The sequence below is a fragment of the Juglans regia genome, unplaced genomic scaffold (assembly GCF_001411555.2).
Source record: "Juglans regia cultivar Chandler unplaced genomic scaffold, Walnut 2.0 Scaffold_772, whole genome shotgun sequence".
Lineage (NCBI taxonomy): Eukaryota > Viridiplantae > Streptophyta > Magnoliopsida > Fagales > Juglandaceae > Juglans > Juglans regia.
The window spans coordinates 750-72,838 of record NW_023362634.1 but is presented as its reverse complement, the minus strand read 5'-3'; the positions used below and the strand labels follow the sequence as shown (position 1 = coordinate 72,838).

The following is a 72,089-nucleotide window of genomic DNA, read 5'->3' as shown; positions in this document are numbered from 1 at the left end:
TAAATGATTTATTTTATTAGTTTAGAATAAGGGAGCTTGAAGATGCTTGGCTCACCTCTCTTATTTCTTATGAACTATGTTTTTGCGAAGGCCTTGTATTTTGGTCAAGGGCTTATTTGGAAAGTTACTTTTTAGGAACTAGGATTTCATCAATTTATTGTAGGGTTACTGTAGCCGCGTGTACTGTAGCCGATATTGTTCATCAAGGGTAATTTTGGGTAAAAGGGGCTTTATTTTGGCTAGGGTTTTGATTAGGTTTGGGTTTAAAAACTCTTTGTAGCCTCATTTGAGGGGTTAGACAATATTGAATTTTATTTGTGAGTTGTGTTTTCTCCTCTTGTTCTTGATTGAACTCTTGAACTTATCAAAGGTAAATCACAACCTTTGTGGCGTTCCTCCTTTGTAATCTGGGTTCTTGAGACGGTTCTTCAACGGGTCTAGATATTTATATAATCTAGATTCTTGAAACGAGTTCTCATCGGGTCTAGATTTTCCATCCTTGACTTGATTTTGGCTTTCTTGGGGAGTTTTCAAATTGATTGTGGATTCAAGGGAATTCATTCTCACAGGTTCATATCAGTGCGGGATGGGTTCGATCTCGAAGAAGGAAGGTTGACGATAAAATACAGAGCACGGGATGGGTTCGATCTCGAAGAAGGAAATGGTACCCGATACCCAGTTCTCTCAGCAGGTTGAAGATGAAATGCGGGATGGGTCTCAGAGGGAACGGGAAGGAAGGTTGAAGATGAATGTTCATGGGTCTCAGAGCTTCGTAGGTGTTCGAGAAGACGAAGAAGACTAAAGACGAAGCGTGTTTAGTTTGTTTAGTTTTTAATTTTAAAACACATACAACGTGGCATTCCACGTCAAGCGGGAAGAGGAAACGGGAAGGGGGAGCAGGGTGCATAGCATTTTCCATATATATATATATGTGCAATCTCATCATTTATTTTTTTTGAAGAGCTGGTAGCCACATGTCAAGTGGCCCCGTCCCAAGTTTATGAAAAATGTCCTCATTTGTGGCGGAGGAATACCGTAGTTACAAATCATACATCTGAGAGTTTACAAATAAAGAACTAAAATCCTCCCAAATACAAACCAACCAAACCAAGCAAGAAAACCAAATAAACGCCGATCTAAACAGGCCAGTAAGAATAAAACCAATGAAACTAAGCAAGCCTATAAAAAGGAATGCAATAAAATCTAAACAAGCCTAGATAAAAACCAAAACCAACAAACCAATAAAAAACCATAAACAGATATAAACAATTAAAAACAAAACGAAGGAAGTCTCAAATAGTCATTCTTATCATGTTAAGGAAATTTTATTAATCTTGACCCAATTCTATTTAAATAAAACATACACGAGGAGTTAAGATATCATTGTCTAGTACTGAATAATCTACTACGAAACTAATTATATTAATTAGTGTAACAGCCCGCTAGAAATTCATTGGTGGAATTTCTATTGACTTTAGGAATCTCGTGAAAACCCCATAAGTTTTTACGAATCGACTAATCGCATAGGTTTTAGTCTGTCAACATAGTGAGTGTTTATCACTCACTATGGTGCTAGAAATATGAGTTTAATTATTTGAGGTAGTTAGAAGTGTCAGAATGCATTATGGTCTATGCCGTTAGACTCAGTGGATTATTTACGATTTTATGGCGCAATAGCCTATTTTCATAATTCCGGATGAAACGTCTGTTAAAAATTGTGAAATTATTTTTAGGGGCACTTCGGGGTTGAATTTCGGTGAACAATTTTCACTATAGGTTAATATGAATATTTAGAATTTTTTAGTACTAAGTTTATTATGAATTGTTTTGAGTGAATAATAACCTCGATAAGCACACCCAGTGCAGTATTTTAAAAAACACAGTCTGAAATGTCCAAATTAGGTTGGAAGAGTTTATTTGGACACTTGGCAAGATCTTAGCCACATATAGTGAATAGTATTAGACACTTGGCACCATGAGGAACCATTAGATGGATTTGTGAAGGAAGTCAAGGTGTGAGATCATGCCACCTAAGCAAAGCTCTATTTCATCTGATGAACTAAATTGTGCCAGACCAAAGAGGGTTCCAACCCTAGCAAAACCTAAATGGTTGGAATCCAATTGAAACCCCAAAAGCTTGGTTGAAACCAAAACCCTAAACGGTTTTCTCAAACCCTAAAGTTGGCTTCCAAACCCTTTTTAATCCGATTTATAGTATTGTGTTTAATCACTTGATTAAATTACTTCCACATGCTATTAATTAATCAAATCCTTGTTATGACATCATTATCCAACCTTTTAAACCTTGGAAATTTGATTGGGCCAAGAAAAAATTGATTTTGGACTTGATAGCATCTCAAACCCTAACCAAACCCCATTTAAACCCCAAATTGAAGCCCACTTGGTGGGGCTCACCAAGGCCCACGAAATTGGCTACCTTGGCAAAGCTTTTTGGAGAAGTTTCCTCCCCCACATGGCAGACCATCCACTGCCATTGGCTGCACCCAATAGTGCCTTGATGTGAAGGAGAAATCCACTCCATCAACCTCCATCTTTCACAGTTGCTGCAGGCAGTCTCTGCCCCTCAATATTCTCCACTTTATGTCACATAGCCACCTCCAATCAAGGGTCATTCCAGACCAAAACTTCCCCCTCCAGGAGTCTATAGTCGTGCAAGGCACTTTTCTTTCAATTTTATCACTTTTTTTCCCCCGTTCTTAGAGAGAAACCCAAAAGAGCTCTCTCGGGCAGATTTCTGGGATATATTGCGTGGCCATTTACGACCCTTTGTAAGTAATTTTTGCACGATGATTTCTTCACATAAGTTGTTCATATTTGAGTCTAGTTTCCGTGGATATCTTATTAGTCTCATTCCATACTCATTTGATTGGTCAAAAGTATTTTTAACCATGGAAAGGTCATTCTGGGCCTAAAACTGGAGAGTATGATATGTTTTGAAATTTTTGACCAAGCTAATGGACTTATCTTGGTCCGAAAATTTTATGGAGTGTTGTTAACATGTGTTTATGAATGTTCATTGAGGTTTTGTTGCTTGAATAAAGCTTTCGATGATAGATTTTCTTAGATTTAGAAACTTGAAAACTGGAAGTGGAAAAACAGTTTCTGTGTTGTGAAAGTCTGAATATTTCGTGGTTTAATCTTATTCCAAAGGCTTTGATATTTTTATATGATGATCCTAAGCCTCTTATATACATGTTAGGATGTTATGTCGAAGATATTTAGTATTAGTTTTAAAGATATGATTTTCTATGCAAGAGGATTTCGGTTAGGCCTAAACTTTGATGTTTTTGAGTTAGATCCATGTTTTATTAAATTTTAGCCATGTGATTTTAAGTTTGATGGTTGGATCTTCTTTAGGACACATTTTTAAACCATGTGAGGTGTTAGTTTGAAGATCACATGTCTTTAAGCCATAAATCAAGAGATTGATCAAAGTTAGTTGGGAAAAACAGTTTCTGTTTTGGACTAAGTTTAAAACCAAAAACTCCAAGTGTTGTTTTGTGATTTTTGGTGAGTTTGGTTTGATGAATTAAAGCATGTTTGATCTTAGGATGATGTTATGAATATGTTAGAAGTAAGATTTGATTTTTTGGAATTCTTGGAGAAGTTTTTATTAAGGTCAAAACTTGTGATTTAAGGTTTACTTTTTGTTAAAAAGTTTGGGTGTTTTTACAAAAAGTTTGGTGTTGATGATTAGCTTTTCTTAATGCATATTTTAAGTGTATTTTTAAACTTAGGATAGGAAGATCCTTGTTACAAAATTTTGGTTTAATCTTGGGTTTTGAATATGGAAGAAATTGCAACCAAAATCAAGAGAAATAGTCTATGAATGTTTCGGTCATTGTGAGTTTCCATAGTTGTGATTGGTTTTAAATTTTTCTGAGCTGGTATTTGAGTCTAGGACAAGATTTACATGAGGAATGTAAATTTTGGTAATTTTTGGAGTTAGGATGTGAAATCCTTAGGTTAGGGGTAAAATGGTCATTTGCCCACATGTAGAGGGTAAAATGGTAATTTTACTCTAAGTTGTCTCTTTTCACATTTTTAATTGTTAGTAATTAATTTTCAACATTTAGAATACCCTCTTACAGTTCCTCGTGTTTCACGCTTTATTCTAGTAGAACGCAACGATCGAGGTAAGTAGTTTTTAACTTACTATCAGTTTAATGTGTATGAGTGATAAGTAAGGGAACTAAATTGTATGTATGCATGTTATCATATGTGCCATGCCATGTCATTACATATTTATCTGTTACACATAATTTATTTTGTCATGAATTATTCATCTGTTACACAAGATATTCTGTCACGTATTCCTATACATTGCAAGTATGTCATGTTAAGTATGTCTTCTGTTACATGTATTTCATGTCACGTAATATTCACTATCACATGTTACACCATGTTAAGAAATGTTGTCTGTTATATGGTATACCATGTTACATGTATGCCATGTTATGAAATGTACTCTGTTACAATTATGTCTTGAAGTATGTCATGTCTGTCATCTTACGTTCATGTCACGTTATGCTACGTCAGGACTTTTGTCTTTTATGTCACATTCATGTTACGTCACGTTATGAAATGTCATGTATGCCAGTTAAGTCATTCATGTCAATCACAACCCTAAGCGCTAGGATAGGGTAATATCCTAGTGGAACTCCTTTGTTCACGCTGGAGTGTCTAAATAGGTGTGAAATTCTCTGGGTTGACGAAATACAATCAACAGGTTGCGAATGGGGCCAAATTAGCTGGTCACCGGAGCGCGCCAGGCACTAACGCCGATGGTGCTATATATTATGTTACGTGTGTCCACAGCAAGTGTGGCACAAACAAATAAGTCATGGGGCCACGACAACTGTGGAGCATACACTACGTGAGACACAGCAATTGTGACACGTAGAATACGTGGGGCCACAACAACTGTGGAGTACGTATTAACGCACTCACAGCTGGTATAGACACCTGTGATGTGATGCGGTAATCGGCAGGGACACACGGCTCAAGGGGACCTGTGTAGCACCCATATGGTCACTTTAATGATTAAATCTATTGAATAAGATTTTAAGTTTATGTATTTCACGTTCAAGTCATGTTTCAAGTTCACGTTATGTTATGTTCAAGTTTACGTTCACGCAATCATGGTAATCCCATGAGACAAGAATATGTTTCAAGTTCATGTTATGTTATGCTCACTTTTACATTATGTTCCAAGTTCACATTTATGTTATGTCATGCTCAAGTTCATGTTCAAATTATGCATATTAACGTTCATGTTATGTTTCAAGTCCATGTTATATTTCCAGTTCACGTTCATGCTATGTTTCAAGTCCATGTTATGTTTCAAGTCACGTTCATGCTAAACTTCAGTCTCAGTTTAAGTTATGCCAGTTATGTTATGTTGTATGTCAAGTTATGCTATGATTACTTATGATTTGATTATGCATTCATGCTTTTACTGCCATGCATGCATCATTAACCTGTGTGTAAATTTTCTGTTAACTTGCTGAGATTTGTAATCAAATCTCACTGTGGTAGTCCCAACTACCATTCTCCCCGAATGGTAGATTTTGTTATAGGATCTGAAGGAGAACCGGGAATCGACCAACTGGAAACAATCGACTAAGCGACGGTGCGACGTAGATGTATTACAATAGTTACCTCAGAATACTACTTGTATTTGTGGAGTTCAATCTCCAGCACTCTTTTGATCACAGCCTTATGGACTATTATTGTGATCTTAGTTGTTTAGTATGTCGTTAAGTATGGAGTATGTTTTAAGTATTTGGGATATTTTAGTTTGGTGCATAGTATTGCTAAAGAAAAAAATTATCCGCTGCGAATATTGCATAATGCTAGATGCATGTTAGAAATATTGCATCTTATATGTCATGAATGGGGGGGTACGTAACCTTGTCTTGCATGTCTCGACGCTTCAAATGTCCGTCCGATCCCAAGCGGAATCTGTGGGCATCACAATTAGGATAGGTGATGACACATGGAGGGCCTATTTTAGTTGAGAGCCCATTCTGTGTTATATGAAAAGGCCTAGTTTAAAGACTCTTTTTGAACCGGAGGGAATTTTAGAGTCCAAGGCCCAGCAAAGTCGCATACTCACCACACACTACCTTTCACGGGAAGATAGAGATTTCATATAGATTTGTGATCGGTTCGGTTACTGAGTAATGCTCCACATCCGATAAACTCTGCACCAGATAGGCATCACGTTGAAATCTATATCAACCAGGTAACCCTTGATAATAAGGGATCGATCTCTCTTTTAAATTCTGAATTGTTTGTTACTCAACATTGATTCTTTATCTTTCCTACCGCCGACCGATATAATATATATCAGTGTGGTTGAACCATTTAAAGGGATATATATGTAGGTGGTCATGGATTTATGTCATCCAGTCAGGATTTTAGCTTTTAACTTTCTTCCCTGGCCTAAACCCAATTTTCTGATCCTTTTTCCTTAGTGGAGCTAAATAATACCGAAGTTTGGAGAAAGTCAATTATGGTAACCAGTTTTAAAATTTCAACTATAAAACAAAAATTAAGTTTATTTACTTCAAATTTATTTCAATATGTCTAAAAACAAGTCATTCCAATTTTCAAACGCACTTGCATTGGTATTGGCTTCATCAAAAGCCTTCAAAATTTGAAGAAATGTTGATAAAATCATCTACATTGGCTTTATCAAAATGTAAAAGTTTGAACTTTGAGTTACAGTGATTTTAAGTACATCTTCAAATTTGAAGATATACTGTTCATCATTAAAAGTAATATTTTATTATAAAAATTAAAACCAACTTCTTTCCTGCGTAAACGGTATACAATAATATAATAGTTTGTTCTTCAAATAATAACTCAATTAAATTCGTATAGGATTAATATTATAGGGTTATAGCTACAGTAATTTTTATTTGTCATAATAATATAATGTAGTATTATTAGCCAAAAAATCCAATGCACCCATCTAATTCCAGGCCAGCAAAAAAATTACCGATGCTACCTGGGATGCCTTCCGTTTAATCTTTGATTATTAATTATTGGGTTTTCTTTGGATAGTGTAATTGCAAAATATGAGGAAAAAAATTAAATTATTATTATTAAAAAAATAATATTATATTATTATTTTAATGAATCTTATGGCTAATCCAATGTGAAGTTATGGATATGAAAGTTTTGGAATTATGAAAAACATGTATTTTATATCAAATTTTGAAGATGGCTTTGATGAAACCAATACCAATGCTCAGATCCCTACCCAAAATACGAAAATTGCCACTTATGTCAGACCTAGAAAATCTTGTTATTGCCACTTTAGTTAAATTTTGCATCCATTGAATTAAGTTCTTGGATTTGTCTTTTAAGTAATGACATAAAAAAATCTTTTCAATTATGTTACATTAATTAATATGACTGAGTCAACTCGTTAGTCTACCACGAATATATATTAGTCTCTTTCTCATTTCCGCCGTCATGACATAAATGATGGTTATTAATTCAAGAAGAATAAAGTATGCAAAACTAATTATATCAATATGTATCTCATTTTAACTGACTTTTCATATAAGTAATGACATTAAAAATCTTTTGAATTATGTTACATTAATTAATATGACTTAATCAACTCGTTAGTATACCAAGATTGATCATCATATATGTAGGGAGTGATGACATATAGGTAATTTGACAAGCTTAGAGATTATGCAATACTTTTAGAATATAAAAATCTTGGAGAAAAGCAAAGTGCCATCAATTTATTTTAGTTTATAAATTTTGCAACCACTGAATTAAGAGCTTGGATCTATCACTGTAATGACATAAAAAATCATTCAAAATATGTCACATTAATTAATACGACTGAGTCAACTCGTTAGTCTTCAAAGAATATATATTATAGTATATGTATGTATATATATATATATATTATATTATATGTATGTATAAGAGTCTTTCTCAACTCAACCGGCATAGTGAATGAAAGGTGAGGATCTCATGCCATTGTTCCAACACTTTTGAAGGAGGTTTCTTCCAAATTTGAACCAGTTCACTACTAAAACAGATCTCTTGATTCAAATAGCATGAAGGTAATAGCCATTACACCAACAATTAAAGGTTTTTCCACTTTAACTAGTAATGTCTTTATCTTTTCATATGAACCCGCGGGAATGAAATCCCTTGAACCCACAATCAATTTGAAAACACCCCAAGAAAGTCAAAGTCAAGTCAATGGATGAAGAACCTAGACCCGATGAGAACTTGTTTCAAGAACCTAGATTATATTAAAATCTAGACCCGTTGAAGAATACGTCTCAAGAACCCAGATTACAAAGGAGGAACGCCACAAAGGTTGTGATTTACCTTTGATAAGTTCAAAAGTTCAATTAAGAACAAGAAGAGATAAACACAACTCACAATGAATAAATTCATCAAATTTTATAAACTTCATAAACTGATTAGAATGAGGCTACATAGAGTATTAAAGCAAAACCTAATGAAACCCTAGCCAAAATAAACCCCCATCTTCCAAAAGTGCCCCTGGATGAACAGTGCCGCGCTACAGTAACTCGGCTACAGTAACCCTAACCCTAGTTCAGTAAAATAATAATTTTCCCAACATGCCCTTGCATAGGCCCCCTTAAGTGCTTCTCATAATAAACTCAATTATTCTAAACTAATAAAATAAGTTCTTTAAATGAATTAAATAAGTTGAAAACCTTCAAGAGCCCAAAACCTTTAAGTCTTGTCGTTGCCCTCTTCCGTAGCTGATCAAATGAATTAAAACTGGATCTTCATCCTTCAAGCCCCATCTTGAATGTTTGGCTCTTGCTAAACTAGTCCCAACTGGATTGCATCAATCCTTGCATTGTCTCCTTGATCTTCTTGGCCCATCTAGAAGTTGCAAATGATCTTTAAGACTAGGCCCATCTTGGTTCCCATCATTCCCCCTCTCCTCAAAAGGATTCGACCTCAAATCTCCACCTGGAACAAAGGGAAAATGGTTAGTAACATTGAAAATTGTAGAAACATGATACTTACCTGGAAGATCCATTACACGTGCATTTTCATTAATTTGTTCAAGAATTTGGAATAGTCCATCCAAGCTACTCCTATCATCAACTGGTAAAGACTTTAAATCTGAAGGAGGAAATGGATTAAGTATACAAATAATTTCAATTGGTGAAAATTTAGTAGTAGCCAGAACATTCCAATTATATGTAAACTCAATGAATGGCAAACAATACTCCCACAAATATTTATGAAGCACATCTAAAGTCTTCCTCGAACCAAAATGACCACTCCAATATGCAAACTCAATGAATGGCAAATGATACTCCCGCAAACGTTCATGCAACAAGTCAATTAATGGCAAATGATACTCCCATAAACGTTCATGCAACATGTCTGAAATCTTATTTTCACCAGAATTACTACTCCAATTATATGCAAACTCAATGAAACGCAAATGATACTCCCGCAAACGTTCATGCAACACGTCAATGTATGGCAAATGATACTCCCACAAATGTTCATGCAATACATCAATGAATGACAAATGATACTTCCACAAACGTTCGTGCAACACGTCTTTGAATGGCAAATGATATTCCCACAAACAGTCATGCAACACAACAAAAGTCTTCCTTACACCTAAGTTACCCAACAAACCAGCATATCCATCACACACAAGCAACTTACGCATAAAACTAGTAGGCACACAAAATCTATTCTTTCTAAACAAGTACCAATCTAGTTTATAGAACTTACCAAAAGATACTTTCTCACAAGTCCCATACACACTAGCAAATTCATCATCATTACCATGCAATTCCTTATCATATTCAAGTCTCAACAATTTTGCATCTAAAATGAAGACAAGGACATACCTTCTTGTTAAAGCATCAACCATAAAATTTTTCATACCTTGTGTGTATTTGAATACATGAGGAAACATTCAATACAATCCTCCCGCTTAGCATGCATTCTAGTCAACAACCTACCTTGTCCCTTTAAGTGTGTCAATGACTCATGTTTTTCCAAGAAAGGTCGGTTAGGAATTGTGGCACCTGGCACAAAATCAATGTAGTGCTCTATCTCCCTAATAGGTGGCAATCCACTAAATACACCACTTAGAAACACGACCTCATATCCCTGCAATAAAGAGACAACAATACTAGGCAAACATACGTCAAGTTCATTAGGATTAAGACTCGCCTTAGCATAAAAACTCACTTTTCTCTTTGTTTTTCTCTCACTTTCTTCACACTCTCTTTTCTTTCCACTCTCTTTTTCTTTTTCACTCTCTTTTTCCCTTTCACACTCTTTTTTCTTTTCACTCTCTTTTTTTCTGTCACTCTCTTTTTCTTTATCTTTTTTTGTACTCTCGACCTCACAATTATGTTTCAACTCATTCTCTCTTTTGGTTGAGGTCTTACTCTCACACTCTTCTTTTTTCTCTCTCATTTTTCTCTCTTTCTCCATTTCGGTCTCACTATTTCTTTTCTTCTCAATCTCATCTTCACTCTTACTTTTCAGCTCAATCTCACTTTCACTTTCACTCTCACCTTCACTCTTGCTTTTCAGCTCATTCTCACTTTCACTCTTGCTTGTTTGCTCAATCTCCTTTTCACTTTTTCTTTTTTGATCACTCTCACTTTTACTCTTTCTTTTTTTATCACTCTCATTTTCACTCTTTCTGTTTTGAGCAACCTCACATTTCAGCTTCAATTGATCGCCATGGACCTGTGTTGGAGTTAAAGGAGCAAGTTTGATTGTTTTTCTATCTTTTTCAAAACTGTACATGTTCATTAACCCATCATGGATCACCTTCCTATCATACTGCTATGGCTTCCCCAACAAAATATGACTAGCATGCATAGGCACTACATCACAAAGCACCATATCCTGGTATTTCCCAATTGAAAAAGAAACTAGCACTTGCTTATTTACCCTAACCTCCCCACAATCACTCAACCACTGCAACATGTATGGTCTAGGGTGTTTCAAGGAATGTAAATTCAATTTCTCAACTAAAGTAGTGCTAGCCAAATTAATACAACTCCTCAAATCAATGATCATACTACATACCTTGTTGTTGATGTGGCATCTAGTATGAAAAAATATTCTCACTCTACTGCTCTATATCATCCATCTTAATTTTTGTATTGAGTGCATGCCTGGTAACAAGAGAATCACCATACTCTTCATTCTCATACCCATTTTCAACACTAAACTCGGGACGCGTCCTATCTCTCCTGCCATGAAGATTTCTAATTACCGCATCTTGATGATCCATCCTATCCCTCACTTCACCCAACACTAAGTTCAACTTCTCAAACTGTTGTTGCATGACTTGCAACACAAAGGATGTGTTATCTACCATCCCCTTTGGTCATGAGTCACTTCTATGAGACATCATAATGTGCTGCACAAAAAGAAAGTTAGTGGAAAACCTCACACACTCCCTTACGTGTTTACACTCAAATAATGACACTCCACTCGTGTGTAACTCTGAATTGGCTTTTTACTCGATAATAATCTCACACTCTCTTGCATTTTACCTCAAGAGTTTTCCCACTCAAGTTCTTTAAGAACTAGTTGAACAAAATCAAGACAATACAACCTTGTATTATTGCAACCGGTAATATAGATCAAAGAAACAAGGAATGAATAAAATGACACGAGACTCAAGGAATTTATACGAGGGAAAGAGTAATTATAAAACAAGATACCAACTAGAAAGATGTAATTAGCTCCTATGATGATAAAAGCTCAATCAACAAATACTTTATTTCTCTTTTCCTTTCTTTTCTTTTCTTTTCTTTTCCTTTCTTTTTCTTTATTTTCTTTTCTCTAATTCAATCACAAATAGCAATATTCAATTGTGAAAATCAAGCAATTGAATTCAAGCACGACAATGAAGTAGAAGAGAATCAATGGAACGACACTCCAAGCAACAGATAAACTTAGAGATGCAGGAAACCCTAGAATTTTGAAACCCTAGGTGATGCAAATTTCAGCCAAACCCAAAATCCTAAGAATTTTGGAAGCCTTCTTTTTGTTTCTATTTTTTTTTTTTTGGCAACCCTAGAACAATGAAGCCCTAGAATTAAATTTAAGGATGCTAAAATTAAAAGATAGAATCAGACCTGATTTGAAACCTTGCTCTGATACCAAATGATATGAACCCACGGGAATGAAATCCCTTGAACCCACAATCAATTTGAAAACTCCCCAAGAAAGCCAAAATCAAGTCAATGGATGAAGAACCTAGACCCGATGAGAACTCGTTTCAAGAACCTAGATTATATTAAAATCTAGACCCGTTGAAGAACACATCTCAATAACCCAGATTACAAAGGAGGAACGCCACAAAGGTTGTGATTTACCTTTGATAAGTTCAAAAGTTCAATCAAGAATAAGAGGAGATAAACTCAACTCACAATGAATAAATTCATCAAATTTCATAAACTTCATAAACTGATTAGAATGAGGCTACATAGAGTATTTAAAGCAAAACCTAATGAAACCCTAGCCAAAATAAACCCCCATCTTCCAAAAGTGCCCCTGGATGAACAGTGCCGCGGCTGCAGTGCCGCGCTACAGTAACTCGGCTACAGTAACCCTAACCCTAGTTCAATAAAATAATAACTTTCCCAACATGCCCTTGCATAGGCCCCCTTAAGTGCTTCTCATAAAACTCAATTATTCTAAACTAATAAAATAAGTTCTTCAAATGAATTAAATAAGTTGAAACCCTTCAAGAGATCAAAGCCTTTAAGTCTTGTCGTTGCCCTCTTCCGTAGCTGTCAAATGAATTAAAACTGGATCTTCATCCTTCAAGCCCCATCTTGAATGTTGGGCTCTTACTAAACTAGTCCCAGCTGGATTGCATCAATCCTTGCATTGTCTCCTTGATCTTCTTGGCCCATCTGGAAGTTGCAAATGATCTTTAAGACTAGGCCCATCTTGGTTCCCATCATCTTTTCTGTGTAAAGTGAGGCTTGACTCAAGGATTTAATTCCAATAACCACAAGGTAAGTTTCGAACAAACCATAACAGCAGGTTTTAAGGAATTGTTACATCTAGCAGCATTACATGTTAGCCAGTGCTCCCAAAGAATTAAAACTAAAGTTAGTGGTGCAATGAAACGAAGTTGGTTCAAACTAGAGAAGAAAGTCCACCATGAAGTGCAGTAAGCTTTCCAAGAATGAGAAATGAGGGAGTGTACACCTAAAAGATTTGAGAAGTGATGCCAAACAGCTCTTATAAGAGAGAACATTGATAAAAAAAAAAAAAAAAGAAGAAGAAGAAGAAGAAGAAGAAAAAGAAGAAGAAGAAGAAGAAGAAAAGAAAAAAGAAAAAAAAGAGAAGATGAGCATGAGATTCAATATTCCAAACAACACAATTTCTGCATTTAGAGGCCATTTGAACTCCACACAACTTTAAATATTAGAATCCCAAGGGATCCCATTAGCTTTCGAGGGAAGATAGAGTAGTGAGGCCATAATAGCTACCATGCAGATGAAGAAGTAAAAATGCCATTTGAGTTATGCTTCCAAACCCGAGTATATGATCTTAATTAGACTTTTGAAAACTTTGGAAATGAATGCTTGATCCCCAAATTCTACAAGCACCTTCTTGTAATATTCTTTTTCAAAAAACTTGGAAAACGAAAAATGACACATCTGAAAAGCATTTTCACATTGGAGTCATATATGTTTAACACAACTTCATAGAATTAAAAGAATCATAATTTTCATATCTCATAGAACATTAAAATTAAGTGGCAAGAATATAAAGAATTTCGTAAAAGAGTTAAGTGGAGGGGATGTAAGTATGTAATAGGTAGTCAATAGTAACAAAAGATGATGAGTCTCAACAAAAAACAAAACTTTATTGGCACAAGCCACATCAACCTATACTAACCAAACAATAAATATCACAAAGACACCAATACTAGCTACTAAGATTATGGTCCATTTATTCTTGGATTGCCTCTGTTTATTCCACTCTGAAGAAACTTTTTCCTGATTAAATGAAGCTCAGCTACAACATCTCTAATGTTCATTCATTCTTCTGGTTGTTCGAATGAACATGCAACTCCAATCCTAAAAATCAAAACCAAGCACTCTTGATTTTTGTTTCTTCTTGTAATGTTGTTATTGTGGCCATTGTTTCTAGTGGTCTCTTCTTCTCTTTCTTGAAAAAGAGTTGGATCTGCAATCTCTACCACTCCTTGAGGCAAAGCTGTCTTGACAAAGGAATATAGGTTTAGAGTGCCCTGAAAAATGTCATCAGTGGGTCTCTTTCCAATGAACATTTCTAATAGAATGATCCCATAACTGTACATATCACCATTGGATGACACCTCATTTCCCATACCATACTCTGCAATTTGAAACATATACTACATTAGAATACAACATTAGTTTCTCAAAACAAAAAAGAGCATTTATCACAAGAAAGAAAGGATAAAAATGTTTTCTCACCAGGAGCAGCATAACCAAAAGTTCCCCTTAATCCAATGGTGCTGGAGTGAGCCGTAGAAGCATCATGGTTGTTTCCAGGAGAGAATCTTGCTATACCAAAATCACCCACATGTCCAATCATTTCATTGTCAAGAAGAATATTGCTCGGCTTTATGTCACAATGAATGATTTGTGTTTTGCAATGGTAATGTAGATATTCCAATGCACTCGCAACATCAATGGCGATATCCAACCTCTGAAAAAGATCTAGATTTCTTTGATCCTGATGCCTTTCATCTTCTATAGCAGTTGGATGCAACCATTCTTCAAGGCTTCCATTGACCATGAACTCATAAACTAGAGCCTTGAAATCATTACCATGGTAATCAGCACTTGAACAAACTGTAAGAACCTTTACAAGATTTCGGTGTCTGATGTTTCTCAAGGCTTCACACTCAACAAGAAAGCTTCTAAAGGCTCTATGGCACAAAAGGTTGAGGACCTTGACAGCAATTATAGTCCCACCCTCATCAAGAACTCCTTCATAGACTGATCCAAAACTACCCACACCAAGCAAATTTGTTGATGATAATCCATCAGTGGCTTTTATGAGACTTTGGTAAGATATATTCAAAAACAAATTTCCTGAAGAACTTGATATTGACACTCTTCGTTTCTTTCTCAACCAAGAAACATACAAAAAGTACAACACTGAAGTTACTCCTAGTAACCCCAAAACTATACATATTATTAACTTCAAGGTTAAGGTCAATTTTGTATTCTCAGGCTCTTTAAAGTTGCATTTAGGCAAGTGCATCTCAGGAATTCCCCCACATAGTTGATTGTTTCCTACAACTAAAGCTGAGCTTGAATTCTTGAAAACGCCATTTGTTGGCACCGACCCCTGAAAATTGTCGTATGATATATCTAAAATCTGCAAGGACTTCATATTCGCAAGAAGGTCAGGGATTTTTCCTGATAAATTGTTCTGAGAAAGATCTAATGCTTGTAGTCCTCTTAGAGAGCTAAAACTTGGCAGAATAGTTCCTTGGAAGAAGTTTCTTCCCATGTATAGAGTCTCAAGTTTAATGCAACTGCCAAGACTGCTCAGAATTTCACCAAATAACATGTTCTCTGAGATATATAATTCACCTAGATTCTTAAGATTTCCAACTTCCATGGGAAGAGGACCCGTAAGACAATTTCGAGACAAGGTTAGGCGAATTGATAAAGATGTGAGACCAAAGATCTGTTGGGGTATGGAACCATTGAGATTGTTACCAAAAAGGTTTAGTAAGATCAAAGATTTGCAATCGCCTAGACTTGCTGGGATGCTTCCGCCAAGGTAATTTCTATATAAAAAAAGTTGAAGTAACAAAGTTAGATTTCCAAGAGAGTGTGGGATGCTGCCTGAAAGATTGTTTCCCGATAGATTCAATATCTTTAACCTATGAAGCCTTCCGATAGCAGCTGGAATGTTACCCGACACTTGGTTCTATTCCAAGTTGAGTACTTCTAAGTTGACAAGATTCAAGATCCCACTCGGAATCATTCCAGCTATTTTGTTGTAACCAATTACGAATTTTTTTAGGGCCAATGACAAGTTACCAATGCATTCAGGGAAGACACCACCAAAATTGTTGGATTGTATTAGAAAAAACTCTAACGTGGTTGCATTGGTCAAAGAGCAGATAAAACTCAAGTCATGATCAGCTTCTTCACTTCCCCCCAAATTGTTTCTAAAAGTAGTAAATAAGTTCAGCTTATGCAGCTTTTCCAAAGAGCCTCATTTCCAGTAAATTTGAAGTACCTCTAAATTTGAGGCATTGGATATTGAAGGAGGAATGAAACCAGAAATTGGTTATACAAAATGGAGAAGTCTAGGATATTAGGAAGAGTAGTTATGCCCAACTCCAACGGAAGACTCCCTCACAATTGATTATATGCTACATGAAAAAATCTAATAGAAGAGAGATTGGAGATTGATGGAGGGATAGTACCTGAAAGCTTATTTTCAAAAAGTATAATAACTGTAAGATTTCTGAGTTGGCATAGTTCATTCAGAATAGTCCCACCCAAATTATTTGAGGATACAACAAATTCTTCAAGTGAAGATAAGTTCCCAATAGATGGAGGAATACTTCATGTTAGTCTGTTGTTGCCTGCATAAAATCCTCGAAGCTTTGACAATAAGGTAAACTCGGTTGATATAGCTCCAATAAATTGGTTATAAGAAATTCCGATGAGTTTGATGTTAGAGCAATTGGATAAATTAGAAGGGATTCTGCCAACCATCGAATTGTACTGCAAAAATAATATCTTCAATCGATGCAAACGACCTATTTGTGGAGGGATTTCATGATCGAAGCTATTGTTTGGGAGAAGTAGAATCCTTAGAAAGCTCAAATTTCCAATGAAAGGAGATATAGAACCCGCGAGCTTTAGAGATGGTAGGCGCAACTCAATGACCCTCTGGTGCTGATGACCGCATGTAACACCATACCATAGGCAGAAGTAGGTGGTTTCATTCCATGAGCTGAAAACCATGAAAGGATCATGGCTTATTTTGGCCTTAAATTCAAGCAAGGAAAGTCGGTCGGTCTCATTCCCGGCCATGGCATAGGTACTGCAAGAGCCAAAGCACAAGATAGAAGCAACAACAAACATACAAAAAGAAAACCAATAGAATATAGAAGTACTCAAGGTGCGAATTTGCCCCATTATGCCGGGAAAGACCTCAAGGAGATGAAATGAAGAAGGCTAAAGTAGTTGTTTTGGCATCTCAAGGGATCTGAAACAAATTGCAAGAAAAGAAAATGGACACCTCCTCTCAATACTTTTCCCCTAACATATATATAAGATTATATAGCCATACCGTCTCCAATGCATCTTCTTCAATTATATATGGCATATTTTGGTAAAGGACTGACTATGAAATAATAATAGTTGGTGTATACATTTGCTTGTAAACTTGACATTGATAGGTAATTGCTGTGATTATGAAAGGCTCTTCGGTCTTCAAGTTAACTCTAATTAATAAGCTAGCAGTGGTGTGGACTGAATCCACCATCCGCCACAATTGGCCTGCATGCATGTTGAATCAATAGTAGGCCAGGCCGGTCGCCAACATATTATATCAGTTCCCTATATAATTCAATAATGGATGTTCTTGTTCTTTGTTTCTGTTGCATTGCATTGTAATTCCTTTTTTTATTCATCTATACTTAATTCCATTTTAAATAAAACATAAACGAGGAGTTGAGATATCGTTGTCTAGTACTGAATAATCTACAACGAAACTAATTATATTAATTAGGATAGGTGATGAGACACATTTGCCTACTTAATATTTATTGATTTTTAATAATCAAAAAAAAAAATTCATGAATATGTAAAATCACTACTTGTCCCAAAAAGTTTAATTAATGGGAATTAGGTAGATTTCATTACTTGTATTATATATATTCACGTAGATTATTTAATTAAATATAGTAGAGTGTAGAGTCAGGATCCAAATTCAATACCTTTGCTACTTATTACTTATAATAAAAAAAAAAAAGGGTGGCCGGCCACCCCATGATTGGTAGGATGGTTAATTGGACCATTCAAAGGGATACGCGGGCATGGATTTATGTCCAGTCTAGATTTTAGCTTTTAGCTTTTTCCTTAAGTTTATTTACTAATTCATGGATCTGTCAATATGTTTCGCACTTTAACTTTTTCATTTAAGTAATGACATACAAAATCTTTTGAATTAGGTTAAATTAATTAATATGACTAAGTCAACTCGTTAGTACTCTACCAGGACTATATATAGATTCATTCCTGGTAGACTAACGTGTTGAGAAAGAGATAAATTGATGAGAACCAAGGTGGGCCTAGTCTTGAAGATATGTTGTAAGTTCCAGATGGGCCAAATACAAGTTAAAGGGCTTAAACGATGAAGATTATGCTTTGATTCATTTCATAAGCTATGGAAAGGGCAACAACATGACTTATAGGCTTTGGGCACTTGAATGCTTTCAACTTATTGAATTAATTTCAAGGACCTATTTTATTTGCTTAGAATAATTGGGTTTATGCCTATGTAAGGGTATGTTGGGAAAGTTATTATTTTATTGAACTAGGGTTAGGGTTACTGTAGCCGAGTTACTGTAGCGCCGTACTGTAGCCGCGGCACTGTTCACTCATGGGTATTTTTGGAAGATGGGATTTTATTTTATCTAGGGTTTTAATTAGGTTTCGGTTTAAATACTCTTTGTAGCCTCATTTTCAGAAGTTTATGAAGTTTATGAAATTTGATGAATTTATTCATTGTGAGTTGAGTTTATCTCCTCTTGCTTTTAATTGAACCTTTGAACTTATCAAAGGTAAATTACAACCTTTGTGGTGTTCGTCCTTTGTAATCTGGGTTCTTGAGACGGGTTCTTCAATGGGTCTAAATTTTAATATAATCTAGGTTCTTGAAACGAGTTCTCATCAGGTCTAGGTTCTCCATCCGTTGACTTGATTTTGGCTTTCTTGGAGAGTTTTCAAATTGATTGTGGGTTCAAGGGATATTATTCCCGTGGGTTCATATCATTTGGTATTCAGAGCAAGGTTTCCAATTAGGTCTGATTCTATTTTTTAATTCTTGCATCCTTAAATTTAATTCTAGGGCTTCATTATTCTAGGGTTGCCAAAAAAAAAAATAGAAACAAAAAGTAGGCTGCCGAAATTCTTATGATTTTGGGTTTGGCTGAAATTTGCATCACCTAGGGCTTCAAAATTCTAGGGTTTCCTGCATCTCTAAGTTTGTCAGTTGCTTGGAGTGTCGTTCCATTGATTCTTTCCTACTTCATTGTCCATGCTTGTGTGTTTGAATTCAATTGTTTGGTTTTCACAATTGAATATTGCTGTTTGTGGTTGAATTAGAGAAAAGAAAAAGAAAGGAAAGGAAAGGAAAAGAAAAGAAAAGAAAAGAAAAGAAAGGAATAGAAAAGAAAAGAAAATTCAAAAAAAAAAAAAGAAACAGAAAGATGAAGAAGAAGAAAATAGAAGGTGGCGTATTCAAAGTTGCTACATAGTTACAACAAAGAGAAAGAAAGTGTTCGTTGATTGAGCTTTTATCATCATAGGAGCTTAATACATCTTTCTAGTTGGTATCTTGTTTTATAATTACTCTTTCCCCCATATAGATTCCTTGAGTCTCATGTCATTTTATTCCTTCACTGTTTCTTGGATCTATATTACTGGTTGGAATAATACAAGGTTGTATTGTCTTGATTTAGTTCAACTAGTTCTTAAAGAACTTGAGCGAGAAAACTATTGAGGTAAAAGGCAAGAGAGTGTGAGACTATTATCTGGAAAAAGCCAATTAAGTGTGAAACACGAGTGGAGTGCCATTATTCGAGTGTAAACACATAAGGGAGTGTGTGAGGTTTTCATTAACATTCTTTTTGTGTAGAACATTAAGATGTCTCATAGGAGTGACTGTTCACCAAAGGGGATGGCAGATAACTCATCATTTGTGTTGCAAGCCATGCAACAACAGTTTGAGCGGTTGAACTTGGTGTTGGGTGAAGTGAGGGATAGTATGAATCATCAAGAAGCAGTGATTAGAAATTTGCAAGGTGGGAGAAATAGGAGGCGACGTGATCCTAGAATTGAGAATGGGTATGAGAATGGAGAGTTTGGTGAGGATGAGGATGGCGTAACATCTTAAGTTAGATTGGGTGGACATAGAAGGGTTAGGCGTGGAAGAGGACTTAGGGCAAACTCAAGGGGTCGAGATGGAGTAGATAAGAACCTTGGGAGCATCAAAATGAAAATACCATTATTCCAAGGTAGAACTGACCCTGAAGTTTATTTAGAGTGAGAGAAAAAAATAGAGTTGGTGTTTGATTGTCATAATTACTCTGAGGAGAAGAAGGTGAAGTTGGCTGCAATTGAGTTCACCGATTATGCGATTGTTTGGTGGGATCAATTAGTGACCAATAGGAGGAGGAATCTTGAGAGGCTTGTAGAAACATGGAGAGAGTTGAAAGCTATCATGAGGCGGAGATTTGTACCTAGCCACTACTATAGAGACCTCTACCAAAAATTACAAAATCTTATACGGGGGGTCTAGGAGTGTAGAGGACTACAATAAGGAGATGGAGGTGGCTATGATTCGGGCTAATGTAGTGGAGGATTGGGAGGCCACGATGACAAGATTTTTGAGGGGGTTGAATGGGGAGATAGCCAATGCAGTTAAGTTACAACATTATGAGGAGGTAGAGGAAATGGTGCACATGGCTATGAAGGTGGAGAGGCGGCTAAAAAGAAAGGGTACATCAAGGTATACTTCAGTTTCTAGTACTTCTTGGAAACCAAAGTGAGACAAAAATAATCAAGCTATAACAATGGGGAAGACCGACCCACCTGAGGGAAAAGATGAGGGTGAGGCTGAAACCTCAAGAAAAAGAGGGAATGAGTTGAAAAACAATTGTGAGGTCGAGAGTTCAAAAATAGAGGAGAGTGAAAGAAAAAAAGAGAGTGAAAGGAAAAAAGAGAATGACGCTGAAACATCAAAAGAAAGAGAGAGTCAAAAAGAAAATAGAGAGGTCGTCGAGAGTCAAGAAAAAAGAGTGGAGCCACAAGAGGAAAAAGAAAGAGAGATTGCAGAGAGAAATAGAAAGACAAAAGTACGTTTTTATGCTAAGGCAAGCTTTTATACTAACGAATTTAACGACTCTTTGCCTAGTGTTGTTGTTTCTTTATTGTAGGGATATGAGATCGTGATTCCTAGCGGTGTGTTTACTGGATTGCCACCTATTAGGGAGATAGAGCACTACATTGATTTTGTGTCAGGTGCGACAATTCCTAACCGACCTTTATTTGAAGAACATTAGTCCTTGACACACTAAAAGGGACAAGGTAAGTTGTTGAGTAGAATGCATGCTAAGTGGGAGGATTGTAATGAGACGTTTCCTTATGTATTCAAATACACACAAGGTATGGAAAATTTTGTGATTGATGCTTTAGTTGAAAGGTATGTTCTTGTTTTCATGTTAAATGCAAGATTGTTGAGATTTGAATATAACAAGGATTTGCATGCTAATAATGATGACTTGGCTAGTGTGTATGGAACAAGTGAGAAAGCATCGTTCGGTAAGTTCTATAAACTAGATTGGTACTTGTTTAGAGATAATAGATTTTGTGTGCCTACTAGTTTTATGCGTAAGTTGCTTGTGTGTTGTAGACATGGTGGTTTGTTGGGTAACCTTGGTGTAAAGAAGACTTTTGTTGTGTTGCATGAATGTTTGTGGGAATATCATTTGCCAGTCAAAGACGTGTTGCATGAACATTTGTGGAAGTAATCATTTGTCATTCATTGATGTATTGCACGAACATTTGTGGGAGTATCATTTGCCGTACATTGACGTGTTGCATTAACATTTGTGGGAGTATCATTTGCGTTTCATTGAGTTTGCATATAATTGGAGTGGTCATTTTGGTGAAAATAAGATTTCAGACGTATTTCATGAACATTTGTCGAAGTATCATTTGCCATACATTGACTTGCTGCATGAACGTTTACGGGATTATCATTTGTCTTTCATTGAGTTTGCATATAATTGGAGTAGTCATTCTGGTGTCATGAAAACTTTAGACATTTTGCATGAACGATTATGTTGGTCAAAGATGAAGAGATATATCAATCGCATTTGTGGCAGGTGCATTACATGTAGAAAGGCCAAATTTAAGCTTTTGCCACTGGGGTTGTATACACTCTTACCTATTCCTAGTGAGTCATGTGTAGACATATCTATGGACTTTGTTTTGGGGCTGCCTTGGAAAGAAAGTAATAGAGATTCTATTTTTATGGTTGTGGATGGATTTATAGAGTTTGCATATAATAGGACCATGCATACTACCACTTTATATTCTCTTTTTGAAATTGTTTATAGACTTAATCAATTTACTCCTTTAGATTTAATGTCTTTATCTGTTGCCAACAGGAGTAGCTTCGATGGATTTTTTCAAATTCTTGAACAAATTAATGATAATGCATATGAAATTAATGATAATGTTACTAACATTTTTTCCTTTGATCCAGGTGGAGATTCGAGGTCGAATCCTTTTGAGGAGAGGGGGAATGATGAGAACCAAGGTGGGCCTAGTCTTAAAGATATGTTGCAAGTTCCAGATGGGCCAAATACAATTTCAAGGGCTTAAACGATGAAGATTATGCTTTGGTTCATTTCATAAGCTATGGAAAGGGCAACAACATGACTTATACGCTATGGGCACTTGAAGGCTTTCAACTTATTTAATTAATTTCAAGGACCTATTTTATTTGCTTAGAATAATTGGGTTTATGCCTATGTAAGGGCATGTTGGGAAAGTTATTATTTTATTGAACTAGGGTTAGGCTTACTGTACCGAGTTACTGTAGCGCCGTACTGTAGCCGTGGCACTGTTCACTCATGGATATTTTTGAAAGATGGGGTTTTATTTTATCTAGGGTTTTAATTAGGTTTTGGTTTAAATACTCTTTGTAGCCTTATTTTCAGAAGTTTATGAAATTTGATGAATTTATTCATTGTGAGTTGAGTTTATCTCCTCTTGTTTTTAATTGAACCTTTGAACTTATCAAAGGTAAATCACAACTTTTGTGGCGTTCCTCCTTTGTAATCTGAGTTCTTGAGACGGGTTCTTCAACGGGTCTAGATTTTAATATAATCTAGGTTCTTGAAACGAGTTCTCATCGGGTTTAGGTTCTCCATCCGTTGACTTGATTTTGGCTTTCTTGGAGAGTTTTCAAATTGATTGTGGGTTCAAGGGATTTTATTCCCCCGGGTTCATATCATAAATGATGGTTATTAATTCAAGAATAATAAAGTAAGCAGCAAAAATAATGATATGAATATGCCATTGTTTAAAAAATGTTGAAGAAGGCTCTCTGTTTCAATAATAATCAGCTCTTGGATATATTCTTCTCTAAAATACTTCGGATTTTATTATTCATCTGGTTGTAAACTTGATTGGCTTTAGGGTGGTTGGACCGTTCAAAGGGATAGGTGGTCATGGATTTATTATATATATATATATATATATATGAGTAATTCTACATACAACCTTGAAGTATGTAATCGTTGCGTAATCGCTTTGAAAAAGAATAGAATTCACTATTAAAAAATTAATTTTTTTCATGTGAGTCTATGTTTTATTCACTTTTTTCAAAACGATTACGCGACGATTATATATATGTCTTCCAGATTTTCGCTTTTAACTTTCTTATAAGTTTAATTAGCTTTAGGCATCTCTGCCACATGGAGCTTCTTCTTTCTTCTTCCCTAGTTGTCTCATCCTTTTTCCTTAATTAATGGAGAACAATAAATAAGTATTTTACGAAAATCATTTTTACAAATTAGTTTATAGAAAAATAAATATTTTTTTGGTGTTTGATTGCATTTGATAATAATTTTTTTAAATAACGACATCATTTTGGTGGTTGGTGCTTTTAATCAGCTTTTTAAGTAAGTATATATAATTTTTTTTTTTACGATAGATATGGTATTAATGCGCCAGATTATACTTCTAAAATAAGTTTTTCTTTTTTTTTTAAATAGTGTTAACTACAAAATTAGAGTTAAAATCAAATTCTTCTTTGTATATTTTAATTAAACTTATAGGGCCTTTGGCCCAGTACATTTTTCTGGGCCCTAAATGGCCCAGAATAGGTTTTTGGGCCACTTTGAGAACATTATTTATATTAAAAAATATATAAATTTAAAAACATAAAAAAATAATATATATATATATATATAGAATCATAGATTGAACTATTAAGTAGATATTAAGTTTCATTATTAACTAATTAAGTAATAATCGTTACTAAGGCAGTAAGACACTATGCTAAAATAAATAGTTTACAATTATACAAATTAAGAGAACTAATAAACTATTACACTATTACAAACTCCTCTAAAAAAAATAAATATTAAAAATTGTATAATTAACTATTATAGCAACATTATAATTAATTGTAAATTAACAAAATCATAATTTTTCAATTTGATCAATTTGATTTTGGGGTGGAGTCATAGCGGTGAGTTCACTGAGTGGTGAGTTGTGTCGATTGCTATGAGACTGAAAATCAAGATCATAAAAGTTAATAAGGTATAAAACCTGAAATATTAATAAGTTAAAAATAAAACAAATTAAAATTAAAAAGTTATAAAGATGAAACAAAATTTTAAATGCAAAAAACAATTAGGGGAGAAATTATGCAAACTATGGCAATGGTGGGTCCAATACAAAGTCATACTGTATCGGAGGTAGCCGTAGACGCTGTCTCATGTATCACTATAAGTATTAAATTTGAAATCAAATTAATGAATACCAATTTAATAAAAATAAATAAATAAAAATAAGAAATTAGAAAATCAAATTAAAATAAATACCAGATCCAGACTGATCATCACCCTCTTCCTCGACGTCGGCCTCCTCATACTCAAGAATATCCGGAACATGAATTGGAGTTCCCTAGATCCAATTCTGCATGGAAATCAAAGCCTTCACAGTGGCAGGAGCTAATAAACTCCGAAATGAATATAATACACGTCCTCCGGTGCTAAAGGCCGACTCTGAGGCTACTGTGCTAACATGGATGGCCAAAAGTGTGTGGGTTATCTCTCCAAGGATGTGATACTTCACAGCATTCACCTTCCACCAACTTAATATATCGAAATATCGTGAAAATGGTAGAATCTCTGCTGCTAAGTATTTGTCTATCTCTGACTGAGCCTCTACAGAACTCCGGAGGAAGGGGATCTGCTCATATATATCACCCCACTCTAATCTACGCCTTTTCCCAACCTCGAATTCAGGAAACTGTGAGCCTGAAGCTAAGGGGGGTAGGTGTAGGTGCCGCAATATTACCATCCCGTAGGGTGGAAAACTCATCAAATAATCTAGTAAGGGTTTCCCGAACCCTTGCTGCAATAAGCTCGGCCCATACTTGCCCGTACGCAAGGCCCAATCCAAATATCATGCCATTCAACTTATACCTCGGGTCAAAGATGACAGCTACATATAACAAAATATTAGCCTTAGTTAAATTTCCCCAATACTTATTGTACTTTGTCCTCATAATCAATGTCATCTCCCGCAGCCTAATGTGACCACCCGTGACCATGTCATCTAATTCTTCTTTTACCCTACGTATTTGCTGATATACAATATTGGATGTAAGGTACAAAGTTCCGGATAGCCTTGTGGTGACATCGTAAAAAAGCCTCAAAAACTCTACAAAAATAGTTACAATTTCTCAATCATCATCTAAGGGTTTCCCCAATCCCCCGTGATCGTCAAAATATTTAACATATTGGATGTCTCGTCACCCAATAATGCAAATGCCAGCCTATATTCTTGGGCCGCCTCCAACATTAGAAATGCTGAGTTCCATCGTGTAGGCATAGCAGTACAAAGGCCCTTCTTAGATGTTAGACCCGCAGATCTCGCAGCAACCTTGAATTTCTCCAACTTCGAAGGAGAAGATCTCACCCATCTCACAGCAGTTCTAACACGAGCAATCGAGTCATGAAGATCCCTCAAACCATCAGTGACAATCAGATTTAGAATATGTACCGCACATCTCACATGCAGACACTCACCACCCATGAGTGTCTTATTTGCCTCTCTAAGATAGGTTTTCAGATGTCCCAATGCAACATCGTTAGACGAGGCATTATCGACTGTGACTGTAACAACTCGGGTCAAACCCCACTCCTTTATTGTGGCCTCCAAGGCCTGTCCAATTGTCTCACCCTTATGATCAGTGATTTTAGAAAATTTTATAATTTTCTTTTCCAATGTCCAATGACAATCAATAAAATGCACAGTCAAAGACATATAATTAAAATTTTGGATCGATGTCCAAGTGTCAGTGGTGAGACAAACAAATTGATCCGCCAATTGACCCCTCAACTTCTCATTTTCAATATAAAAATGTTTTTTTACATCCTTTGCCACCATGTGGCGAGAGGGAATACTAAATATTGATTCCAAGTAGCGAGAATACGCTCGGAACCCTTTCTTGTCAACAATTTGAAAATGTAGCTCGTTCATTATGACCATACGAGTTAGGTGTCTTCTACACTTATTGGAATCATACTTAGTATACCCCCTCAAAGTTGCACCTCCACTAGTCTCATCCGTCATTTTTTGAAGTCCAATTTCTAGCCTAGATTGGATTTTCTTTTGTAATGATCTTAATATTGGATTTTTTTTGCATTACTCTTCTAAGTGCACCTTTAATTGTGAGGTGCCATGTTTCCTATAGTGATATCCATAAATTTTCCCACAATGGTTACACTTAGCTTGGGGGTTACTTGAGTCACAACCCTTTAGTTTGGTGAAATGACTCCAAACTATAGAAGCAGGTTTCTTACTGGGCTTGGGGGCTGGGCAAGGTGCCGTAGGGCTAGGGGTAGGGATATGAGTAGGAGGGGTAGGTGTAGGTGTAGGTGTAGGTGTAGGTGTAGTTGTAGGGGTAGGGGTAGGGCTGAAAACTGATGGGTTCGGCGCGGTTTGGGTGCCAAACCAAAGCCGAACCGATGTCTGCCATGAGATGAAAAAACCGGCCGAAACCGATCGATTGGGGGAGAGAAAATTGATATTATCGGTCTCGGCGCGGTGTGGTTCGGTTCCTCGGTCTGCTGTCGGCATCTTTGTCACGGAGGAGGGATGTGCCGCCGTTTACCATGAGAGAGTAGAAGAGAGGTGCAGCTGAAATGGAGGAAGGAAGAAGACGCGGGGAAGAAGAAGAAGAGGGGCGAGGGGCAATTAAATCCATTTTGAAACGACGCCGTTTGGCTTTCAAGCCAAATGGCGCCGTTCCATATGTTTTTTTTTTTTTAAGTTCCAAGGAAAAAATGATGCCGTTTCACTTATTTAAGTGAAACGGCGTCGTTTTATATAATAAATATATTTTTAAAAAAAATATATAAGACGTCGGCTGGTTCGTCGGTTTAGACCGGGATTGAACCGCAGACCAAACCGGCCGACAACGGTTTCCTTAATTTCGTACCGTCGGCCGACCGGTTCTCTGTCGGTTTCAGCCGGTTCCTGAATCCGGCGGTCGGCCTGAGTCGGTGGCGGTGGCGGTCGGTCCGACCGGTTTGTGTACAGCCCTAGGTAGGGGTGCTCTCGGCCTGGAAAGGAGAGCTCGCAATAGAATCTGCTGGTATATCCATGAACTCAAGTAAACATTCAACCGTTAACAAGCAAACAAGAAATCTAAAATTATAGAAAAGATAACAACTATATAATGAACATAAAAAAAAGTAGAATAAAAAAAAGTATCACTTGACATTCATATATATATATAAATATATATATATATAGAACTACTACGAAAACACGATAAAAAAAAAAATAAAAGATATACTTTCGAAGGGGAAGCCACACTTTGAGATTTGATGCAAAATAAAATGTGAAAAAGCTAGATCTTATTCTAGACATATGTAAACCCTTAAATCTTCAAGAGACTTGAACCCATAAGGAAAATTCCATTGATAAGGCTTTAGTGAGTTCCATTTTGCACATGGAAGACCAATGTAAAGGCTCTGCAAAACTTATTTTCAAAGTGAAAATATTCCTAATTAGACCCTAACTTATATGCTTTGATTCAACTAGGAAAGCCTAAAAATCTGCAACTCATGTATAGATATCATAACATAGCAAAAGATTAGAACTAACCGTTCCCCAATAGGAATATACTAGAACATTTAATTTAAGTCTGCAATTACTGAGCAACAAACATTTACAAACATTTACATAGTCTACATTTACAAACAATAACAAACATTTAGGGTATTTCGAAACCCTAAATTAATTTAGGGGTTTCAATTTAGGGTTCCGGATTGGAGCCCTAAATTAATTTAGGGTTCCAATCCGAATTAATTAGACACAAATAATATGGCACTCTTTAAAGTATAAATCAAAAAAACAAAAAAATAATTACAGAAAACAAAAAAAATTCACATGCATAGGACTCATTCAAAGTTCAAAACACATGCACAATCTAACCTCCATAGCAAACAATTCACAAAAATCTCATCCTTCATCTTCGATAAACCCCATCATTCCTCCAATCTTCATTAAGAATATAAATCACAAAAAAAATAAAATTTTGAATTTAGGGTTTCTTACCTTCGGATCTTCGGTGAAGGAGATGAAGAGAGGGGGACCGGGTGCGAGTCGTGCGACGGTGACGTTTAATGGGACGACAATGCAGAGAGATGGACTGAGTGCGATACCGTGAACTCAGAGAGAGGGAGAGACTGAGAGTTTGAGAGAGGAAGATGAAGAAGTGAGCGAGGGAGGGAATCGGGAGGGGGGGCCGGGGGGTAGGTTTCGTTTCATGCCTAGGTTAAAAAAAAAGAAACCAATGCCTATTTTTTCTTTATATACAAATATATAAATATATATACGGTGGCAGGGCTAGGTATTTGCGGGGTGGGGGTCACGCCCATCCCACCCCCACCCCTGGAGAGAGGCCCAGATGTGGGAGCATTGTTTGCGATTCATTGAGTTTACATATAATTGGAGTGTTCATGCTACTACTAAATTTACACCAATTAAAATTGTTTGTATACTTAATCCATTTCCTCCTTCAGATTTAAAGTCTTTACCAGTTGACGATATGAGTAGCTTGGATGGACTATTCCAAATTCTTGAACAAATTAATGAAAATGCATATCTAATGGATCTTCCAGGTAAGTATCATGTTTCTACTATTTTCAATGTTACTAACCATTTTCCCTTTGATCCAGGTGGAGATTCGAGGTCGAATCCTTTTGAGGAGAGGGGGAATGATGGGAACCAAGATGGGCCTAGTCTTAAAGATCATTTGCAACTTCCAGATGGACCAGGAAGATCAAGGAGACAATGTAACGCCCCAATGGAAGGCCCAAACCACATGGCCTATACTCCAAAAGGACTAGTCAATGATACAATTGGAGCCTCATTGGAACCTTATAAAGAGCAAGAACTTCTCCTTCCCAAGCAATGTGGGATCCCATACACCACCTACCCTTATCCATATCATATGGGGTATCACAATCTACCCCCCTTAAATTCCCGACGTCCTCGTCGGGCCTGTCCATTATAAGTGGCACGGCTCAAGTCCCACATTTCTGGTTGGGATAGGCTCTGATACCATTTGTAACGCCCCAATGGAAGGCCCAAACCACATGGCCTATACTCCAAAAGGACTAGTCAATGATACAATTGGAGCCTCATTGGAACCTTATAAAGAGCAAGAATTCTCCTTCCCAAGCAATGTGGGATCCCATACACCACCTACCCTTATCCATATCATATGGGGTATCACAGACAATGCACGAATTGATGCAATCCACTTGGGACAAGTTTAGCAAGAGCCCAACATTCAAGATGGGGCTTGAAGGATGAAGATCCAGTTTTAATTCATTTGATCAGCTACGGAAGAGGGCAACGACAAGACTTAAAGGCTTTGGGCTCTTGAAGGGTTACAACTTATTTAATTCATTTAAAGCACTTATTTTATTAGTTTAGAATAATTAAGTTTATTATGGGAAGCACTTAAGGGGGCCTATGCAAGGGCATGTTGGAAAAGTTATTATTGTATTGAACTAGGGTTAGGGTTACTGTAGCCGAGTTACTATAGCGCGGCACTGTAGCAGACGCACTGATCATCCAGGGGCACTTTTGGAAGATGGGGGTTTATTTTGGCTAGGGTTTCATGTGGGTCCCCCGATCCCCATGTAAGGAAAACACAGGAATCGAGACACCGGGATGATGACAACACGGTCACACATCCCAACGTAAGTGCCAAGTGTGTGTACATGCAACGGTGTACAACAACAACGCAGCGGATTAGTCAACTAAGTACCAGAATTTAAATACAAGTAAACATCAGTAAAGATTTAAAAACAGTTATACAGTCATCCAAAATAAAGTTAACACATGTCCCGAAAATACAGAAGGGTAAAATAAATAAAAACAAGCTAGTGATCCCAGATCACTCCTCGGGCGGAGCCGTCTCCTCAGGCTCGCCCTCCTCCTCCTCATCTGCATCAAAATCTGCGTTACCACAGAATGGTACCGCAGGTAAGTATAACCCAAAAAATATACTCAGGAATATAAAATGCATTAATACCACCAACATGCATGCATATGAAGAAATATGCATTTTCCTCAAAATATCATTTTCCCCGAAAATGATTAATTTATCAACACACGCCAAAATCCCATTTGGCCCAAAATAATCCGTAAAACATTTTCCCAGAAAATGAATTACACAAAATCCAACACACACTATTTTCCCAGAAAATAGTCCATTTTTAGTGTATGCACCATGATCTCCCCTATGGGTCATCCGCACACCCTGGCTTTGTAGCGATGCCCACTTACGCGCCCAACACGTTCGTGGGTACATCCACTACACAACGAGCGATGCCCAGTTCCGCGCCCAGCGCGTACATGGCCAGACATCCTCTAGTCCCCGCCAGCAGAAGGACCACGGAGTCGGCACGAATCACTCGTCCGATCCCATTGTCGCCCAGCGACAATCCAGGGGACGTTACTCAGTTTATTCCGCTCCCGAGTAACCAGAGGAGCTCCACCGAGATAATGCCCCATCTCGGCTTGGGGTTCGTGATACACACGCACCCAACAAATCATTCACATGAAAACCCAGTTTTCATAAACACATGAACATGAATGCAATACACGAAAACCCAGTTTTCCTTTACAAACATGAACATGCATGAAATGCACATGAACCAACCAATCCAAAATCCATCAATAACCAATAACCAATCCAATCCAATCAAACCAACAACTCCAATCACAAGTCCATCCGACCCCCGTACTCCTCGGACTCAGTCCGGCATGCCAAAAAATACAGTGAAAAGCGTTAGTGCAAAAATACATAAAATTCATGAGAATACTTTGGAGAAATACTTACAGCGCTATATGATAATTTCCGGAGGATCACGAAGCTGAAAAAGGCGACGTCTGAGCAACACCACAGTGTAAAATACACTGTGGCCGTGGGTCACAAATACCCACTTTTCAACGGAGACAAACGAAGACCCCAAAATGGTAGGGTAGGGCCTAGAGAGGTCGGTGAAACCAATGGTGGTGGTGGTTTGCCGTGGGTGGCGGCGCAAGGGGCGGTTTTAAGGCCAAAAAGTCGAAATCGGAAATGTACTTAGTGTGGCTTCACCGGTGACGGATCGGAGCTGGGGTTGGGTCCAAAGGGTTGCCAAGAGGTCGGGGATGAAGTGGTAGGAAGATGGTGGCCAATGGTGGCGCGACGGCGGCGCGCGAAGGAAGTGAAGGCCGCGGCAGGGTGTTGCGCGTGGAGGCTAACGGCGGCGAGGTAGGGGCTGAGATTCACGGGGAATGGTCGCCGGCCGATGGGGAGGGGAACGGAAGGGGCGGTGTTGGTCACGGGAGGCGCACGGCGGCGCTGGGTGGAAGAGAAAGAAACAGACGGAAGAGAGAGGGAGGGGGCTGGGCTTCGCGGCGCGCGGGAAAGGAAAATACTGGGAGAAGAAAAAGAAAAGAAAGAAAAGAAAAGGAGGAAAAGAAAAATAGGGGAAAAGAAATGAGGTACAATCCTCATAACTTGGGTCACGAAAATGATCCAACGGAAACGATTTTAAAACCACAAATTAAATAAAATAATTTAAACGTAATGGTAAAGTCAAATTGAAATAATTAAATCACCCAGTAATTAATTTAAATATTAAAAGCAATTTAAATGCATAACAATAAATAAATATTAAAAAGCACATAAAAATAATTTTCATCAAATTAAAAATCCTAAAAATAACCCAATTAAAATCCAGTAATTTTAAAACAAAAGAATAATTTTTTGAATAACATAAAAATAATCCTTCAATAAAAATACACTAAAATACGGGATGTTACATCCTCCCCCCCTTAAAAAAAATTTCGTCCTCGAAATTAGCAAGGTCAAACATTAAACTAAGACAGGAACAAGATTCAACCGAGAGCATACTTAGAACATACCGTCAAAATCAAACAAACAAGTAAGGATAATGCTCTCTCATGTCGGCTTCTCTTTCCCAAGAGAAATCTTGAGCCAACGGATCACCCCATGACACTTTCACCATAGGTATTGTCTTGAACCTTAATCTTTGCTCTTTCCAATCTACAATCTGCGTCGGGGCAACTTCATAAGTAAGGTTAGGCTGAAGTTGAATGCGTTCAGGGTCAACAAAACGTGGCTCTTGCTGTCCAAAACTCTTCTTCAATGAAGACACATGGAACACATCATGAACATCCCCAAAATAATCCGGCAAGGCAACTCTATAAGCAACAAGCCCAACTTTCTCTACGATCTGAAAAGGGCCAACATATCTTGGACTAAGCTTTCCTTTCTTACCAAAGCGCTTAACGCCTTTCATAGGAGAGACTTTAAGATAAACCCAATCACCTTCTTCAAAGGATAAGTCTATTCTTCTTGTATCTGCGTAACTCTTCTGGCGACTTTGCGCTTCTGCCATTTTAGTCCTTATGAACTGAACTTGATCCTTCATTTCTTGAATTATCTCAGGCCCAATTACTTTACTCTCGCCGACTTCATCCCAACACAAGGGCGATCTGCACTTCCTTCCATACAAAGCTTCATACGGGGCCATCAGGATGGAAGAATGGAAACTGTTATTATAAGAGAATTCAATAAGCGGTAGATGATTCTCCCAACTTCCTTGAAATTCTGTGACACAAGACCGCAACATATCCTCTAAAGTCTGAATAGTACGCTCTAATTGACCGTCTGTTTGAGGGTGATATGCACTACTAAACTTCAACTTAGTGCCTAAAGCCGCCTGCAAGCTCTTCCAAAAATGGGACGTAAACCGCGGGTCCCGATCTGACACGATACTCTTGGGTACTCCATGCAAACGCACTATCTCCTTGACATATAACCGAGTCAACTTACCCAAAGAGTCAGTATTATTAACAGGCAAGAAATGGGCACTCTTGGTCAACCGATCAACAATCACCCAAATTGAGTTCTTCCCACTAGGAGTCCTCGGTAAACCCACAACAAAATCCATAGAAATATCATCCCACTTCCACTCAGGAATAGGGAGAGGTTGAAGTCTACCAGCAGGTCTTTGATGCTCAGCCTTTACTCGACGGCACGTGTCACATTTCTCAATAAACAAAGCGATGTCCAACTTCATTCCTTCCCACCAGAAATTCCTCTTTAAATCTCGATAAATCTTCGTGCTTCCTGGATGAACTGAATAAGGAGCCGCATGGGCTTCTGCCAAAATCCGCTCTTTAAATTCAGAATCTCGGGGAATCACTCTATGATCCCGAAACCGAAGAATACCATCCTTATCCAAGCTGTAATTCAAGGGTCCTCTAGACTTCCTGACTCTTTTCTTGATAGCTAACAATTCAGGATCTCTTCTTTGAAGAGTCTTCAATTCTTCAAAATCCACTACTCGGACATCCAAAACTGAAGATAATAATTCCTCTTGCTGAGAACTCTCGATAAGAAGTCTCCTCTTCCATAAAGGAGAGAGTCCAAATCTGATGACTCTGCTTCATCCACTTGTTGAGACTTTCTACTCAAAGCATCAGCGACTAGATTCGCCTTTCCTGGATGATACTTGATCTCACATTGATAGTCGCTAATCAGCTCTAACCACCGTCTCTGTCTCATATTGAGATTCTTCTGAGTAAACAGATGCTTCAAGCTCTTGTGGTCAGAAAAAAACTTCACAGGCTTCACCATACAGATAATGCCGCCAAATCTTAAGAGCAAAAACTATTGCCGCCAACTCCAAATCAACACCTATGCTACAACTTCTAAACCTCCATTGAATTCTACTTTTGGTAACCTAATAGCCACTTCCAAAGCTAACCATCAATAACAAATTGCACAACTAAATTATTAATCTCCAATTACAAGTATCTTCTCAAAATTCGAGTCACTACTAATTCCTCAATCAGCACAATCTGAACTCCTGACTACAATAAAAATACCACGCTTCTGCTGCGCACTCTGATATTCGCAACATGCATAAAACTTATGTCCTCAAGAAACTAACACCATCGAGTACAAGGTAGCTCCATTCCTATTGACCAAAAACTCTTATCACATTTTGGTAGAAAAATACTCCCTTTCCAAAAAACCACGAATTATAACTCAAATTCCTCAATTAACTCTCGCAGCCTTAATCAAAATCAATTCCATAAAATACATCCACCTCATCTACGATAAGGAACATACCTTAAAAGGCTCGATTCCAACTTGCCGAATCAATAAGAGCACCTATAAACTTCTACCTGACAATCTAAACCCCAAAAGCTCATCACTTACATTCTGAACATCTAATCTAGCGGTGACTAAACTCACTACGAACCACCATAGACTACACCAAAACATTATCAAAACCTTCTTGGTAACTCACCCACTTATCTCTACTCCTACAAGCTAGCATTAACATAACTAATTCCTTCAATAGTACATCACTATTATACCTCAAGGCAAACCATACTGCTCAATCTTCAATCCACCAAAAGTCATTGCAAATCACCCAAGGATCCTAATACTTTATTAACCGCATACTTGATCATCTTATCCACTGTTGATACCTAAGGTTCAACTTCGAAGATCTTATCATACACCATACATGATGTCCCAACAATCTCTCTTCCAGTTAAATAACAATGTCCTTAATTCAACCAACTGGATGCTCAATTTCCAAAAGAAAGTATAACCTCAAAAATTTAAATTCCTAGGTGACCTCAAGTCACAATTAATTCCTGAAGATAATCACAATAACTATTCCCAACCAAGCTTCATTGAGTAACCCACTTCAACTGCACACTTCGATCAACTCACCAAAAACTCCAAGCCAAGGTCTCTTAAATTACCACTATTGTGTCGACTCCTCTTCAACACCTACCAAAGTCTCTTCCTCCAAACCAAAATGAGACTAGGACTTATACTCTCCGAAATCCATAACTACTCACCACTACTATACATCAATGTCACGCACCCTTAGCCAAAACCAATAATCCTCCAAACGTGCAGATGATCATCATTACCATTTCCATCACTAGACCTATATCCTCGAAATCAACAAGAATCATTTTCTAAATCTGCACCATCTATTATCCTTAAAATTGATACAGATTAAATTCTCAACCTATCACTGAAACATCGAGCTAAAAGCAATAATCTTTCGAATTAGATCAACATCCTCAATCCTCAGAAAATACACGAACTAGATAATTCCCTTCAGTCTCCAAAGAAATTATCCTAAAAAAATTCTCATATCAGTAACTCAACTCTCATCAATCCTATTTTAATTCAGTCCTTCAACTTTGTAATTCTAAAACCTTAAACAAAATAAAATCATTTTCCGAAATCCTTAAAATCGATGACCTCAAATCTAAAACATTCACCCTATAAAACTTGTAAATTCTAAAACCCCAAATGTTATCAAATTGCTTATTGAACTTACCCCCTTAAATCTCATAACTTATTTCCTAAAAACTATAAAGCCTCAAACCTCATATGAACTTATCATAAATCTAACCTTGAATTTTGTTGAACTTACAACCTCCTACCCCAAAAACTCATTACATAAATTCTACGGAACCTAAGACCTTAATTATCCTAAGCAATTTAAAATTATTCCCCTCCTTAGCAGCAATTCGAATTCCTACTCCAAAAAGTTCACTCTGACCAAGATGTTCGAACCTCGATATTAAAACAAACCAATCACCAAGAGTTCAAACCTATTACACCAAATGTTCAAGCCTAACAATGGCCTTCTCAGTCGTACCATCTCCTGTCATAGCATAATCCTTAACCCGCCTTTCAATTCCGAACAAAACAAAACAAAACAAAATCAAATCATATCAAATAAAATTTCATACATAAAATAGCATACGACAAAATGCATAAAATCAATGAAGTAGCTCACAATAAAATGATTAAAACAATAAAATAACATACCATAAAATAAATCAATAAAATAAATAAACAAACAAGTAATATACAATAACTAAATAAAACCAATAAAAACCACAAACTTTAAATTAAATAATTTTCAAATCACAACTTTTAAAACTTTCTGGTACTGCACCTATGGGACATGTGGTTTTACCCAGAGCCGAACTGCTCTGATACCACCTGTGGCGCCCCCGACCACCATGTAGAGAAAACACGGGATGCGAGACACCGGGATGATGACAACACGGTCACACATCCCAACGTAAGTGCCAAGTGTGTGTACATGCAACGGTGTACAACAACAACGCAGCGGATTAGTCAACTAAGTACCAGAATTTAAATACAAGTAAACATCAGTAAAGATTTAAAAGCAGTTATACAGTCATCCAAAATAAAGTTAACACATGTCCCGAAAATACAGAAGGGTAAAATAAATAACAAGCTAGTGATCCCAGATCACTCCTCGGGCGGAGCCGTCTCCTCAGGCTCACCCTCCTCCTCATCTGCATCAAAATCTGCGTTACCACAGAATGGTACCGCAGGTAAGTATAACCCAAAAATATACTCAGGAATATAAAATGCATTAATACCACCAACATGCATGCATATGAAGAAATATGCATTTTCCTCAAAATATCATTTTCCCCGAAAATGATTAATTTATCAACACACGCCAAAATCCCATTTGGCCCAAAATAATCCGTAAAACATTTTCCCAGAAAATGAATTACACAAAATCCAACACACGCTATTTTCCCAGAAAATAGTCCATTTTTAGTGTATGCACCATGATCTCCCCTATGGGTCATCCGCACACCCTGGCTTTGTAGCGATGCCCACTTACGCGCCCAACACGTTCGTGGGTACATCCACTACACAATGAGCGATGCCCAGTTCCGCGCCCAGCGCGTACATGGCCAGACATCCTCTAGTCCCCGCCAGCAGAAGGACCACGGAGTCGGCACGAATCACTCGTCCGATCCCATTGTCGCCCAGCGACAATCCAGGGGACGTTACTCAGTTTATTCCGCTCCCGAGTCACCAGAGGAGCTCCACCGAGATAATGCCCCATCTCGGCTTGGGGTTCGTGATACACACGCACCCAACAAATCATTCGCATGAAAACCCAGTTTTCATAAACACATGAACATGAATGCAATACACGAAAACCCAGTTTTCCTTTACAAACATGAATATGCATGAAATGCACATGAACCAACCAATCCAAAATCCATCAATAACCAATAACCAATCCAATCCAATCAAACCAACAACTCCAATCACAAGTCCATCCGACCCCCGTACTCCTCGGACTCAGTCCGGCATGCCAAAAAATACAGTGAAAAGCGTTAGTGCAAAAATACATAAAATTCATGAGAATACTTTGGAGAAATACTTACAGCGCTATATGATAATTTCCGGAGGATCACGAAGCTGAAAAAGGCGACGTCTGAGCAACACCACAGTGTAAAATCCACTGTGGCCGTGGGTCACAAATACCCACTTTTCAACGGAGACAAACGAAGACCCCAAAATGGTAGGGTAGGGCCTAGAGAGGTCGGTGAAGCCAATGGTGGTGGTGGTTTGCCGTGGATGACGGCGCAAATGGTGGTTTAAGGCCAAAAATGTACAAATCGGAAATGGACTTGGTGGGGCTTCACCGGTGACGGATCGGAGCCGGGGTTGGGTCCAAAGGGTTGCCAAGAGGTCGGGGATGAAGTGGTAGGAAGATGGTGGCCGGAGGTTGAGCGACGGCGGCGCGCGAAGGAAGTGAAGGCCGCGGCAGGGTGTTGCGCGTGGAGGCTAACGGCGGCGAGGTAGGAGCTGAGATTCACGGGGAATGGTCACCGGCCGATGGGGAGGGGAACGGAAGGGGCGGTGTTGGTCACGGGAGGCGCACGGCGGCGCTGGGTGGAAGAGAAAGAAACAGACGGAAGAGAGAGGGAGGGGGCTGGGCTTCGCGGCGCGCGGGAAAGGAAAATACTGGGAGAAGAAAAAGAAAAGAAAGAAAAGAAAAGGAGGAAAAGAAAAATAGGGGAAAAGAAATGAGGTACAATCCTCATAACTTGGGTCACGAAAATGATCCAACGGAAACGATTTTAAAACCACAAATTAAATAAAATAATTTAAACGTAATGGTAAAGTCAAATTAAAATAATTAAATCACCCAGTAATTAATTTAAATATTAAAAGCAATTTAAATGCATAACAATAAATAAATATTAAAAAGCACATAAAAATAATTTTCATCAAATTAAAAATCCTAAAAATAACCCAATTAAAATCCAGTAATTTTAAAACAAAAGAATAATTTTTTGAATAACATAAAAATAATCCTTCAATAAAAATACACTAAAATACGGGATGTTACATTTCATTAGGTTTTGCTTTAAATACTCTATGTAGCCTCATTCTAATCAGTTATGAAGTTTATGAAATTTGATGAATTTATTCATTATGAGTTGAGTTTATCTCCTCTTGTTCTTAATTGAACTTTTGAACTTATCAAAGGTAAATCACAACCTTTGTGGCATTCCTCCTTTGTAATCTGGGTTCTTGAGACGGGTTCTTCAACGGGTTTAGATTTTAATATAATCTAGGTTGTTGAAACGAGTTCTCATCGGGTCTAGGTTCTCCATCCATTGACTTGATTTTAGCTTTCTTGGGGAGTTTTCAAATTAATTGTGGGTTCAAGGGATTCCTTTCCCGCAGGTTCATATCATTTGGTATCAGAGCAAGGTTTCCAATCAGGTCTGATTCTATCTTTTAATTCTAGCATCCATAAGTTTAATTCTAGGGCTTCATTATTCTAGGGTTGACAAAAAAAAAAATAGAAACAAAAAGTAGGCTGTCAGAATTCTTAGGGTTTTGGGTTTGGCTGAAATTTGCATCACCTAGGGTTTCAAAATTCTAGGGTTTCCTGCATTTCCAAGTTTGTCAATTGCTTGGAGTGTCGTTCCATTGATTCTCTTCTACTTCATTGTCCATGCTTGTGTGTTTGAATTCAATTGCTTGATTTTCACAATTGAATATTGCTATCAGGATTGAGAAAAGAAAAGAAAAAGGCACCCTGGATAAAAAAAAAAAAAAAAAAGAACAAAAGAGAATGTAGCATATTCAAAGTTGCTACATAATTACAACAAAGAGAAAGAAAGTATTTGTTGATTGAGTTTTTATCATCATAGGAGCTGAATACATCTTTATAGTTGGTATCTCGTTTTATAATTACTCTTTCCCTTGTATAAATTCCTTAAGTCTAGTGTCATTTTATTCATTCCTTGTTTCTTTGATCTATATTACTGGTTGGAATAATACAAGGTTGTATTGTCTTGATTTAGTTCAACTAGTTCTTAAAGAACTTGAGCGGGAAAACTATTGAGGTAAAAGGCAAGAGGGTGTGAGACTATTATCGGGAAAAAGCCAATTCAGAGTTAAACACGAGTGGAGTGTCATTATTTGAGTGTAAACACATAAGGGAGTGTGTGAGGTTTTCACTAACATTCTTTTTGTGTAGAACATTAAGATGTCTCATAGGAGTGACTGTTCACCAAAGGGGATGGCAGATAATTCATCATTTGTATTGCAAGCCATGCAACAACAGTTTGAGCGGTTGAACTTGGTGTTGGGTGAAGTGAGGGATAATATGAATCATCAAGAAGTAGTGATTAGAAATTTGCACGGTGGGAGAAATGGGAGGCGACGTGATCCTAGAATTGAGAATGGGTATGAGAATGGAGAGTTTGGTGAGGAAGAGGATGGCCTAACATCTGAAGTTGGATTGGGTGGACATAGAGGGGTTAGGCGTGGAAGAGGCCTTAGGGCAAACTCAGGGGGTCGAGATGGAGTAGATAAGAACCTTGGGAGCATCAAAATGAAAATACCATCATTCCAAGGTAGAACTGACCCTGAAATTTATTTAGAGTGGGAGAAAAGAATAGAGTTGGTGTTTGATTGTCATAATTACTCTGAGGAGAAGAAGGTGAAGTTGGCTATAATTGAGTTCACTGATTGTGCGATTGTTTGGTGGGATCAATTAGTGACCAATAGGAGGAGGGATCTTGAGAGGCCTGTAGAAACATGGAGAGAGTTGAAAGCTATCATGAGGCGGAGATTTGTACCTAGCCACTACTATAGAGACCTCTACCAAAAATTACAAAATCTTATACGGGGGGTCTAGGAGTGTAGAGGACTACTATAAGGAGATGGAGGTGGCTATGATTCGGGCTAATGTAGTGGAGGATTGGGAGGCCACGATGACAAGATTTTTGAGGGGGTTGAATGGGGAGATAGCCAATGTAGTTAAGATACAACATTATGAGGAGGTAGAGGAAATGGTGCACATGGCTATGAAGGTGGAGAGGCGGCTAAAAAGAAAGGGTACATCAAGGTATACTTCGGTTTCTAGTACTTCTTGGAAACCAAAGTGAGACAAAAATAATCAAGCTGTAACAAAGGGGAAGACCAACCCACCTAAGGGAAAAGATGAGGGTGAGGCTGAAACCTCAAGAAAAAGAGAGAATGAGTTGAAAAACAATTGTGAGGTCGAGAGTTCAAAAAAAGAGGAGAGTGAAAGAAAAAAAGTGAGTGAAAGGAAAAAAGAGAATGACGTTGAAACATCAAAAGAACGAGAGAGTCAAAAAGAAAATAGAGAGGCCGTTGAGAGTCAAGAAAAAAGAGTGGAGCCACAAGAGGAAAAAGAAAGAGAGATTGCAGAGAGAAATAGAAAGACAAAAGTGAGTTTTTATGCTAAGGCAAGCTTTTATACTAACGACTTTAACGACTCTTTGCCTAGTGTTGTTGTTTCTTTATTGTAGGGATATGAGATCGTTATTCCTAGCGGTGTGTTTACTGAATTGCCACCTATTAGGGAGATAGAGCACTACATTGATTTTGTGCCAAGTGCGACAATTCCTAACCGACCTTTCTTGGAAAAACATGAGCCATTGACACACTTAAAGGGACAAGGTAAGTTGTTGACTAGAATGCATGCTAAGAGGGAGGATTGTATTGAGACTTTTCCTCATGTATTCAAATACACATAAGGTATGAAAAAGTTTGTGGTTGATGCTTTAGCAAGAAGGTATGTCCTTGTCTTCATTTTGGATGCAAAATTGTTGAAACTTGAATATGATAAGGAATTGCTTGCTAATGATGATGACTTTGCTAGTGTTTATGGAACATGTGAGAAACCATCTTTTTGTAAGTTCTATAAACTAGATAGGTACTTGTTTAGAGAGAATAGACTTTGTGTGCCTACTAGTTTTTTGCGTAAGTTGCTTGTGTGTGATGGATATGCTGGTTTGTTGGGTAACTTTGGTGTAAGGAAGATTTTTGTTATGTTGCATGAATGTTTGTGGGAATATCATTTACCATTCAAAGACGTGTTGCCCGAACGTTTGTGGAAGTATCATTTGTCATTCATTGATGTATTGCATGAACATTTGTGGGAGTATCATTTGCCATACATTGACCTGTTGCATGAACGTTTGCAGGAGTATCATTTGCATTTCATTGAGTTTGCATATAATTGGAGTGGTCATTCTGGTGAAAATAAGATTTCAGACATATTGCATGAACGTTTATGGGAGTATCATTTGCCATTCATTGAGTTTGCATATTGGAGTGGTCATTTTGGTTCGAGGAAGACTTTAGGTGTGCTTCATGAACATTTGTGGGAGTATTGTTTGCGATTCATTGAGTTTACATATAATTGGAGTGTTCATGCTACTACTAAATTTACACCAATTGAAATTGTTTGTATACTTAATCCATTTCCTCCTTCAGATTTAAAGTCTTTACCAGTTGACGATAGGAGTAGCTTGGATGGACTATTTCAAATTCTTGAACAAATTAATGAAAATGCATATCTAATGGATCTTCCAGGTAAGTATCATGTTTCTACTATTTTCAATGTTACTAACTATTTTCCCTTTGATCCCAGGTGGAGATTCGAGGTCGAATCCTTTTAAGGAGAGGGGGAATGATGGGAACCAAGATGGGCCTAGTCTTAAAGATCATTTGCAACTTCCAGATGGACCAGGAAAATCAAGGAGACAATGCAAGGATTGATGCAATCCACTTGGGACAAGTTTAGCAAGAGTCCAACATTCAAAATGGGGCTTGAAGGATGAAGATCCAGTTTTAATTCATTTGATCAGCTACGGAAGAGGCCAACGACAAGACTTAAAGGCTTTGGGCTCTTGAAGCGTTACAACTTATTTAATTCATTTAAAGAACTTATTTTATTAGTTTAGAATAATTGAGTTTATTATGGGAAGCACTTAAGGGGGCCTATGCAAGTGCATGTTGGGAAAGTTATTATTTTATTGAACTAGGGTTAGAGTTACTATAGCCGAGTTACTATAGCACGGCACTGTAGCCGACGCACTGTTCATTCAGGGGCACTTTTGGAAGATGGAGATTTATTTTGGCTAGGGTTTCATTTGGTTTTGCTTTAAATGCTCTATGTAGCCTCTTTCTAATCAGTTATGAAGTTTATGAAATTTGATGAATTTATTCATTGTGAGTTGAGTTTATCTCCTCTTGTTCTTAACTGAACTTTTGAACTTATCAAAGGTAAATCTCAACCTTTGTGGCGTTCCTCCTTTGTAATCTGGGTTCTTGAGACGGGTTCTTCAATGGGTTTAGATTTTAATATAATCTAGGTTCTTGAAACGAGTTCTCATCGGGTCTAGGTTCTCCGTCCATTGACTTGGTTTTAACTTTCTTGGGGAGTTTTTAAATTGATTGTGGGTTCCAGGGATTCCTTTCCCGCTGGTTCATATCACTTTCCCAACATGCCCTTGCATAGGCCCCCTTAAGTGCTTCCCATAATAAACTCAATTATTATAAACTAATAAAATAAGTTCTTTAAATGAATTAAATAAGTTGAAGCCCTTCAAGAGCCCAAAGCTTTTAAGTCTTGTCGTTGCCCTCTTCCATAGCTGATCAAATGAATCAAAACTAGATCTTATTCCTTCAAGCCCCATCTTGAATGTTGGGCTCTTGCTAAACTCGTCCCAAGTGGATTGCATCAATCCTTGCATTGCATTGCGACGATCGAGGTAAGTTAACTTTTAACTTACTATCAGTTTAATGTGTATGAGTGATAAGTAAGGGAACTAAATTGTATGTATGCATGTTATCATATGTGCCATGCCAAGTCATTACATATTTATCTGTTACACAGAATTTATTCTGTCTGAATTATTCATCTGTTACATAAAATATTATGTCACATATTCTTATACATTGCAAGTACGTCATGTTAAGTTAAGTATGCCATCTGTTACATGTATTTCATGTCACATAATATTCACTGTCACATGTTACACCATGTTAAGAAATGTTGTCTGTTATATGATATGACATGTTACAAAATGTTGCATGTTACATGTATGCCATGTTATGAAATGAACTCTGTTACATTTATGTCTTGAAGTATGTCATGTATGTCATCTTACGTTCATGTCACGTTATGCTACGTCAGGACTTTTGTCTTTTATGTCACGTTCATGTTACGTCACGTTACGAAATGTCATGTATGCCAGTTAAGTCATTCATGTCAATCATGACCCTAAGCGCTAGGATGGGGTAATATCCTAGTGGAACTCCTTTCTTTATGCTGGAGTGTCTAAATATGTGTGAAATTCCCTGGGTTGATGAAGTACAGTCAACAGGTTGCGAATGGGGCCTAATTTGCTGGTCACTGGAGCGCGCCAGGCACTAACGCCGATGGTGCCACACATTATGTTACGTGTGTCCACAGCAAGTATGGCACAAACAAATAATTCATGGGGCCACAACAACTGTGGAGTACGTATTAACGCACTCACAGCTAGTATAGACACCTGTGATGTGATGCGGTAATCGGTAGGGACACATGGCTCAAGGGGACCTGTGTAGCACCCATATGGTCACTTTAATGATTAAGTCTATTGAATAAGATTTCAAGTTCATATATTTCACGTTCAAGTCATGTTTCAAGTTCACGTTATGTTATGTTCAAGTTTACGTTCACGCAATCATGGTGATCCTATGAGACAAGAATATGTTTCAAGTTCATGTTATGTTATGTTCACGTTTACGTTATGTTCCAATTTCACATTTATGTTATGTCATGCTCAAGTTCATGTTCAAATTTTGCATGTTCACGTTCATGTTATGTTTCAAGTCCATGTTATATTTCAAGTTCACGTTCATGCTATGTTTCAAGTCCATGTTATGTTTCAAGTCACGTTCATGCTAAGCTTCAGTTTCAGTTTAAGTTATGCCAGTTATGTTATGTTGTATGTCAAGTTATGCTATGATTACTTATGATTTGATTATGCATTCATGCTCTTACTGCCATGCATGCATCATTAACCTGTGTGGAAATTTTCTGTTAACTTGCTGAGATTTGTAATCAAATCTCACTGTGGTAGTCCCAACTACCATTCCCCCCGAATGGTAGATTTTGTTATAGGATCTGAAGGAGAAGCGGGAATCGACCAACTGGAAACGGTCGACTAAGCGACGGTGCGACGTAGATGGTAGTACAGTAGTTACCTCAGATTACTACTTGTATTTGTGGAATTCAATCTCCAGCACTCTTTTGATCACAACCTTATGGACTATTATTGTGATCTTAGTTGTTTAGTATGTTTTAAGTATTTGAGATATTTTAGTTTGGTGCAAAGTATTGCTAAAGAAAAAAATTATCCGCTGCGAATATTGCATAATGCTAGATGCATGTTAGAAATATTGCATCTTATATGTCATGCACGGGGGCAGGTAACCTTGTGTTGCATGTCCCGACGCTTCAGATGTCCGTCCAATCCCAAGCGGAATCTGGGGGCGTCACACCAAGGTTACTCAACAAATCACCATGTTTATAACACACAAGCAATTTACGCATAAAACTAGTAGGCACACAAAATCTATTATCTCTAAACAAGTACCAATCTAGTTTATAGAACTTACCGAATGATACTTTCTCACTTGTTCCATACACACTAGCTAAGTCATCATTATTAGCATGCAAATCCTTGTTACCCAACAAACCTGGCTCTGATACCAAATGATATGAACCCGCGGGAATGGAAATCCCTTGAACCCACAAACAATTTGAAAACACTCCAAGAAAGCCAAAATCAAGTCATGGATGGAGAATCTAGACCCGATGAGAACTTGTTTCAAGAACCTAGATTATATTAAAATCTAGACCCATTGAAGAACCTATCTCAAGAACCCAGATTAAAAAGGAGGAATGCCACAAAGGTTGTGATTTCCCTTTGATAAGTTCAAAAATTCAATTAAGAACAAGAGGAGTAAAACTCAACTCACAATGAATAAATTCATCAAATTTCATAAACTTCATAAATTGATTAAAATGAGGCCACATAGAGTATTTAAAGCAAAAACTAATGAAACCCTAGCCAAAATAAACCTCCATCTTCCAGAAGTGCCTCTGGTTGAACAGTGTCGTGGCTACAGTGCAGCGCTACAGTAACTCGGCTACAGTAACCCTAACCCTAGTTCAATAAAATAATAACTTTCCCAACATGCCCTTGCATAGGCCCCCTTAAGTGCTTCCCATAATAAACTCAATTATTCTAAACTAATAAAATAAGTTCTTTAAATGAATTAAATAAGTTGAAACCCTTCAAGAGCCCAAAGCCTTTAAGTCTTGTCATTGCCCTCTTTCATAGCTGATCAAATGAATCAAAACTAGATCTTCATCCTTCGAGCCCCATCTTGAATGTTGGGCTCTTGCTAAACTCGTCCCAAGTGGATTGCATCAATCCTTGCATTGTCTCCACCTTGTTTAAGACTAGCCCATCTTGGTTCCCATCACATAAAAAATAAGACATGTGGGCCAAGCATCTTCAAGCCCACTTATTATAAACTAATAAAATAAATCATTTAACCAAATTGGAAGCCTCCAAATAACAATAGGCCCAATCTCTAAGTCATGTCTTCCACAGCTTGAATCAAGTGAATTAAAGCCGGTTCTCATTCTTTCAAGCCCATCTTGAGTGTTGGGCTCTTGCTATGTAATACCCGGACCCAGAAGTTTTATGGTTGGACTATGGGTTTTTTTTTTTTTAGACCTTGATATTTAGGTTTTTATTTTTTTGGTTTTTAGGTTGTAGATCGAGTGGTGAGTTTTTATTTTGAGCTTTTGGCCCAACAGTCGTGGAACAAGGCCACACCCGCTTGTTTAAACCTTGAAAACCTATCGGTTTATGAGCTAGTAGTTTTCCTCACCCGCACGACTCTCTTCCCATCCGCATGCACGTCTCTCATGCACATCCCCCGTCCACTTGGTTTTCATCTAGGGTTTTCCATTCAACTCTTTATATACATGTACTTCTCTCCTAAAAAAGATGTAGCCGCAGCAACCCACACATAAATCCCTTTCGTTCACTGCCTACACGTTCTCGGCTCAGTGCTCATCAACTTTGCACCCATAAACCAGGCCACCATAAACCTCCACCGCAAACCACAAACACCAAAAGATAGCCACTGCAAAAAACTCCTCCGCCTCGGTCACGTAAACACACCCCAAGCCAGGTAGCACCCCCAACCAATGTCCAACCCGTAACGCAACACAATTTTATTTTTCGTGACGCCGCTGCACTGCCACACGAAGTCGTAGTCAGCAACTCCTCTTTGCAAATAATGCACCACCCTCCAGCCCGTCCTCACAACCACGGAAAGCCAACCACCGTCGCCCAGCCGTTGAAGGAAGAACACCCACGGCATACTCTATTTTTGACCTCCAAAACAGAGGAAGTAGCTTTCCCCATCATGTGCAACCAACCTGCCACCATATGCCACCAACCTCCCACCATATGCCACCAACCTCCTCCTCGGCATCGCTGCCGCACAGGGAGCTTTGCCGGGCGCTGCACTCCATCCAGGTTTATCGCTCTCCTCTTGGTAGGCTTCCGCCGAACACTCCCACTCTCCTCTCAGTCTCTTTCCGTCTCTCTCTCTTTTTCTACATGAGGTTTCTCTCTCGCTTATTAGTTGGTCTCTCTCTCTAACCAGTGTTCTGTCGCCACCCCCACCACCGTAAACAACTGTCCAGCTTGCTGCCTTCGTGCCCTCCATCGCTCGGTGAATATGGCTCCATACAAATTTATACGGTTATGAATTTGTAGTTATAAATCTCCGTATTTCCAAAAGAGCCCTTATATGTTTTGTTTAATTCCTAAAATAGCCCTTATCATCAGACTAATTAGAGATTGATCATGTTTGGTCTAATATATTAAACTCACTTTGTGTAGGTTTTGTTTCAAATAAAGATTTGAGATATATTATTAGTGATAATATAATTTTAGAAGTACATGGTAAGTGCAAGATTTTATTTTGAACATTTAAAAAAAAAAACAAAACTAATTAGTCTATTTTTATTAAATGAAATTACATTAGTACCCTTTACTATATGTTGTATTAATGTCCTTTTAAACTTTTATTATTTATTAATACTCCCTAATTTATTTATGTATTACAGAAAACTTTTAAGTAAATTAAATTGGTATTAAGCAAGGTTTTCTTTCAAAGGGTAAACAATAATGTTGTGTTTATTATTATGATCTTGCTTATTAGAGTTTTAGCTGTTTAATTTTAAAATATTTTGCGATAAATATATTAGCTAGAATTAAATTTTATAATTTGGTCTCACTAGTAAATAAGTTAGATTTTGTGTTTTGTTCAGACTGATTATTGGGACATTGATGACTTTAGAAAATGTGACGATATTTTAGGGTAACGTGAAGTTAGGTTTTTGAAGAATTAAAATAGGTTATTTTAGCATCTTAGGCTTAAATATTAAAATTGTGTTTGATTGGAAATTTATGAGAATTAAGTTATTATGTTATAGGTGACAATTAATAATTGTTCGGCATTTTGAGGAAATTCCTAAAAGCTAAGAAGTCCAGGTAAGTGGGGTTCTTATGCTAGACTTTGAATTAAAATAAAATGAGCTAAGGTTGATTTTTGGAAAATATACATATTTGATTATGAAAAGAAATTCAAACTACCTCAGTTATTTGTTTAAGAAGAAAGTATTTTCTGTCATGACTGGTGTAAACATGAGCTTATTTTTGACATTCTGTTTCTGAACTTTGAAAAAGAGAGCGAATAAGAAATTTTGTGCATAAATGATGTTTTTGTGATCTGATTTTGTTCTTTTCTGAAGATTTTCTGTACTTTGATGATATGATGGGATTTCTGAAAACCTCTGGTATAACATTCTGTTTCTATTTCTGTTTCGTTCTGACCTTACCACGGGTGTAAAACTGTGGCCTCTGTTCAGGTTGGTACCAACGTTTCTGTACCTGGTGCACCCACTTTGGAAACAAAGTGGTTGCGTGGTCTTTCCTGTGTGCACTCTCGGGGTTCCGAGAATGAATAAGGGGAAGATTCACATTCTGTTTCTACTCAGTTAGCTACCGGGGTTTGCACAACCCTACCACGAGGGTTAAACATGGTATTTGTTCTGATATGATAAGATAAGATGTGATGTTTCAGTTTATGCTATGCCAAAGGGATTTTGATTATAAATATTTTTGAACTTTCGCTCTGATATTTTTGACAACATGTTCTGATGCTGCATTTTGAAAACAAATATTTTGATTCTGCATTCTGAAAGAAAATATTTTGTTCTGGATTCTGAACTCTGTAAATGCTCATGTTTACACACTAGTACATGTCCTCTGCATACTGAGTTGTTAATAACTCACCCCTTATCTGCATATATTTTTCAGATGGTTTGAATATTTTGACTGAGGATCAAGAATATGGAGCATGGGTGAGATGAGTTAAGAATGATGGATTAAGCATAGAAGGTTTATATGAGTATTGAGGATTTTTATTCAGTAAGCTTGTTGTGCTCTAATGATGTGATTTGTTGGGAGGTTAAGAGCTAACTCTCCAGACCTTCGAGAACAGGGTGTTACATGCTAGCTTCATCCCAAGTGGATTGCATCAATCCTTGCATTGCTTTCTTGATCTTCTTGGCCCTTGATCTTGTAATTGGCCCATCTGAAACTTGCAAATGATCTTTAAGAGTAGGCCCACCTTGGTTCCCATCATTCCCCCTCTCCTCAATAGGATTCGACCACAAATCTTCACCTACATCAAAAGGAGAAAGATAATAAACATTGAAAGTAGCATAAACATTATACTCACCTGGAAGATTCACTTTCTATGCATTGTCATTATTTTTCTCAAGAATTTGGAAAGGTCCATCTCTTCGAGGATGCAACTTAGTCCTTCTATAGGCTGGGAATAGTTCTTTGCGCATGTGAACCCAAACCCAATCTCCTGGTTCAAAGATGACACGCCTTCGCCCTTTATTGGCTTGGGAAGCAACCCTTTCATTCTTTTCGGCAATTTGAAGTCATACCCTCTCATGAAGTGACTTCACCAACTCTACCTTTTTTTGTCCATCCAAGCTACTCCTGCCATCAACAGGTAAATACATCAAATCTAAAGGAGTAAGTGGATTAAATCCATAAGCAATTTCAAAAGAAGAATATGAAGTAGTAGTATGCATGGTCTTATTATATGCAAACTCTATAAATGGCAAACAATCCTCCCAAGTTTTTAAATTCTTATGACAACAATGCGTAAAAGCTAAGTTAAAGTCCTATTAACTACTTCAGTATGACCATCAGTCTGCAGATGACAAGTAGTGGAAAATAAGAGCTTAGTACCCAAATTTCCCCACAACACCTTCCAAAAGTAACTAAGGAATTTAACATCCCTATCAGAAAAAATACTCCTAGGTACACCATGGAGTCGCACTATGTAATACCCGAATCCTACTACATGGATTCTTATGTCATTCATTAAAATATTTTCAAGTTAAATATTTTGAGATAAAGACTTTCAGTAATTTTATTAAATTATTTTAAGATGGGTGTGTCTTAAATGTTAAAGTGGGTTATTTCCTTGGAATCCTTTACTTTTATCAAATTAAAATATGACCCCAAACCTTCTCAACCATAGGATGGGTAGGTGAGAAAATATCTTCCTATGTTTGAATCTCCACCGTCCATTTCTTAGCTTGTAAGACAAGCTTTGACTAATTTGCTTTTCCACTAAGTGAAACTGTCGGCTTCCTCCATAAGCAACCCGAGTCTTTCTCCTTCTCCTATATGCTGAAACAGACCCTCTCATTCTCCTCTACCCCACCGATGACTTCCTAAGCAAGCAAGTTCCTTTCTCTTCCTCACTTACCCGTCGGTCCCAAGGCACACGGAGGAGAGAAAACTTCTCTAGTCTCCTTCATTCACACGAAGAACCCTTCGGGTTCCCCTCTCCCAGCCGCGCGATACCTCTCAGTTCTTCAAGCCGATTCTTCCACTTTGTAAACCTAAGTTTCCACTGAAAGCCTTCAAGGAAAATTCATCGTGTAAGTGCATTTTTGTGGCTCTAAATTCTGGTTTCGAAATCTTAGATTTATGGTTTAATCTAGGGTTTTGTTTTAAGAATTTTTCTGTCGTTCCAGCTTTGAGATTTTTGGATTTCTCTTCCCTTTCGCATCTGTTGTGTTTCTATGGCTTGAAAAGGGGATCAAATCAGGTGATGCTCTTTCCCTAAGGTTTCTTACGATTGAGTTTATTGAAGTTTCCTAGACTAGTTTCTTGTTGCTTCTCTAGTGTTTTATCTAAGGGGTAGTGACCGAAACTCCTGTTTTTCTGGGCAGACCAAGTATCTTGAAAAGGCTTTGCCGTGTGCTTTTATCATTGAGATGGCATATTTCTGATTTAGCTTGTTTTGTCTATTGGGTATATGTGTACATGAAGGAACCGTGTGGGTGTGTGCTCTGGTTTGAGGTGGTTTTTGCCATGGATTATGTTCTGTTTTATATGTGGATCAAGAAGCCGTGTGTGTGTGTTTAGGCTTTGTTTTGGCCATGGGTCATGCCCTGTTGGAGTGTTCCAGCCGTATGTTTCTTATTTTTGGGATGACATAATTTCTGGTTTAAGCTTATTAGTCACAAGTCCTGTTTTGGTATGAGATAAGTCCTGTTTTGGTGTTAAAAGTCATGTCTTTAGGTGTTAAAAATTATGGAGTTAAAGTTTATAGTTTAGACATGTTTTCCTAAGATTTATGGCCTAAGTAAGCCACCAAGACTTTTAAATTAAATTGGTAAGCTCACTTAGAAACTCTAAGTTGCCAAGAGTTTGTATCCTTATATTTGTGCCATGTTTCAAAAAATACATGAGGTTTCCTTGAGTTCTACCACTCTTGTACTAGTTAATTGTATGATTGATATTTGATTAAGTAAGGGATGTTTAAGACCATGAAAACATTGAGACTTGCTAGCTGTCCATGCACTACAGAAACTAGAAAACAGGTTCTGTTTTGGAAGCCTAAGCCAATCACTTTACCTTTGCTTAACCTTACTCCTTCTTGTTTAATCAAAGATAAACTTTAGCACAAAAAACCATTGGAGAATGAGTGACAAAACCAACCCTCTTATGAGCATTACCTCTTGTTGGATTCATCTTCCATATGATGATGCAAAACTGTCAAAATGCCCTCCTTTATGAAAATTCCAGATTTATAGCACCTCTTCATTTTAACTTATGATTTCCATCTATTACCATTATAGAAAAACAATAGCCAAGCAAGCCTCATACTCTCATAGGTACTTAAATATTGTAATGAGGATACTAAGAGTTAACTTAGTGCCATGTATGTAGCTAAATGGGTTAAGGAAGACGTCCTAATTCCACTTGGAATTTAAGTGAGCACGTATGAGTATTGGATAGTAAAGTCTTAAGTGAAATGAATATTAATATGTTTATTTCATTTCATTGAATAGGAGTTTATTTTCAAGATTCAAGAGACTTACTTGTAAAGCCATGAGGTAAGTAGCTATGACCATGCTCCTTACACACAAAGCTCTCTTATGAAAAAGTTTCTCTCTCTCTTTCCAAATGTTTCTCTTATGAAAGAATAGATGCATATATAGTATGTATAAGCCTTTCTTGGTAACCCCTGTTGAGCACCTTGTTAATTACCATTGTGTGTATGTAAAGTAATGCATCACGAGATTTTATGCATGCTCTCTAAAATAATTATGCCGTACTTATATGTAGCATGACATGAAACATCCAAGTCAAAGAAACGCATACGCATTGGCACTAAATGAAGATAATGAAAACGTTATTTTTCTAAAGAAAGGAAAGGAAAATGAATGAAAGCATGAATGTAGGAATGTACGTAACTGCCCCATGTATGAAAACGGTACCAGATGAATGAGCAGATTGCAATGCCGGGTAAGTAGTACTGGAAGTGCACCCAGTGCTGCCCCCCCATGAAAGGGATTCCCAACCTGAAGCCGCGGGCGGAAATCCAGGTCCAAAAGACCGCTAACCCTAACACACGGGGCGTAATAGTGTGTACTGGCCCAAGAAAGTGAAACGTAAAGCAAAGTCATTTCTAAATAATGTTATGCATGAAAGCAAGTAATGTTTATGCATGAAAAGTATAGTTAAGCATAAAAGTACAGTTATGCATGATAGTTAAGCATGAAAGTACAGTTAAGCATGAAAAGTACAATTATTCTTAAATTGTTACACATGAAAGCATTGTCAAGAATTAGCAAATGCTTATGTATGCATGTTTTCAAAAGAAAAGATTATGTGATTAATAAGTTAACAGCATGGTGTACTGCTTACTGAGTATTGGACTCACTTTGTGTTTATATTTTAAACATCCAGGTATGAATGATGGGACTGTGGAGCTTGGCACTGCTGAGGAGGGAAGGGTTGATGCTTAGTATTCCCTCTCGATTCGGTTTAATGATAATAGTTATGTTTTATGTTTTATGATAGGTCCCATGTTGGGACGTTTTATTAGTTTGACTTTAAGACAATATGTCTTTGGGCATGATGTATATACTGTGGCGAGATGATAGTAATAATGTAACTTCTATAGCAGGGTGATGGTAACCCCACATAAGAAGGTTAAAATGTCTGTTGGGTATGTTGTAGGGACGGAGTCCCCTTTTTATTAGAACAAGTAATGTTTTAAATAAATGAATGATGGACTCTGAGAGTCCTTTGGGAAATATGTTGAACAGATTGTCTATCAGGTGCTTACTTTTAAATTAGAAACGCAGTGTACATGCATGACATGTTCACACCTATCCTTTTTACTCTCGTAGAAAAAAAAAAGAAAAAAAAAAGAAATACATGCTAATATTAATAAGAAGAAAGAATGGGTCAATTGTCGCGATCCCATCCTAGTTTTGGGGCGGGGTTGTGACACACTATCTCCCTGAAAAACAAGTTAGCTATGTTTGTGACATCATCTGTTTTATGGCATGGAATGAAATGTGCCATCTTAAGAAATCTATCCACAACCACAAAAATAGAATCTCTACCCCTTTTTATTCTAGGCAGCCCCAAAAGAAAGTCCATTGATATGTCTACCCATGGCTCACTAAGAACCGGTAAGGGTGTATACAACCCATGTGGCAAAACCTTAGATATGACCTCTACACATGTAATGCACATTCCACAAATACAATTAACATCTCTCTTCATCTTAGGCAAAAAAAAAATGTTCATGCAAAATGTCTAAAGTTTTCTTGACACCAAACTGTCCCATTAATCCTCCACCATGTGCCTCACGCACCAATAATTCACGCAAAGAACAACTTGTCACAAAAGTTCGCTTTCTTTAAACAAATACCCATCATGCTTGTAAAACTTACCAAATGCCGCCTTATCACTAGGACATCATCAAAGTACACAACCACAAGGACTTAAATGAACATATTGAGCATTTGAGATATGATATGAACCAGCGGGAAAGAAATTCCTTAAACTTACAATCAATTTGGAAACTCCCCAAGAAAGCCAAAATCATGTCAATGGATGGAGAACCTAGACTCGATGAGAACTCATTTCAAGAACCTAGATTATATTAAAATCTAGACCCATTGAAGAACATGTCTCAAGAACCCGATTACAAAGGAGAAACGCCACAAAGGTTGTGATTTACCTTTGATAAGTTCAAAAGTTCAATTAAGAACAAGAGGAGTAAAACTCAACTTACAATGAATAAATTCATCAAATTTCATAAACTGATTAAAATGTGGCTACAAAGAGTATTTAAACCAAAACCTAATTAAAACCCTAGCCAAAATAATACCCCATCTTCCAAAAATACCCTTGAGTGAACAGTGCAGCAGCTACAGTGTGGCGCTACAGTAACTCGGCTATAGTAACCCTAACCCTAGTACAATAAAATAATAACTTTCCCAACATGCCCTTGCATAGGCCCCCTTAAGTGCTTCCCGTATAATAAACCCATTTATTCTAAACTAATAAAATAAGTCCTTTAAATTAATTAAATAAATTGAAAGCCTACAAGTGCCCAAAGCCTTTAAGTCATGTTATTGCCTTTTCCATAACTTATCAAATGAATCAAAATTGAATCTTCATCATTTAAGCCCTTTAACTTGTATTTGGCCTCATCTGGAACTTGCAACATATCTTTAACACTAGGTCCACATTGGTTCCCATCAAGATATGTGTTTGATGTATTGAAATATGAAAAGTTGTATGCTAATTTCAAGAACTGTACCTTTTGCCTGGAAAAAGTTGTTTTTCTTGGTTATGTTGTTAGTACAAAAGGTATTGAGGTGGATGAAGAGAAAGTCAAGGCCATCAAGGAGTTGCCAACGCCAAAAAGCATCACTGAGGTAAGAAGCTTTCATGGCTTAACTAGCTTTTATCTGCGTTTTGTTAAAGTCTTTAGCACCATTGCTGCACCACTCACTGAGGTAATTAAAAAGAATGTTGGGTTTCAGTGGGGGGCTAATCAAGAGAATGCTTTTGCCACTATTAAAGAAAGGTTGTGCTCTACACCTGTGTTAGCATTACCTGATTTTAACAAAACTTTTGAGATTGAATGTGATACCTTAGGAATAGGAATTGAAGCCATTTTGATGTAGGATAGGTGGCCCATAGCCTTCTTCAGTAAAAAGCTAAGTGGGGCATCCCTGATGTACCCTACTTATGACAAAGAGCTTTATGCTCTTGTTCGTGCATTAGAGACTTGGCAACTGATATGAACCCGTGAGAATGAATTCCCTTGAACCCACAATCAATTTGAAAACTCCCCAAGAAAGCCAAAAATCAAGTCAAAGATGGAGAATCTAGACCCGATGAGAACTCGTTTCAAGAACCTAGATTATTTTAAAATCTAGACCCGTTGAAGAACCCGTCTCAAGAACCCAGATTACAAAGGAGGAACGCCACAAAAGTTGTGATTTACCTTTGATAAGTTCAAGAGTTCAATCAAGAACAAGAGGAGAAAACTCAACTCACAGATAAAATTCAATATTGTCTAATCTCTCAAATGAGACTACAAAGAGTTTTTAAACCCAAACCTAATCAAAACCCTAGCCAAAATAAAGCCCCTTTTACCCAAAATTACCCTTGATGAACAGTACCGGCTACAGTACGTGCAGCTACAGTAACCCCTATAATAAATTGATGAAACTCTAGTTCCTAAAATGTAACTTTCCAAATAAGCCCATGGCCAAAATACAAGGCCTTCCAAAAAACATAGTTCATAAGAAATAAGACATGTGAGCCAAGCATCTTCAAGCCCACTTATTCTAAACAAATAAAATAAATCATTTAACCAAATTGGAAGCCTCCAATAACAATAGGCCGTATCTCTAAGTCATATCTTCCACAGCTTGAATCAAGTGGATCAAAACTGATTCTTCTTCTTTCAGACCCATCTTGTGTGTTGGGCTCTTACTGGCTCCATCCCAAGTGGATTGCACCAATCCTTGCATTGCTTCCTTGATCTTCTTGGCCCTTGATCTTGTAATTGGCCCATCTGGAACTTGCAAAGAATCTTTATGAGTAGGCCCACCTTAGTTCCTATCAGCAACACTACCTGTGGCCAAGGGAAATTGTGATCCACACCGATCATGAATCATTGAAGCATCTCAAGGATCAAGGTAAGTTGAATAAAGGTATTGAGGTGTGAAAAGTTGTATGCTAATTTCAAGAAATGTACCTTTTGCATGGAAAAAGTTGTTTTTCTTGGTTATGTTGTTAGTACAAAAGGTATTGAGGTGGATGAAGAGAAAGTCAAGGCCATCAAGGAGTTGCCAACGCCAAAAAGCATCACTGAGGTAAGAAGCTTTCATGGCTTAACTAGCTTTTATCTGCATTTTGTTAAAGTCTTTAACCATTGCTGCACCACTCACTGAGGTAATTAAAAAGATTGTTAGGTTTCATTGGGGGGCTAATCAAGAGAATGCTTTTGCCACTATTAAAGAAAGGTTGTGCTCTACACTTGTGTTAGCATTACTTGATTTTAACATAACTTTTGAGATTGAAAGTGATACCTCAGGAATAGGGATTGAAGCCATTTTGATGTAGGATAGGTGGCCCATAGCCTTCTTCAGTCAAAAGCTAAGTGGGGCATCCCTGAAGTACCTTAATTATGACAAAGAGCTTTATGCTCTTGTTCATGCATTAGAGACTTGGCAACACTACCTGTGGCCAAGGGAAATTGTGATCCACACCGATCATGAATCATTGAAGCATCTCAAGTGTCAAGGTAAGTTGAATAAAAGACATGTTGGATGGATGGAATACATTGAGATTGAAAGTGATATCTCAGGAATAGGGATTGAAGCCATTTTGATGTAGGATAGGTGGCCCATAGCCTTCTTCAGTCAAAAGCTAAGTGGGGCATCCCTGAAGTACCTTACTTATGACAAAGAGCTTTATGCTCTTGTTCGTGCATTAGAGACTTGGCAACACTACCTGTGGCCAAGGGAAATTGTGATCCACACCGATCATGAATCATTGAAGCATCTCAAGTGTCAAGGTAAGTTGAATAAAAGACATGTTGGATGGATGGAATACATTGAGATTGAAAGTGATATCTCAGGAATAGGGATTGAAGCCATTTTGATGTAGGATAGGTGGCCCATAGCCTTCTTCAGTCAAAAGCTAAGTGGGGCATCCCTGAAGTACCTTACTTATGACAAAGAGCTTTATGCTCTTGTTCGTGCATTAGAGACTTGGCAACACTACCTGTGGCCAAGGGAAATTGTGATCCACACCGATCATGAATCATTGAAGCATCTCAAGTGTCAAGGTAAGTTGAATAAAAGACATGTTGGATGGATGGAATACATTGAGACCTTTCCCTATGTCATCCGTTACAAGCAAGGTCGGGAGAACATTATTGTTGTTGCTCTATCCCGGAGGTATGTACTTCTTACTTCTCTGAGTGCTAAAATGTTTGGGTTTGAATATTTGAAAGACATGTATGCCGATGACGCTGAATTTTTTTATGTGTATATGGCATGTGATAAGGCGGTATTTGGTAAGTTTTACAAGCATGATGGTTATTTTTTTAAACAAATCAAATTTTGTGTGCTGAGTTGTTCTATGCGTGAGTTATTAGTGCATGAGGCACATGGTGGGGGATTAATAGGACACTTTGGTGTCAAGAAAGCTTTTGACATTTTGCATGAACATTTCTTTTGGCCTAAGATGAAGAGAGATGTTAATCGTATTTATGGAAGGTGCATTACACGTAGAAAGGCTAAATCTAAGATTTTGCCACATGAGTTGTATACACCCTTACCCGTTCCTAGTGAGCCATGGGTAGACATATCTATGGACTTTGTTTTGGGGCTGCCAAGGACAAAAAGGGGTAAAGATTATATTTTTGTGGTTGTTGATAGATTTAGTAAGATGTCACATTTCATTCCATGACATAAAATAGATGATGCCACAAACATAGCTGACTTGTTTTTCAGGGAGATAGTGCGACTCCATGGTGTACCTAGGAGTATTGTTTCTGTTAGGGATGTTAAATTCTTTAGCTACTTTTGGAAGGTGTTGTGGGGGAAATTGGGCACTAAGTTCTTATTTTCTACTACTTGTCATCCGCAGACTGATGGTCAGACTGAAGTAGTTAATAGGACTTTAACTCAGCTTTTACGCACTGTTGTTCATAAGAATTTAAAAACTTGGGAGGATTGTTTGCCATGTATAAAGTTTGCATATAATAAGACCATGCATATTGCTACTTCATATTCTCATTTTGAAATTTTTCATGGTTTTAATCCACTTACTCCTTTAGATTTGATGCCTTTACCTGTTGATGGCAGGGGTAGCTTGGATGAACAAAAGAAGGCAGAGTTGGTGAAGTCACTTCATGAGAGGGTACGGCTTCAAATTATCCAAAAGAATGAAAAAGGTTGCTTCTCAAGCCAATAAAGAGCGAAGGCGTGTCATCTTTGAACCAGGGATTGGGTTTGGGTTCACATGTGCAAAGAAAGATTCCCAGCCCATCGAAGGACTAAGTTGCATCCTCGAGGAGATGGACCTTTCCAAATTCATGAGGAAATTAATGACAATGCATATAAAGTAGATTTTCCATGTGAGTATAATGTTTCTATTACTTTCAAAGTTTCTGATCTTTCTCCTTTTGATGTAGGTGAAGATTCGAAATTGAATCCTTTTGAGGAGAGGGGGGGGGGGGGAATGATGGGAACCAAGGTGGAACTACTCTTAAAGATTATTTGCAGGTTCCCAATGGACCAATTACAAGATCAGGGCCCAAGAAGATCAAGGGCCAAGAAGATCAATGAAGCAATGCAAGGATTGGTGCAATCCATTTCGGATGAAGCTAGCAAGAGCCCAACACTCAAGATGGCTTAGAAGAAGGAGAACCAGTTTTGATCCAAGCTGTGGAAGACATGACTTAGAGATAGGGCCTATTCTTATTGGGGGCTTCCAATTTAGTTAAAGGATTTATTTTATTAGTTTAGAATAAGTGGGCTTCCAGATGCTCGGCCCACATGTCTTATTTCTTATGAACTAGGGTTTTCGGGAAGGCCTTGTATTTTGGCCAAGGGCTTATTTGGAAAGTTACTTTTTAGGAACAATGATATAAACCCGCAGGAAAAGAATCCCTTGAACCCACAATCAATTTGAAAACTCCTCAGGAAAGCCAAAATCAAGCCAATGGATGGAGAACCTAAACCCGATGAGAACTCGTTTCAAGAACCTAGATTATATTAAAATCTAGACCCGTTGAAGAACCCGTCCCAAGAACCCCGATTATAAAGGAGGAACGCCACAAAGGTTGTGATTTACCTTTGATAAGTTCAAAAGTTCAATTAAGAACAAGAGGAGTAAAACTCAACTCATAATGAATAAATTCATCAAATTTCATAAACTTGTTAACATGAGGCAACAAAGAGTATTTAAACTAAAACCTAATTAAACCCTAGCCAAAATATTGCCCTATCTTCCAAAAATACCCCTGAGTGAACAGTGCCGCATCTACAGTAAGTCGCTACAGTAATTCGGCTACAGTAACCTCTTGAAACCCTAGTTCCTAAAAAGTAACTTTCCAAATAAGCCATTTGCCAAAATACAAGGCCTTCCCAAAAACCCTAGTTCAAAAGAAATAATAACTTTCCCAACTTGCCCCCTTAAGTCTTTCTCATAATAAATATAATTATTCTAAAATAATAAAATATGTCCTTTAAATGAAGTAAACAAGTTGGGCTCTTGCTTGAGTCGTCCTAAGTGGATTGTATCACCTCATTGATACTCTTGGCTCTTGATCTTGTGATTGACCCTTCTGGAACTTGCAAAAGATCTTTAAGACTACACCCACTTTGGTTCTCATCACAAGGGTTTCAAGAGGTTACTGTAGCATTATTGTAGCCGCGACATTCTTCATCCAGGGGCATTATGGGTAAAAGGGGCTTTATTTTGGCTAGGTTTTTAATTAGGTTTGGTTTAAATATTTTTTGTAGCCTCATTTGAAGTTTTATACAATATTGAATTTTATTTGTGAGTTGAGTTTACTCATTTTGTTCTTGATTGAACTTTTGAACTCATCAAAGGTAAATTACAACCTTTGTGGCATTCCACCTTGTAATCTGAGTTCTTGAGATGGGTTCTTCAACGAGTCTAGATTATTATATAATCTAGGTTCTTGAAACGAGTTCTCATCAGGCCTAAATTCTCCATCCATTGACTTGATTTTGGCTTTCTAGGAGAGTTTTCAAATTGATTGTGAGTTCAAGGGATTTCATTCCCATCTAGTCACCACCACGAGGGACGTCACAAGCCATCGGCATAGCCACCCATGGCAGCATGGCTGCCACCATCGTGCACTCGAGGCCTCTCTCTCGCATTCCCTCTTTGTTCCTCTCAGACTTAGCCCCTTTCTCCTGCAGTGCCACCGCAAAGCCACCAGCAAAACCTTGGGCCACCACTCCATGTCAAGCAACCCCCGCACACTCAGCCCCTTTCCCCTCTCAAATCCACACCTCTCTCCCTCTCCTTTGTTTCTCTCTCTGCCACGACATCCCTACTGCCGTATGCCACCTCCAGCCATGGCATCAGCCACCCATGGCACCCCCATCACTAGCCCCTATTCCCTAGGCCACCAATGCCCCTCATAACCATCCAATCGCAAGACCTTCGTCTTGACTTCTCCTCCACCCCACGACCATCTCTGCCTCAGCCACCTCATGCCGCCCCGAGCTCCACCACCATGCCCCATTCCCTCGTCTGAGAACCCTTGCTCCAGTAACCCAAACAACCCTGTTTTAGGGTCAAGACAGTGACCACTAGGGGGCGATCACTACCCAAATCAGTGGATTTTGGCGCCATGAGACCTTTTTGGACAGCAAGCAATGCAACGAGTCAGCTCCGATGCATGGTATAATTCCTTTTTCATTCACTCGAAAGTTATTTTATTGTGAAGCTTGATTGGCGTTGTGGACTGTGTTGTTGTTGTCAACTGTGTGGTGTTGTGAATCTTGAACTGTGTGATGTTGTTGTGATGTGTTGTGTGACATATTATAAAGTGTGGGATGGTTGGAAGTGTTAGGAACTATGAATTATGCTCTGTGGAGTAGTTTGTATTGTGGCAGTGCGTAGTGCGTAGTGTGAAGTGATGAGTGTTATTGTGTAATCATGTTGTGGCTGTAAGTAGTGTGAACTGGTAGAGTTATGAAGTTGTGACGTAATGGTGGTATGTCGCGATGTTGTGAAGTGTTGGGATTAACTGTAGAGTTGTGCTATGAGAAGAATGGGGTGATGGAGTAGTTGTGCAGTGGCCAGATGCCATGTGAAGTGATGGGATCACGATGCAATTTGGAAGTGGTTAAGACATTGAAGGTTGGGGAAGACTGTGAAGGATGATGATTATATGTGTTTGAGTTAGACATTAGTGTCTGGTGTATGAAGCTTGTTTACACAAGTGGACGTTTATTGGATTATATGTTGATCTTAGGTGATAAAAAGGGATAAGGTACATGTGTAAATTGGTTGTAAACATGTGCCGGACAAATTTACCATATGTAATGGATAATCTGTCTTTGGCTTAAAGTTGTGTATATGCATGGCTAAAATTAGAGTAAATGGTATGAAGCCATGGGAATGGAATCCCTTGAACCCACAGTCAATTTGAAAACTCTCTCAAAAAAGCCAAAATCAAGTTAATTGATGGAAAACCTATACCCGTTGAGAACTCGTTTCAAGAACCTAGATTATATTAAAATCTAGGCCTGTTGAAGAACCTGTCTCAAGAACCCAGATTACAAGGATGAACGTTACAAAGATTGTGATTTATCTTTGATAAGTTCAAAAGTTCAATCAAGAACAAGAGGAGTAAAACACAACTCACAAAGAAACAATTCATCAAATTTTACTAACTTCTTAAAATGAGGCTACAAAGAGTATTTAAAGCAAAACTTAATTAAAACCCTAGCCAAAATAAATCCCAATCTTCCAAAAATGCCCCTTGTGTGAATAGTGTTGCATCTATAGTGCGGCTACATGATATGAACCCGCAGGAAAGGAATCCCTTGAACCCACAGTCAATTTGAAAACTCCCCAAGAAAGCCAAAATCAAGTCAATGGATGGTGAACCTAGACCCAATGAGAACTCGTTTCAAGAACTTAGATTATATTCAAATCTAGACCCGTTGAAGAACCCGTCTCAAGAACTCAGATTACAAAGGAGGAACGCCACAAAGGTTGTGATTTACCTTTGATAAGTTCAAAAGTTCAATTAAGAATAAGAGGAGATAAACTCAACTCACAATGAATAAATTCATCACATTTCATAAACTTCATAAACTTCTGAAAATGAGGCTACAAAGAGTATTTAAACCAAAATCTAATTAAAACCCTAGATAAAATAAAACCTCATCTTCCAAAAATACCCATGAGTGAACAGTGCCGCGGCTACAGTACGGCGCTACAGTAACCCTAACCCTAGTTCAATAAAACAATAACTTTCCCAACATGCCCTTACATAGGCATAAACCCAATTATTTTAAGCAAATAAAATAGGTCCTTGAAATTAATTAAATAAGTTGAAAGCTTTCAAGTGCCCAAAGCCTATATAAGTCATGTTGTTGCCCTTTCCATAGCTTATAAAATGAATCAAAGCATAATCTTCATCGTTTAAGCCCTTGAACTTGTATTTGGCTCATCTGGAACTTGCAACATATCTTTAAGACTAGGCCCACCTTGGTTCTCATCATTCCCCCCTATCCTCAAAAGGATTCGACCTCGAATCTCCACCTGGATCAAAGGGAAAAATGTTAGTAACATTATCATTAATTTCATATGCATTATCATTAATTTGTTCAAGAATTTGAAAAAATCCATCGAAGCTAGTCCTGTTGGCAACAGATAAAGACATTAAATCTAAATGAGTAAATTGATTAAGTCTATAAACAATTTTAAAAGGAGAATATAAAGTGGTAGTATGCATGGTCCTATTATATGCAAACTCTATAAATCCATCCATAAACATAAAAATAGAATCTCTATTACTTTCTTTCCAAGGAGCCCCAGAACAAAGTCTATAGATATGTCTACACATGACTCACTAGGAATAGGTAAAAGTGTATACAACCCCAGTGGCAAAAGCTTAAATTTGGCCTTTCTACAAGTAATGTACCTGCCACAAATGCGATTGACATATCTCTTCATCTTTGACCAACATAATCGTTCATGCAAAATGTCTAAAGTTTTCATGAGACCAGAATGACTACTCCAATTATATGCAAACTCAATGAAAGACAGATGACAGTCCCGCAAATGTTCATGCAGCAAGTCAATGTATGGCAAATGATACTCCCACAAATGTTCATGAAACATACCTAAAGCTTTTCTTACACCAAAATGACCAGTCCAATTATATGCAAACACAATGAATGACAAGTAGTACTCCCACAAACGTTCATGCAACATGTTAATGAATGACGAATGATACTTCCATAAACGTTCATGCAACACTTCAATGAATGGCAAAAGATACTCCCACAAACATTCATGCAACACATCAATGAATGACAATTGATACTTCTACAAACATTCATGCAACACGCCATTGAAAGGCAAATGATATTCCCACAAACGTTCATGCAACACAACAAAAGTCTTCCTTACACCATGGTTACCCAACAAACCACCATGTCCATCACACACAAGCAACTTACGCATAAAACTAGTAGGTACACAAAATCTATTCTTTCTAAACAAGTACCAATCTATTTTATAGAACTTACCAAACGATGCTTTCTCACATGTTCCATACACACTAGCAAAGTCATCATCATTAGCATGCAATTCCTTATCATATTCAAGTTTCAACAATTTTGCATCTAAAATGAAGATAAGGACATACCTTCTTGCTAAAGCATCAACCACAAAAGTTTCCATACCTTGTGTGTATTTGAATACATGAGGAAAAGTCTCAATACAATCCTCCCGCTTAGCACGCATTATAGTCAACAACCTACCTTGTCCCTTTAAGTGTGTCAATGACTCATGTTCTTCCAAGAAAGGTCGGTTAGGAATTGTTGCACCTGGCACAAAATCAATGTAGTCCTCTATCTCCCTAATCGGTGGAAATCCACTAAATACACCACTTGGAAGCACGACCTCATATCCCTGCAACAAAGAAACAACAATACTAGGCAAACATACGTCAAGTTCATTAGGATTAAGACTTGCCTTAGCATAAAAACTCACTTTTCTCTTTGTTTTTCTCACTTTCTTCACACTCTCTTTTCTTTTCACTCTCTTTTTCTTTTTCACTCTCTTTTTCCCTTTCACACTCCTTTTTCTTTTCACTCTCTTTTTTTCTATCACTCTTTTTTTCTTCATCTTTTTTTGTACTCTCGACCTCACAATTATTTTTCAACTCATTCTCTCTTGTGCTTGAGGTCTTATTCTCACCCTCTTCTTTTTTCTCTCATTTTCTCTCTTTCTCCATTTCGGTCTCACTATTTCTTTTCTTCTCAATCTCATCTTCACTCTTGCTTTTCAGCTCAATCTCACTTTCACTCTTGCTTGTTTGCTCAATCTCCTTTTCACTTTTTCTTTTTTGATCACTCTCAATTTCACTCGTTCTTTTTTGAGCAACCTCACTTTTCAAATTCAATTGGTCCCGATGGACATGTGTTGGAGTTAAATGAGCAAGTTTGATTGTTTTTCCATCCTTTTTAAAACTGTACATGTTCGTTAACCTATCATGGATCACCTTCCTATCATACTGCCATGGCTTCCCCAACAAAATATGACCAGCATGCATAGGCACTACATCACAAAGGACCATATCCTGGTAATTTTTAATTGAAAAAGAAACTAGCACTTGCTTATTTACCCTAACCTCCCCACAATTACTCAACCACTGCAACATGTATGGTCTAGGGTGTTTCAAGATAGGTAAATTCAATTTCTCAACTAAAGTTGTACTAGCCAAATTAATACAACTCCTCAAATCAACGATCATACTACATACCTTGTTGTTGATGTGGCATCTAGTATGAAAAATGTTCTCACTCTGCTGCTCTATATCATCCATCTTAACTTTTGTATTGAGTGCATGCCTGGTAACAAGAGAATCACCATAGTCTTCATTCTCATACCCATTTTCAACACTAAACTCAGGATGCCTCCTATCACTCCTGCCATGAAGATTTCTAATTACCGCATCTTGATGATCCATCCTATCCCTCACTTCATCCAACACCAAGTTCAACTTCTCAAACTGCTGTTGCATGGCTTGCAACATAAGGGATGAGTTATGTACCATCCCCTTTGGTGATGAGTCACTCCTATGAGACATCATAATGTGCTGCAAAAAAAGAATGTTAGTGGAAAACCTCACACACTCCCTTACGTGTTTACACTTGAATAATGGCACTCCACTCGTGAAAGTATGTGATGGGAACCAAGATGAGCCGAGTCTTAAATATCATTTGCAACTTCCAGATGAGCCAAGAAGATCAAGAAGACAATGCAAGGATTGATGCAATCCACTTGGGACGAGTTTAGCAAGAGCCCAATATTCAAGATGGGGGCTTGAAAGATAAAGATCCAGTTTTGATTCATTTGATCAGCTATGGAAGAGGGCAACGACAAGACTTAAAGGCTTTGGGCTCTTGAAGGGTTTCAACTTATTGAAATCATTTAACGAACTTATTTCATTAGTTTAGAATAATTGAGTTTATTATAGGAAGCACTTAAGGGGCCGTATGCAAGGACATGTTGGGAAAGTTATTATTTTATTGAACTAGGGTTAGGGTTACTGTAGCCGAGTTACTATAGCGCCGCACTGTAGCCGTGGAACTGTTCATCCGGGGGCACTTTTGGAAGATGGGGGTTTATTTTGGCTAGGGTTTCATTAGGTTTTGTTTTAAATACTCTATGTAGCCACATTTTAATTAGTTTATGAAGTTTATGAAATTTGATGAATTTATTCATTGTGAGTTGAGTTTATCTCCTCTTGCTCTTAATTGAACATTTGAATTTATCAAAGGTAAATCACAACCTTTGTGGCGTTCCTCCTTTGTAATCTGGGTTCTTGAGACGGGTTCTTTAACGGGTCTAGATTTTAATATAATCTAGGTTCTCCATCCATTGACTTGATTTTGGCTTTCTTGGGGAGTTTTCAAATTGACTGTGGGTTCAAGGGATTTCATTCCTGCGAGTTCATATCATTCGGTATTCAGAGCAAGGTTTCCAATCAGGTCTGATTCTATCTTTTAATTCTAGCATCCTTTATTTTAATTCTAGGGCTTTATTGTTCTAGGGTTGCCACAAAAAAAAAATTAGAAACAAAAAGTAGGCTGCCAAAATTCTTAGGGTTTTGGGTTTGGCTGAAATTTGCATCACCTAGGGTTTCAAAATTCTAGGGTTTCTTGCATCTCTAAGTTTATCAATTTCTTGGAGTGTCGTTCCATTGATTCTCTTCTACTTCATTGTCCATGCTTGTGTGTTTGAATTCAATTGCTTGGTTTTTCCAATTGAATATTTCTGTTTGCGGTTGAATTAGAGAAAAGAAAAGAAAGGAAATGAAAGGAAAAGAAAAGAAAAGAAAAGAAAGGAAAAGAAAAGAAAAGAAAAAAAGAAAAAAAAAATTCGAAAAAAAAATAGAAAGAAGAAGAAGAAGAAAAGAGAAGGTGGCGTATTCAAAGTTGCTACATAGATACAACAAAGCGAAAGAAAGTATTTGTTGATTCTGCATTTATCATCATAGGAGTTGAATACATCATTGTGAGTTGAGTTTATCTCCTCTTGCTCTTAATTGAACATTTGAACTTATCAAAGGTAAATCACAACCTTTGTGGCATTCCTCCTTTGTAATCTGGGTTCTTGAGACGAGTTCTTCAACGTGTCTAGATTTTAATATAATCTAGGTTCTTGAAACGAGTTCTCATCTGGTCTAGGTTGTCCATCCATTGACTTGATTTTGGCTTTCTTGGGGAGTTTTCAAATTCACTGTGGGTTCAAGCGATTTCATTCCCGCGGGTTCATATCAGTATGAGTCCTTGTGCGGTTTCGATGCTGTTAGTTCCTAAGAAGGATGGAACATGGAGGATGTGTGTTGACTGCCGAGCCATCAACAACATAACGGTAAAGTATCGTCATCCCATTCCTAGATTAGATGATATGTTGGATGAATTGCATGGTTCTTGTGTCTTTACAAAAATTGATCTTAAGAGTGGATATCATCAGATTAGGTTGAAATAAGGTGAAGAATGGAAAACTGCTTTTAAGACTAAATATGATTTGTATGAGTGGTTAGTGATGCCTTTCGTTTTAACTAATGCTCCAAGCACATTTATGCGTTTGATGAACCATGCTTTGCGAGCATTTATTGGCAGATTTGTAGTTGTGTATTTTAATGATATCCTGATCTATAACAAAAATTTGGAAGAACATGTAATTCATTTGAAATCTGTTTTGGAAATTCTAAGGAAAGAAAGGTTGTTTGCTAACCTCAAAAAGTGCACCTTTTGCACGGATAAGCTTGTGTTTCTTGGTTTTGTTGTTAGTAAGAGAGGAATTGAGGTGGATGAGGAAAAGGTGAAGGCAATCCAAGAGTGGTCAATGCCTACAACAGTCAGCCAAGTGAGGAGTTTCCACTGCTTAGCTAGCTTCTACAGACGGTTTGTGCGTGATTTTAGTAGCTTAGCCGCCCCTCTTACTAAAGTCATCAAGAAAAATGTGCTGTTTAAGTGGGGTAAAGAACAAGAAAAGGCATTTAGTTTGATCAAAGAAAAGTTAACTATTGCGCCTTTGCTTGTTTTACCTAACTTTGCTAAAACTTTTGAAATTGAGTGTGATGCTTCAGGCATAGGTATTGGAGCTGTTTTGATGCAAGAAGGGCCGTCCAATTGCTTATTTCAGTGAAAAGTTGAGTGGGGCAGCCCTAAATTACCCTACTTATGATAAGGAGATGTATGCCTTGGTGAGGGCTTTGGAAAATTTGCAACACTATCTATGGCCAAAGGAGTTTGTGATTCGCACAGATCATGAGTCTTTGAAGCATTTGAAAGGACAGCAAAGGTTGAACAAACGCCATGCCAAGTGGGTGGAATTCATTGAAACATTTCCGTATGTGATCAGATATAAGCAAGGTAAGGAAAATGTGGGGGCTGATGCATTGTCCCTAAGGTATGCCTTGCTTTCCATTTTAGATACAAAAATGCTTGGCTTTGAATACATTAAGGAATTGTATGCTCAAGATTCTTATTTTGGTGATGTGTTCAATGCATGTGAAAAAGTGGCGTTTGGTAAGTTTTATAGGTATGATGGATTTTTGTTTCGGGAAAATAAACTGTGTTTGCCAATGTGTTCTTTGCGCGAATTGCTTGTCAGAGAAGCTCATGGTGGTGGTTTGATGGGTCATTTTGGTGTAGCTAAGACTTTAGGAATTTTGCATAAACATTTTTTTTGGCCTCATATGAAACGTGATGTGGAAAGAATTTGTGAGAAGTGTATCACGTGTAAACAGGCTAAGTCTAAGTTGAAACCCCATGGTTTGTACACCCCTTTGCCAATAACTAGTGAACCTTGGACTGATATTTCTATGGATTTTGTTTTAGGTTTACCTAGGACTAAGAGGGGGAGAGATTCAGTTTTTGTGGTGGTAGATAGATTTTCCAAGATGGCACACTTCATCGCATGTCATAAAACTGATGATGCATCACATATAGCTTATTTGTTCTTCAAAGAAATTGTTAGGTTACATGGTATGCCTAAGACCATTGTTTCTGATAGGGATGCAAAGTTTTTGAGTTACTTTTGGAAGACTTTGTGGGGAAAGCTGGGAACTAAGTTGTTGTTTTCTACTACTTGTCATCCACAAACGGATGGTCAAACTGAAGTAGTAAATAGAACTTTGTCCTCTTTGTTGCGTGCTATCATTAAAAAGAACTTGAAAGCATGGGAAGATTGTTTGCCACATGTTGAATTTGCTTACAATCGAAGTATACATTCTGCAACTAAGTTTTCACCATTTGAAATTGTTTATGGCTTTAACCCATTGTCACCTTTGAATTTAACTTCTTTACCTTTGAGTGAACGTGTGAACTTAGATGGCAAAAAGAAGGTAGAATTTGTAAAGATGGTTCATGAAAAGGCACGGCTGAACATTGAAAGGAGGACTAAACAATATGTCCATCAAGCCAACAAGGGATGCAAGAAGGTAGTGTTTCAACCAGGAGATTGGGTTTGGTTGCACCTAAGGAAGGACCATTTTCCAGAGAAACGACGTTCAAAACTCCTACCTCGGGGAGACGGACTATTTCAAGTAGTAGAACGCATCAATGATAATGCCTACAAGCTTGACTTACCAGGTGAGTATGGTGTCAGTGCAAGCTTTGACGTTGCTGATTTGTCTCCTTTTGATGTAGGTGATGATTTGAGGACAAATCCTTCTCAAGAGGGGGAGAATGATGCAAACCAAGAAGCTGGACATGCTGATCATACAAGTGGGAATGGAGCTGAATTTGCACAAGACCCTTTGTCACTTCCTGGTGGCCCAATTACAAGACTTAGAGCTAAACGTTTCAAGGAAGCACTAAATGGGCTAATCCAAAAGAATTGGGCTGATTCTGAAAAGACCAAGATGGGCTCAAATAATATTCAAGACTTAGTCCATGTCATCAAAGTAATTGAAGAGGCTAATTAGCATGTAAAAATATGATGTATGGTCTGACCATTAAAGGACGTGAATTTGTTGAGTTTCAAGAATATTAAATAGGTGAATGAACTTGGTCTTGCCTGGGTATGTCAAATACATTGAATTTAGTCATTTAGACATTTTTGGCTGCCTCTAGAAGTCCAAGAGGCCTAAAAATTGTGGGACTTGTTATGTTAATATTTGTGTTGCTTTTAAAGCTGTAGTTATGACTTTTCCTATTCTTGGAGGGTTGTTCCAAGTATATAGAGGGGTTATTTCGAGTTTGAATATCAGATTGGAAATTTCAGAAGCTTATTTGTCTTTGTGAGGTCTTGTGTTCCTCTTGGTTCTTCAAAGAACTCTTTGAACTTATCAAGTTAATCTTGTGGCATTCATGCTCCAAACTTATCACCTTGATTCTGATTTCTTGGTGTGGCGTTTTTAATCCTTCGTAGTCTTGGTTTTCATCTAGTTGGGTGACTGGTCAAGGCTCAACCAATCTTGTCAATACGATCTTGGGGTTCCAAGCCATCATTGCTATCGGGTTTCATCACAATTGTTGGTGGAGTTCATATCACTATGGTACTACCATGACCTTAGGGTAAGTATGCCCCAACCCGGGGCGAATCGGAGTAACTCTTATTTTTACTAAATTTCCACGCTTAGTTAGTAAACCATGTGAGGGCAAAGTGGCAAAAAAAAGAGGTGGGAGTTTTTTTCTTTTGGGCATCCTATGGTACTACCATGACCTTAGGGTAAGTATGCCCCAACCCGGGGCGAATCGGAGTAACTCTTATTTTTACCAAATTGTACACGCTTAGTTAGAAACCATGTGAGGGCAAAGTGGCAAAAATAAGAGTTGGAATTTTCTGCTCGTGGGCATCCTATGGTACTACCTTGACCTTAGGTTAAGAATGCCCCAACCCGGGGGGAATTGTAGCAACTCTTATTTTTACCAAATTGTCCACGCTTAGTTAGTAAACTATGTGAGGGCAAAGTGGCAAAAAAAAGAGGTGGGAGTTTTTTTCTTTTGGGCATCCTATGGTACTACCATGACCTTAGGGTAAGTATGCCCCAACCCGGGGCGAATCGGAGTAACTCTTATTTTTACCAAATTGTACACGCTTAGTTAGAAACCATGTGAGGGCAAAGTGGCAAAAATAAGAGTTGGAATTTTCTGCTCGTGGGCATCCTATGGTACTACCTTGACCTTAGGTTAAGAATGCCCCAACCCGGGGGGAATCGTAGCAACTCTTATTTTTACCAAATTGTCCACGCTTAGTTAGAAACCCTGTGAGGGCAGAAAATGGTAAAAATAAGAGGTGGGAGTTCTTTGCCTGTGGGCATCCTATGCTACTACCATGACCTTAGCGTAAGTTTGCCCCAACACGGGGGGAATCGGAGCAACTCTTATTTTTACCAAATTGTCCACGCTGAGTTAGAAACCATGTGAGGGCAAAGTGGCAAAAATAAGAGGTGAGAGTTTTTTCTTGTGGGCATCCTATGCTACTACCATGACCTTAGGGTAAGTTTGCCCCAACCCGGGGGGAATGGGAGCAACTCTTATTTTTACCAAATTGTCCACGCTTAGTTAGAAACCATGTGAGGGCAAAGTGGCAAAAATAAGAGGTTAGATAGGGGGTCTGGTTATTTAACCAGTCCCTTCGTTCCGGGGATCCACGTAACGATCTAACGATCGATCTCAAATACTTATTTAAAATGCATAAACATTAACTTAATTAAAAGTAATAAAGATAGAATATTATTTGAACTAACTTTAGTTTTTAAAAGAATATTCCTTCGTCATTAATAAAATGATGAAGTCTTATTTAATATATTTAAAAGGATAAAGCCATTTAATTAATTAAAACTTTCAACATAATTTAAATCTCATAATATCTAAAATAGTTGAAATCATTTTAATAATGATATTAAAATGATTTCTGGCAATTATAATATTTTTGGAGCTATACAAGAATTTTACAATTCTAGTATTTAAAATCAAACTTAATTTAGTAACACTGGAAATACTCCTTATA

General features: G+C 37.6%; 1 protein-coding gene across 1 annotated transcript; it reads right to left on the bottom strand.

Annotated features, from left to right (window-relative positions):
- Window positions 1–14,101: 14,101 nt before the first annotated feature.
- Window positions 14,102–47,625, bottom strand: LOC109020412 (putative receptor-like protein kinase At3g47110). Its single transcript, XM_035687224.1, has 4 exons — window positions 47,333–47,625; window positions 16,794–17,127; window positions 14,523–15,996; window positions 14,102–14,421 (listed from the first exon to the last, which is right to left on the bottom strand). The coding sequence occupies exons 1-4, from the start codon at window positions 47,623–47,625 to the stop codon at window positions 14,102–14,104; spliced, it is 2,421 nt and encodes an 806-aa protein (XP_035543117.1).
- Window positions 47,626–72,089: the final 24,464 nt, after the last annotated feature.

Bases quoted from the DNA above. Each gene is read 5' to 3' on its own strand.
- LOC109020412 (XM_035687224.1), bottom strand. From the start codon at position 47,625: ATGGAGGGCACGAAGGCAGCAAGCTGGACAGTTGTTTACGGTGGTGGG. The intron at 17,128-47,332 runs GTTGGTTGCACA...TGGCTCTTGCAG, and splicing joins TTGGTGGCATATGGTGGCAG to TACCTATGCCATGGCCGGGA. The intron at 15,997-16,793 runs GTTGGCAGAATC...AACTTGGAATAG, and splicing joins TTTTGCAGTACAATTCGATG to AACCAAGTGTCGGGTAACAT.